Source organism: Cetorhinus maximus, unplaced genomic scaffold, assembly GCF_964194155.1.
Source record: "Cetorhinus maximus unplaced genomic scaffold, sCetMax3.hap1.1 HAP1_SCAFFOLD_530, whole genome shotgun sequence".
Lineage (NCBI taxonomy): Eukaryota > Metazoa > Chordata > Chondrichthyes > Lamniformes > Cetorhinidae > Cetorhinus > Cetorhinus maximus.
Window position 1 is genome coordinate 94,754 of NW_027596472.1, and position 71,052 is coordinate 165,805.

The 71,052-nt window shown below is 49.3% G+C and overlaps 1 protein-coding gene across 1 annotated transcript; it reads left to right on the forward strand.

Moving 5' to 3' along the window:
- The first annotated feature begins 27,803 nt into the window (after positions 1 to 27,803).
- LOC144673994 (ICOS ligand-like) lies at positions 27,804 to 42,147 on the forward strand. The gene is made up of 6 exons (XM_078535563.1): positions 27,804 to 27,904; positions 30,322 to 30,672; positions 33,257 to 33,556; positions 35,937 to 36,068; positions 40,602 to 40,658; positions 41,771 to 42,147. The coding sequence occupies exons 1-6, from the start codon at positions 27,853 to 27,855 to the stop codon at positions 41,806 to 41,808; spliced, it is 930 nt and encodes a 309-aa protein (XP_078391689.1). The 5' UTR covers positions 27,804 to 27,852; the 3' UTR covers positions 41,809 to 42,147.
- Positions 42,148 to 71,052: the final 28,905 nt, after the last annotated feature.

Here is a 71,052-nt window from a genome sequence, read left to right on the forward strand (position 1 = left end):
TGCGGCCTACTTCAGGCTTCCACAATCCACCCCCTATTTGGGCTCCTCTATTAACAAAACAAAATCATCCTCGATCTAAGGGGCCTTCTTTCATTTTCCCAGTAACCACGGGTGATTTGGCTCAATATTGGCTGTCAGCCACAACAGAAACCCGTATTCATTTCGCGCCCTTAACAGAATAGCACGTCCTTAAGGCCGACAGGAGCCAACCGGAGAAAAGATTTGACGGCGACCCACATAAGGAGATCTAAGTGACTAAGGTCGGTTTTTAAGGAGGGGAGAGAGAGACAGAGGTTTAGGGAGGGAATTCCAGAGCTTAGGGCCCCCAGGCAGCTGAAGGCACGGCCGCCAATGGTGGAGCGATGGGAATCGGGCGATGGTCAAGAGGCTGGAATTGGAGGAGTCCGGAGAGAGGGGGGCCGGAGCAGAAATAATGGGCGGAACCTTCCGGTCCTGTCCAGCAGCGGGAATTGTGACGGGGCTGGGGAAGTTAATTTGGCCAAAAAAGTCATTCTACCGATGTCGGGATGGACGTTTGGGAATTCTGTTCTTGGGAGTTAAGGGCAGGTTCTGGACGGGTTGAGTTCTCCGGGGAGCGACGTCGGGAAGCCATTTCTCAGGCGTTAATATGTCGTGCGTCCCCATTCAAAGGCCACATCGCCGCAATTAAAGTCCCCACCGGTGAGAAACCAGAACGTTCACTTCTATGGTTGCGTGTAAAGGGCGTGAGCTGGATTCCTTTCATGGTTAACGCTGAGTTGCCGCTGGATTGTCCTCTTCAAGGAGTGTCTGTAAATAGCAGCCTGGGCTTGAGAGCAGGTGGTGGCAGTGCAAGCTGCCTGGAGGATGACCAAGGAAGGGTGGAAGGGTCAAGAGGGGGAAGGGTGGAAGGGTCAAGAGGGGAAGGGTGGATGGGACAGAGGGGGAAGGGTGGAAGGGTCAGAGGGAAAAGGGTGGCAGGGCCAAGAGGGGGAAAGGTGGAAGGGTCAGAGGGAAAAGGGTGGAAGGGTCAGAGGGGGAAGGGTGGAAGGGTCAGAGGGAAAAGGGTGGAAGGGTCAGAGGGGGAAGGGTGGAAGGGTCAGAGGGGGAAGGGTGGAAGGGTCAGAGGGGGAAGGGTGGAATGGTCAGAGCGGGAAGGGTGGATGGGACAGAGGGGGAAGGGTGGAAGGGTCAAGAGGGGGAAGGGTGGAAGGATCAGAGGGAAAAGGGTGGAAGGGTCAGAGGGAGAAAGGTGGAAGGGTCAGAGGGAAAAGGGTGGAAGGGTCAGAGGGGGAAGGGTTGAAGGGACAGAGGGAAAAGGATGGAAGGGTCAGAGGGGGAAGGGTGGAAGGGTCAGAGGGGGTAGGGTGGAAGGGTCAGAGGGGGAAGGATGGAAGGGTCAGAGGGGGAAGGGTGGAAGGGTCAGAGGGGGTAGGGTGGCAGGGTCAGAGGGGGAAGGGTGGAAGGGACAGAGGGGAAGGGTGGAAGGGTCAGAGGGGGAAGGATGGAAGGGACAGAGGGAAAAGGATGGAAGGGTCAGAGGGGAAGGGTGGAAGGGTCAGAGGGGAAGGGTGGAAGGGTCAGTGGGGGAAGCTTGGAAGGGTCAGTTGGGGAAGCTTGGAAGGGTCAGCGGGGAAGGATCGGAGGAGAAGGGTGGAAGGGTCAGGAGGGGAAGGGTGGAAGGGATAGTGTGGGGTGTCCCAGATGCTCTGTAAATATGGCGCCCGGACCTTCAACCCCATGAGGTAAGGGCGGAGAAGGGGGCTTCCTTCCCGCCCCCTCTTCGAGAGTCGGCGAGCTCCTCGTGGATGCACATTTAGTGGAGCTGACAAGTGCCAGAACGCGCGTGGTCAGCCATCTTAACGCCACCACCAAGACTCCCCCCTCCCCACCACCAGCCCAGCCAGAGGGGTCACTCCTGCTCCCAGGCCCACCACCAAACTCAGGGTGGAAGATTCTGCCAATGAGTCAACTGAAAAGTTTTCTGAACAGTTCAGACTCTCGCTCTGTCCCCAGACTGTTGCTAATTGGATGTTACGGCAACATGATTCATTCTTATCAAGTCAGGGTCAATGGATAGACCAGCACTGGGATATTCCCTCATATCACCAGTTCAGTCATTACACCAGAGGGAACTCAGTCATTATGTTGTTCAATTATTCATACAGCAACAACATCTTACATTTATACGGGATCTTTAACATAATAAAACAGCCAAAAGGCACTTCACAGGAGTAATTATAAAGCAAAATCTGACCCCGAGCCAAATGGGGAGATATCAGGGACAGGTGAACAAAAGCTCGGTCAAAGTGGTCGGTTTTTGAGGAGCGTCTTAGAGGAGGAGAGATAGAGAGAGAGAGGGACGTGGAGAGGTTTAGGGAGGGAATTCCAGAACTCAGGGCCCCCCAGGCAGCTGAAGGCACGGCCGCCAATGGTGGAGCGATGGGAATCGGGGGATGGTCAAGAGGCCAGAATCGGAAGAGCGCCAGAAATCTCGGAGGGTTGTAGGGGCTGGAGGAGGTTACAGAGATAGGGGGGGGTTGTAGGGGCTGGATGAGCTTACAGAGATAGGGAGGGTTGTAGGGGCTGGAGGAGGTTACAGAGATAGGGAGGGTTGTAGGGGCTGGAGGAGGTTACAGAGATAGGGAGGGTTGTAGGGGCTGAAGGAGGTTACAGAGATAGGGAGGGTTGTAGGGGCTGGAGGAGGTTACAGAGATAGGGAGGGTTGTAGGGGCTGGAGGAGGTTACAGAGATAGGGAGGGTTATAGGGGCTGGAGGAGGTTACAGAGATAGGGAGGGTTGTAGGGGCTGGAGGAGGTTACAGAGATAGGGAGGGTTGTAGGGACTGGAGGAGGTTACAGAGATAGGGAGGGTTGTAGGGACTGGAGGAGGTTACAGAGATAGGGAGGGTTGTAGGGGCTGGAGGAGGTTACAGAGATAGGGAGAGTTGTAGGGGCTGGAGGAGGTTACAGAGATAGGGATGGTTGTAGGGTCTGGAGGAGGTTACAGAGATAAGGAGAGTTGTAGGGGTGGAGGAGGTTACAGAGATAAGGAGAGTTGTAGGGTCTGGAGGAGGTTACAGAGATAAGGAGAGTTGTAGGGGTGGAGGAGGTTGCAGAGATAGGGAGGGTTGTAGGGGCTGGAGGAGGTTACAGAGATAGGGAGGGTTGTAGGGGCTGGAGGAGGTTACAGAGATAGGGATGGTTGTAGGGTCTGGAGGAGGTTACAGAGATAAGGAGAGTTGTAGGGGTGGAGGAGGTTACAGAGATAGGGAGGGTTGTAGGGGCTGGAGGAGGTTACAGAGATAGGGAGAGTTGTAGGGGCTGGAGGAGGTTACCGAGATAAGGAGAGTTGTAGGGGTGGAGGAGGTTACAGAGATAGGGAGGGTTGTAGGGGCTGGAGGAGGTTACAGAGATAGGGAGAGTTGTAGGGGCTGAAGGAGGTTACAGGGATAAGGAGGGTTGTAGGGGCTGGAGAAGGTTACAGAGATAGGGAGGGTTGTAGGAGCTGGAGGAAGTTACAGGGATAGAGAGGGTTGTAGGCGCTGGAGGTGGTTACAGAGATAGGGAGGGTTGTAAGGGCTGAAGGAGGTTACAGAGATATGGAGGGTTGTAGGGGGCTGGAGGAGGTTACAGAGATATGGAGGGTTGTAGGGGCTGAAGGAGGTTACAGGGATAGGGAGGGTTGTAGGGTCTGGAGGAGGTTACAGAGATAGGGTTGTAGGGGCTGGAGGAGGTTACAGAGATAGGGAGGGTTGTAGGGGCTGGAGGAGGTTACAGAGATAGGGAGGGTTGTAGGAGATGGAGGAAGTTACAGGGATAGAGAGGGTTGTAGGCGCTGGAGGTGGTTACAGAGATAGGGAGGGTTGTAAGGGCTGAAGGAGGTTACAGAGATATGGAGGGTTGTAGGGGCTGGAGGAGCTTACAGAGATAGGGAGGGTTGTAGGGTCTGGAGGAGGTTACAGAGATATGGAGGGTTGTAGGGGCTGAAGGAGGTTACAGGGATAGGGAGGGTTGTAGGGTCTGGAGGAGGTTACAGAGATAGGGTTGTAGGGGCTGGAGGAGGTTACAGAGATAGGGAGGGTTGTAGGGGCTGGAGGAGGTTACAGAGATATGGAGGGTTGTAGGGGCTGGATGAGCTTACAGAGATAGGGAGGGTTGTAGGGACTGGAGGAGGTTACAGAGATAGGGAGGGTTGTAGGGGCTGGAGGAGGTTACAGAGATAGGGAGGGTTGTAGGGCCTGAAGGAGGTTACAGAGATAGGGAGGGTTGTAGGGGCTGGAGGAGGTTACAGAGATAGGGAGGGTTGTAGGGGCTGGAGGAGGTTACAGAGATAGGGAGGGTTGTAGGGGCTGGAGGAGGTTACAGAGATAGGGAGGGTTGTAGGGGCTGGAGGAGGTTACAGAGATAGGGAGTGTTGTAGGGACTGGAGGAGGTTACAGAGATAGGGAGGGTTGTAGGGACTGGAGGAGGTTACAGAGATAGGGAGGGTTGTAGGGGCTGGAGGAGGTTACAGAGATAGGGAGGGTTGTAGGGGCTGGAGGAGGTTACAGAGATAGGGATGGTTGTAGGGTCTGGAGGAGGTTACAGAGATAAGGAGAGTTGTAGGGGTGGAGGAGGTTACAGAGATAAGGAGAGTTGTAGGGTCTGGAGGAGGTTACAGAGATAAGGAGAGTTGTAGGGGTGGAGGAGGTTGCAGAGATAGGGAGGGTTGTAGGGGCTGGAGGAGGTTACAGAGATAGGGAGGGTTGTAGGGGCTGGAGGAGGTTACAGAGATAGGGATGGTTGTAGGGTCTGGAGGAGGTTACAGAGGTAAGGAGAGTTGTAGGGGTGGAGGAGGTTACAGAGATAGGGAGCGTTGTAGGGGCTGGAGGAGGTTACAGAGATAGGGAGAGTTGTAGGGGCTGGAGGAGGTTACCGAGATAAGGAGAGTTGTAGGGGTGGAGGAGGTTACAGAGATAGGGAGGGTTGTAGGGGCTGGAGGAGGTTACAGAGATAGGGAGAGTTGTAGGGGCTGGAGGAGGTTACAGAGACAAGGAGAGTTGTAGGGGTGGAGGAGGTTACAGAGATAGGGAGGGTTGTAGGGGCTGGAGGAGGTTACAGAGATAGGGAGGGTTGGAGGGGCTGAAGGAGGTTACAGGGATAGGGAGGGTTGTAGGGGCTGGAGAAGGTTACAGAGATAGGGAGGGTTGTAGGAGCTGGAGGAAGTTACAGGGATAGAGAGGGTTGTAGGCGCTGGAGGTGGTTACAGAGATAGGGAGGGTTGTAAGGGCTGAAGGAGGTTACAGAGATATGGAGGGTTGTAGGGGGCTGGAGGAGGTTACAGAGATATGGAGGGTTGTAGGGGCTGAAGGAGGTTACAGGGATAGGGAGGGTTGTAGGGTCTGGAGGAGGTTACGGAGATAGGGTTGTAGGGGCTGGAGGAGGTTACAGAGATAGGGAGGGTTGTAGGGGCTGGAGGAGGTTACAGAGATAGGGAGGGTTGTAGGGGCTGGATGAGCTTACAGAGATAGGGAGGGTTGTAGGGGCTGGAGGAGGTTACAGAGATAGGGAGGGTTGTAGGGGCTGGAGGAGGTTACAGAGATAGGGAGGGTTGTAGGGGCTGGAGGAGGTTACAGAGATAAGGAGAGTTGTAGGGGTGGAGGAGGTTACAGAGATAGGGAAGGTTGTAGGGGCTGGAGGAGGTTACAGAGATAGGGAGGGTTGTAGGGGCTGGAGGAGGTTACAGAGATAGGGATGGTTGTAGGATCTGGAGGAGGTTACAGAGATAAGGAGAGTTGTAGGGGTGGAGGAGGTTACAGAGATAAGGAGAGTTGTAGGGTCTGGAGGAGGTTACAGAGATAAGGAGAGTTGTAGGGGTGGAGGAAGTTACAGAGATAGGGAGGGTTGTAGGGGCTGGAGGAGGTTACAGAGATAGGGAGAGTTGTAGGGGCTGGAGGAGGTTACAGAGATAAGGAGAGTTGTAGGGGTGGAGGAGGTTACAGAGATAGGGAGGGTTGTAGGGGCTGGAGGAGGTTACAGAGATAGGGAGGGTTGGAGGGGCTGAAGGAGGTTACAGGGATAGGGAGGGTTGTAGGGGCTGGAGAAGGTTACAGAGATAGGGAGGGTTGTAGGAGCTGGAGGAAGTTACAGGGATAGAGAGGGTTGTAGGCGCTGGAGGTGGTTACAGAGATAGGGAGGGTTGTAGGGGCTGGAGGAGGTTACAGAGATAGGGAGGGTTGTAGGGGCTGAAGGAGGTTACAGAGATAGGGAGGGTTGTAGGGGCTGAAGGAGGTTACAGAGATAGGGAGGGTTGTAGGGGCTGGATGAGCTTACAGAGATAGGGAGGGTTGTAGGGGCTGGAGGAGGTTACAGAGATAGGGAGGGTTGTAGGGGCTGGAGGAGGTTACAGAGATAGGGAGGGTTGTAGGGGCTGAAGGAGGTTACAGAGATAGGGAGGGTTGTAGGGGCTGGATGAGCTTACAGAGATAGGGAGGGTTGTTGGGGCTGGAGGAGGTTACAGAGATAGGGAGGGTTGTAGGGGCTGGAGGAGGTTACAGAGATAGGGAGGGTTTTAGAGGATCTTACAGCACAGATAAAGGCCATCCAGCCCATCAAGTCCATGCCGTCTCTCTGTAGAGCATTCCAGTCAGTCCCATTCCCCCCCCGCTCTATCCCTGCGAGTTTATTTCCCTCAAGTGTCTGTCCAATTTCCTTTTGAAATCGTCCATCGTCTCTGCTTCCACCATCCTCGTGGGCAGCGAGTTCCAGCTCATTACCACTCGTTACGTGAAGAGGTTTAGTGCTGACATCCGCCCTCTGTCTCTTGCCCAAAACCTCAAATCTTGCTCCCCTGGTTGCTAATGTGAGGAGGTTTTTTTTTTGTCCACCTCACCTAAACTTGTCATCATCTTGGACGCCTCGATCTTATTTGCCCTCAATCTCTTTATCTCATCCACTTCCCCTTCCTTCCTCTGACAGATGATTAAAAGGATAACAATCATTCATTCTTTGATGTGATGTTGACAGGATGTCTTAGTGCGGTTCACACTTCTCTCTCTCTCTGACACACACACACCTCCTCCTTTCACTCTCGAGAGAGAGAGTGCCGATCTTTTCACACCGCAGCCGCTGGAGAGAGGTCTTCCTTTCCTCACGGCAGCAAAACTATGATGGAGAATGTGGAACTCAAGTCCCACCTGGCGATTCCAAAGGGAGCTGGAGCGAGAGTAGCTCCCAGCAGGGAGTCCCGGAACGCAAGAGCTTAAGCAATGGGAGCAGGGGGAGACCATCTCCCTCGACTCCACTTACCCGCCCTATTGCCCAAAAATCGATCGATCTCAGCCGTGAATAAGCTCAGCGATGGAGCATCCGCGGCTTTCCGGGGTAGAGAATTCCAAAGGTTCACAGCCCTCCGAGTGAAGACATTTTCCCTCATCTCAGTCCAAAATGGCCGACCCCTTATCCTGAGCTTGTGACCCCCCCAAACCAACTGCTTCCAGTTCTAGACTCTGCGGCTGCAGGGGGCAGGGGGTGTTGGGGGTAACAGCCCCTGTCAGTCCCGTCAATCGACATTTTTCATACATTTCAATGGGATCACCTCTCATTCTTCTAAACTCCAGAGAGTATAGCCCCATTCTACTCAATCACTGTTAAGAAGGAGTTAGATGTAGCTCTTGGGGCGATGGGGAGAAAGCGGGAGCAGGCTATTGAGTTGGATGATCAGCCATGATCATAATGAATGGTGGATCAGGCTCAAAGGGCCGAATGGCCTACTCCTGCTCCTAGTTTCCATGTTCCTATGTTTCATCGGGCAGCCCTCTCACCCCAGGAATCAGTCTGGTGAGCCCTTGCTGTTACCCACCCTCCTAGAAGAATACAGCGCAGATGGAGACCATTGTACTTCTGCTGGGTTTAGGATTGAGGCCTACAGTGGGAGAGTAAGATTGAAAGGGGCCAAAGGAGGAAGTGAATGAAAAATAGAGAGACGGAGAGACGGAGTGTGGAACAGAGGATACAGGGGTTCTGCTCTCACTCCAGGGACTGGACCAGGGATGACCTGATCAAGCGGTCCAGGGTGTGAACATAATTTAATATGTTGGATAAGGGGTAAGAGGGACAGGATGGGAAAGTGGGGTTGAGGTAGTAGGTCAGCCATGATCTTATTGATCCGGGGAGCAGGTTCGAGGGGCTGAGTGGCCTCCTTCTGCTCCTATTTCTTATGTTCTTATATTGCAGGTTGCATAGACTAGGTTCACGTTCCCTTGAATACAGAAGAGGTTTTCGAGATGGCTAAAGGGTTCGGTAGAGTCAATAGAGAGAAACTATTTCCTCTGGTGGGAGAAGGGGAAAGGAAGTTGTGGGGGGGAAAAGAGACAGAACGAGGGGGCAGAACCTTAAAATTGGAGCCAGGCCGTTCAGGGGGTGATGTCAGGAAGCACTTCTTCACACAAAGGGTGGGGGGTGGAAATCTGGAACTCTCTCCCCCCAGAAACAGCTGTCGAGGCTGGGAGGGGGTCAATTGAAAATGTCAAAACTGAGATTGACAGGGTTTTTGTTGGGTAAGGGGATGAAGTGTTATGGAACCAAGGCCGGTAGAGGGAGTTAAGATACAGATCAGCCACGATCTGACAGAATGGAGGTGCAGGCTCAAGGGGCTGAATGGCCTCCTGCCAATTGCTAATGGTCCTATTGGACCCTGGAATGAGTGCAGAACCTCCGTACGTATCCTCTGTTCCGCACTCTGTCCTTCCGCCTCTATTTTTCATTCATTTCCTCCTTTGGTTTCCCTTCAGTCTTACTCTCCCACGTAGAAACTCAATCGCCCACAATTTGCTGGTTTGTTTCCAACATGTATTTTCTCTACAGGATGGAGCACGAACCGAAATCGAGGAGAGCGGGTGACGTCTGTAAACAGAAAGCCACAGTGGTTTTGCTACAGGAGCATACATCACCCAGGTCATGTCACAGGATCAGCCTTCCCTCAGGCCAAAATATAGTTTCAGAATAACATAAACCCACTGCTACTGTTTCTGTCAGCTGAGCGACACTCGAAAATCCCTTACAACTCCCAGTTTAGAGCTCAGCTTTTCAGGATTAAACCGGCTGCTTTTATTAACGAATTAATAAAACTCCCTTTAAAATGCCAGCTAAATGCGGGGTCGGGGTTCCACAGAACGAAGAGACAGAACGAGTGAGTGAATGGATGAATGTGCATTTGATATTGTCTTTCACAAGCCAATATAGTACTTTAGTCACTTTTTAATATTGAAAATTCTTCCATTTCTTCCTAACTCTCCCATCGAAGACCATCCCTCTAATCCCCTAACTCTCCATCGAAGACCATCCCTCTAAACCCCTAACTCTCCTATTGAAGACCATCCCTCTAAACCCCTAAATCTCCATTGAAGACCATCCCTCTAATCCCCTAACTCTCCCATCCAAGACCATCCCTCTAATCCCCTAACTCTCCCAACCAAGACCATCCCTCTAATCCCCTAATTTTCCCATCGAAGGCCATCCCTCTAATCCCCTAACTCTCCCATCCAAGACCATCCCTCTAATCCCCTAACTCTCCCATCCAAGACCATCCCTCTAATCCCCTAACTCTCCTATCGAAGGCCATCCCTCTAATCCCCTAACTCTCCCATCCAAGACCATCCCTCTAATCCCCTAACTCTCCCATCCAAAACCATCCCTCTAATCCCTTAACTCTCCATCGAAGGCCATCCCTCTAATCCCCTAACTCTCCCATCCAAGACCATCCCTCTAATCCCCTAACTCTCCCATCGAAGATCATCCCTCTAATCCCCTAACTCTCCATCGAAGACCATCCCTCTAATGCCCTAACTCTCCAATCGAAGACTCTCCCCCTAGCCCCCTAACTCTCCCATTGAAACCAATCTTGCTAGTCCCCAAGCTCCTTTAAGGCGCTCTTTATAACCTCCCTCTTTGACCAAGCGTTTGGCCACCTGCCCATGTGATCTCCTCATGAGGCTCGGGGTCAGATTTTGTTGATGTGTAATTTTGTTAACGTGCCACTTAAATACAATGTTGTTGTTGACGGTGACGCTTGTTGAGCAAAGGTTGTCACACCAGTAATTCAGTGAGAAGACATCTAGTGTACGGTGTACGGTTGTGGTCGCTTTAAGGAGGGAGAGACTAGTTCAGAGAAGGTTCACTGGGCCGATTCCTGGGACGAAGGGGGTTTGTCTTATGAGGAAAGGTTGAGCAGGTTGGGCCCTGTACCCATTGGAGTTTAGAAGAATGAGAGGCGATCTTATTGAAACAGATAAGATTCTGAGGGGGGGGTGCTTGACAGGGTTGATGTGGAGAGGGTGTTTCCCCCTCGTGGGGGGAATCTAGAACTGGGGGCCACAGTTTAAAAATAAAGGGGTCTCCCATTGAAGACGGAGATGAGGAGGAATTTCTTCTCTCAGAGGGCGGTTAGTCTGTGGAATCAGATCAACCAAATTGTTGTTGAATGGCATAGGGGGGCTGAAAGGCCTACTCCTATTTCTCATCACCTTACAAATTCATCTAAAGGACGGTTTTATTTTGTAAATAAAGGAACCCAGGTAGGAGGAATTGTGAAAGCCTGACGTAGGCCCTGCCCACTCTCTCAGTCACCTTTTCGCACTTTGCAAGCACAAACAAGTACAGGAATGTGCTTTCTGATGAGGTAATCTCTCCTTGGTTGCATCACCGTGATGGTAATACAACGACATGAGGGCTAATGGCACTTCGAGGCAGGGAGCAGAATTTTGCCCTCGGTGGGTGGGGGGGGCCCTGCCGGCTGGGCGGCGGGCGGACAGCTGACCCCAGCCACCGAAGCGGGGCCCGCCGCCATTTTGAGTGGGCAGGCCAATGAAGGCCCACCCAGCGGCCTGCCCGAGGGGAAGCGAGGGAGGGGTGAAGGGGGACCCCCAGCTGTCAAAGTGGGCTCTTTCGTGTCCACGCGCACGCTCCTCCCTGAGGCAAAGTCCTGTCTCAGGGAGATTCGTGACAGCCCGCTGGGGCCTCCTGGCCTACCCGCCAGCCTTAAGCCTGGACGGGCAGGGCCTTTCATTATCTTAACTATTAAGTCATTGCCACAGAAGGCTGTGGAGGGTGGGTCATTGAGTGTATTTAAGAGCGAGATAGGTAGGTTCTTGATTGGTAAGGGGGATCAAAGGTTACGGGGAGAAGGCGGGAGAATGGGGTTGAGAAACTTATCAGCCATGATTGAATGGCGGAGCAGACTCGATGGGCCGAATGGCCTAATTTCTGCTCCTATGTCTTATGGTCTTATGGCCTAACTAGCCTGTCAATGGCCTCATCTGGCCATTGGCAGGTCGGCGGGCGGACAGCTGATTTCGCTGTCCGCCCGCCTTCCCGAAAATTTAAAGGGACCGGGACGACGTCGGGGATTCCTCCTGACGTCATCCCGCGTCTTTTTCCCCCTCGGTGAGCGGGCCCCGCTGGCCATGAACCGGGGTCCCCTAACAGCTCACGTCTCCATTTCCACAATCAGGTTAACAAGGTACGAATTCTTCAAGGGGAAGGTGCAGCGCTTTGGTCTCTAAGTCACACGGCAAAGAAGGAGGCCATTCAGCCCATCATGGCCCTGCTGGTTCTTCGTAAGATCTATCCAATTACTTCCCACTCTCCCCCCACCCCGCCGCTCTTTCCTCCATATCCCTGCAAATTTTCCCCCTTCCAGTATTTATCCAATTCCCCCCCTTTTGAAAGTTCCTGTTGAATCTGCTTCCGCCGCCCTTTCAGGCAGCGCCTTCCAGATCACAACAACTCGCTGTGTCAAAAAAAAACAAATCCTCCTCATCTCCCCCTCTGGTTCTTTTCCCCGATTCTCTTCAATCTGTGTCCTGCTGGTTACCGACTCTCCTGCCGCTGGAAACAGTTTCTCCTTATTGACTCTATCCAAACCCCCTCATGATTTTGAACACCTCGATTCAATCTCCCCCTTAACCTTCTCTGCTCCAAGGAGAACAATCCCAGCTTCTCCCAGTCTCCCCTGAAGTCCCTCACCCCTGGGACCATGCAGGTAAATCTCCTTTGCAATTCCTCTCTAATGATTATAAATTCGAGCCTCGGACAAATTCAACCTACCTTCTCAAAGGAGACAGTTCTCAATGATCTAAGGTTCAGGGGATAGGTGGGAGCAGATTCAATAGGAATTGGATAAACACTTGAAGGGGACACATTTGCAGGGCTGTGGGGTAAAGAGCATGGGGGGCGGGGGAGAGAGTGGGACTAATCGGGTAGATTTTTCACCAGTTTTAAAATCTGCACAGAATCCCCAGTTCTCCAATCTCAATCGCTCATTTGTCTCTAAGCAAAAGGGAGAAACGTTTTGTGAGAAACCACATTGGGCTGCTAAACACGTGGTGATAATGATCTCAGAAGAAGGAGGCAACTCTTCAGCGGGGGAAAGTCCAGTGCTTTTGATTTCGGTTTCAACTCGAAATGCCCAATATTCAGGTGGAAGAACAGTCCAAATTTCAGCTGGCGACGAGCGAGTGAGTGAGTGTATTTCAGATTTCAGTCTCCCTCTCGCAGTGCCAACAGTCGCTGTGGCTCGTTCCTCAAGCTCTTTACCAAGTAAGTTCCACAAACACTTCCAGACCTTTTTTAAAAGTATCTTAAAACTGCTGAAAATACTTGTGTGGGGGGGGGATAGTTTGATGCATTTTTTTTTGGGGAGGGGGGTGGAATTATTTCAATCTGAGGATGAACTTTTGGGAACCGTTCAAAAATGGAGTTAAACTGTATGATTTAAATGTCAGAGCGAACTTTTGAAAATGATTTAAAATGTAATTTAAACTTGGTGGGGAGGGGAATTATTTAAAATGTAAATTCAGCATTCAGGAAAAGTTGGAAGCTAAAGGTGATTTTTTTGAGAACAATGAAGGGGAACTTTTGGGAATAGTTTAAAATTTAGGTGAAATTTTTGGGAATTATTCAAATCTGAAGATAATCTGTTGTGAATAGTTTTAAAATTGAAAGTAAACTTTTAATTCACATCTGTAACTAAACTTTTGGGAATAATTTCAGATTTAAGATTATATTTTGGGAGTGGTTTAAAAAAAATGTACATTTAAGTATCTTAAAGCTGCTGACAAGTGTATAGATTTTTTTAAAAATACGTTTGTTGAGCAAAGTTAATGTATTAATTTTTAAAATTCTTTCATGGGATGTGAGTGTCGCTGGCAAGGCCAGTGTTTTTTACCCATCCCTAGTTGCCCTTTGAGAAGGGGGTGGTGAGCTGCCTTCTTGAACCGCTGCAGTCCATGTGGTGTAGGTACACCCACAGTGCTGTTAGGGAGAGAGCTCCAGGATTCTGATCTAGTGACAGTGAAGGAACGGCCGATACATTTCCAAATCAGGATGGTGAGTGGCTTGGAGGGCAACTTCCAGGTGGTGGTGTTCCCCATGTGTCTGCTGCCCTTGTCCTTCTAGATGGTAGTGGTCGTGGGTTTGGAAGGTGCTGTCGAAGGAGACTTGGTGAGTTCCTGCAGTGCATCTTGTAGATGGTACACACACTGCTGCTACTGTGCGTCGGTTGTGGGGGGAGTGAATGTTTGTGGATGTGGTGCCGATCAAGCGGGGCTGCTTTGTCCTGGATGGTGTCGAGCTTCTTGAGTGTTGTGGGAGATTATGATATAATGTCTTGGACAGTTACTGACAAAGAATTGCATGAGAAATTGCTTCAGCTCCAAGTGTTCGAAGCACATGTTTTGATGCTGTCAACAATTGGTTTCATTTTACGGTTGATAAACTTTTCTCCAGACGTTCCACTCAGGAGGAAGCAGGAATGAATCCATAAGGCCTTTGGTGAGACCACACCTGGAGTACTGTGCACAGTTTTGGCCTCCTTATCTACGGAAGGGTACACTTGTCTCAGAGGGATGAAGGTTCACTAGACTTTTTTTTATTCAGTCACGGGATGTGGGCTTCGCTGGCTGGGCCCAGCATTTATTGCCCATCCCTAGTTGCCCCTTGAGGAGGTGGTGGTGAGCTGCCTTCTTGAACCGCTGCAGTCCATGTGGTGTAGGTACACCCACAGTGCTGTTAGGGAGGGAGCTCCAGGATTTTGGCATAGGGACGCGAGAATAAGGGAAGTAAACACGCGGCTAAAGGAGTGGTGCGGGAAAGAAGGGTTCCATTTCGTGGGGCACTGGCATCAGTATTGGAACAGGAGGGATCTGGGACCAATGTTCTAGCGAAAAGGGTAAATAGGGTGGTCAACAGGACTTTAAACTAGAAAGTGGGGGGGGAAGGGAAGGGTAAAACTCCAAGAAGCATGACTAATGGGAAACAAAGCAGCAGGTTAGCGTATGGGGGGGTGGATTCAACTTCATGGAAAATTATGAAAAAACTGAAAAGAAAGGAGAGCCCAGGAGAGGCTATTAAAATCTCCAGAACACAAAATAGGACAGAGTGTTTGGAAAGGGCTAGGAATCTAACTTCAAACACATCAGATAAAGGGACGACAATGAGAATGGGGACGGGAAATACAGGACTGAAGGTGTTGTATCTGAATGCACGCAGTATACAAAATAAGGTAAATGAGCTTGTGGCGCAGATTGAAATTGGCTGGTATGATGTGGTGGGCATCACGGAGACTTGGCTGCAAGGGGATTAGGACTGGGAGCTAAATATCCAAGGATATACATCCTATTGAAAAGATAGGCAGGTTGGCAGAGGAGGTGGGGTTGCTTTGTTAGTAAGAAATGAAATTAAATCGATAGCAAGAAATGACGTAGGGTCAGATGATGTAGAATCTGTGTGGGTAGAGTTGAGGAATCGCAAAGGTAAAAAAACCATAATAGGAGTTATGTACAGGCCTCCGAACAGTAGTCAGGATGTGGGGCACAAGATACACCAGGAGATAGAAAAGGTGTGTAAGAAAGGCAAGGTTACAGTGATCATGGAGGATTTCAATATGCAGGTAGACTGGGAAAATCAGGTTGGTAGTGGATCCCAAGAAAAGGAATTTGTGGAATGTCTACGAGGTGGCTTTTTGGAGCAGCTTGTGATGGAGCCCACTAGGGAACAGGCAATTCTAGATTTAGTGATGTGTAATGAGGCAGATTTGATAAGGGAGCTTAAGGTGAAGGAACCCTTAGGGGGAAGTGACCATAATATGATAGAATTTACCCTGCAATTTGAGAGTAAAAAGCTGGAATCAGATGTAACGGTATCACAGTTGAATAAAGGCGACTACAGAGGCATGAGGGAGGAGCTGGCCAGAATTGACTGGGAGATGAGCCTAGCAGGAAAAACAGTGGAACAGCAATGGCAGGAGTTTCTGGGAGTAATTTGGGAGACACAGCAAAAATTCATCCCTAGGAAGAAGAAGCATACTAAAGGGAGGACGAGGCAACCATGGCTGACAAGGGAAGTCAGGGACAGCATAAAAGCTAAAGAGAAAGCATACAATGCGGCGAAGAGCAGTGGGAAACCAGGGGATTGGGAAGCCTACAAAGACCAACAGAGGACAACTAAAAAAGAAATAAGGAGGGAGAAGATTAAATATGAGGGTAAACTAGCCAGTAATATAAAAGAAGATTGCAAGAGTATTTTTTAGATATATAAAGGGTAAGAGAGAGGCAAAAGTGGACATTGGGCCGCTGGAAAATGACGCTGGAGAAGTAGTAGTGGGGAACAAAGAAATGGCGGAGGAACTGAATAGGTACTTTGCGTCAGTCTTCACAGTGGAAGACACGAGTGACATCCTCAAAGTTCAAGAGAGTCAGGGGGCAGAGGTGAGTATAGTGGCCATTACCAAGGAGAAGGTGCTAGGAAAACTGAAAGGTCTGAAGGTGGATAAATCACCTGGACCAGATGGATTACATCCCAGAGTTCTGAAGGAGATAGCTGAAGAGATAGTGGAGGCGTTAGTGGTGATCTTTCAGGAATCACTGGAGTCAGGGAGGGTCCCAGAGGACTGGAAAATCGCTAATGTAACCCCCCTGTTTAAGAAGGGAGTGAGGCAAAAGACAGGAAATTACAGGCCGATTAGCCTGACCTCGGTCGTTGGTAAGATTCTAGAGTCCATTATTAAGGATGAGATTTCAGAATACTTGGAAGTGCATGGTAAAATAGGGCAAAGTCAGCATGGTTTCATCAAGGGGAGGTCATGCCTGACAAATCTGTTATAATTCTTTGAGGAGGTAACGAGTAGGTTAGACAAAGGAGAGCCAATGGATGTTATCTACTTGGACTTCCAGAAGGCCTTTGACAAGGTGCCGCACAGGAGGCTGCTCAGTAAGATAAGAGCCCATGGTGTTAGAGGCAAGGTATTAGCATGGATAGAAGATTGGCTGTCTGGCAGGAGGCAGAGAGTGGGGATAAAGAGGTCCTTCTCAGGATGGCGGCCGGTGACTAGTTGAGTTCCGCAGGGGTCAGTGTTGGGACCACAACTTTTCACTATATACATTAATGATCTGGATGAAGGAACTGAGGGCATCCTGGCTAAGTTTGCAGATGATACAAATATAGGTGGAGGGACAGGTAGTATTGAGGAGGCGGGGAGGCTGCAGAAGGATTTGGACAGGTTAGGAGAATGGGCAAAGAAGTGGCAGATGGAATACAACGTGGGGAAGTGTGAGGTCATGCACTTTGGTAGGAAGAATAGAGGCATAGACTATTTTCTAAATGGTAGAAAATTCAGAAATCTGGAGTGCAAAGGGACTTGGGAGTCCTAGTCCAGGATTCTCTTAAGGTTAACTTGCAGGTTGTGTCGGTAGTTAGGAAGGCAAATGCAAAGTTGGCATTTATTTCGAGAGGACTAGAATATAAAAGCAGGGATGTGCTGCTGAGGCTTTATAAGGCTCTGGTCAGACCAAATTTAGAATATTGTGAGCAATTTTGGGCCCCGTATCTCAGGAAGGATGTGCTGACCCTGGAGAGGGTCCAGAGGAGGTTCACGAGATGATCCCAGGAATGAAGGGCTTAACATATGAGGAATGTTTGAGGACTCTGGGTCTAAACTTGATGGAGTTTAGAAGAATGAGGGGGGATCTGATTGAAACTTACAGAATACTGAAAGGCCTGGATAGAGTGGACGTGGGGAAGATGTTTCCATTAGTAGGAGAGACTAGGACCTGAGGGTACAGCCTCAGAGTAAAGGGAAGACTTTTTAGAACAGAGATGAGGAGAAACTTCTTTAGCCAGAGAGTGGTGAATCTATGGAATTCATTGCCACAGAAGGCTGTGGAGGCCAGGTCACTGAGTGTCTTTAAGAGTGAGATAGATAGGTTCTTGATTGGTAAGGGGATCAAAGGTTAGGGGGAGAAGGCGGGAGAATGGGGTTGAGAAACTTATCAGCCATGATTGAATGGCAGAGCAGACTCGATGGGCTGAATGGCCTAATTTCTGCTCCTATGTCTTATGGTCTTATGACCCAGCGGCAGTGAAGGAACGGTCGATATATTTCCAAGTCAGGATGGTGAGTGACTTGGAGGGGAACTTCCAGGTGGCAGTGTTCCCATCTATTTGCTAGATGGTAGTGGTCGTGGGTTTGGAAGTTGTTGCTTAAGGAGCCTTGGAGAATTCCTGCAGTGCATCTTGTAGATGGTACACACTGCTGCTACTGTGCGTCAGCTGTGGAGGGAGTGAATGTTTGTGGATGTGGTGCCAAACAAGCGGGCTGCTTTGTCCTGGATGGTGTCGAGCGTCTTGAGTGTTGTGGGAGCTGCACTCATCCAGGCAAGTGGGGAGTATTCCATCACACTCCTGACTTGTGCCTTGTAGATGGTGGACAGGCTTTGGGGAGTCAGGAGGTGAGTTACTCACCGCAGGATTCCAAGCCCCTGGCCTGCTCTTGTAGCCACAGTATTTATATGGCTGGTGTAGTTAATTTTCTGGTCATTAATAACCTCCAGGATGTTGATAGTGGGGGATTCAGTGATGGTAATGCCATTGAACATCAAGGGACGATGGCTGGGTTCTCTCTTGTTGGAGATGGTCATTGCCTCGCACTTGTGTGGCGTGAATGTTACTTGCCACTTGTCAGCCCAAGTCTGGATATTGTCCAGGTCTTGCTGCATTTACACATGGACTGCTTCAGTATCTGAGGAGTCGTGAATGGTGCTGAACATTGTGCAATCATCAGCGAACATCCCCACTTCTGACATTGTGATGGAAGGAAGGTCATTGATGAAGCAGCTGAAGATGGTTGGGCTGAGGACACTACCCTGAGGAACTCCTGCAGTGATGTCCTGGAACTGAGATGACTGACCTCCAACAACCACAACCATCTTCTTTTGTACTAGATATGACTCCAACCAGCCAAGAGTTTTCCCCCTGATTCCCATTGACTCCAGTTTTGCTAGGGGTCCTAGATGTCACACTCTGTCAAATGCGGACTTGATGTCAAGGGCAGTAACTCTCAACTCACCTCGGGAGTTCAGTTCTTTTGTCCATGTTTGAACTAAGGCTGCAATGAGGTCAGGAGCTGAGTGGCCCTGGCAGAACCCAAACTGGGCATCAGTGAGCAGGTTATTGCTAAGCAAGTGCCACTTGATAGCACTGTTGATGACCCCTTCCATTACTTTACTGATGATCGAGAGTAGACTGATGGGGCGGTAATTGGCTGGGTTGGATTTGTCCTGCTTTTTGTGTACAGGACATACTTGGGCAATTTTCCACATAGCCGGGTAGATGCCAGTGTTGTAGCTGTACTGGAACAGCTTGGCTAGGGGTGCGGCAAGTTCTGGAGCACAAGTCTTCAGTACTATTGCCAGAATATTGTCAGGGCCCATAGCCTTTGCAGTATTCAGTGCCTTCAGCTGTTTCTTGATATAACGTGGAGTGAATCGAATTGGCTAAAGACTGGATTCTGTGATGCTGGGGACCTCCGGAGGAGTCCGAGATGGATCATCCACTCGGCACTTCTGGCTGAAGATTGTAGCAAATGCTTCAGCCTTATCTTGTGCATTGATGTGCTGGACTCCTCCATCATTGGGGATGAGGATATTTGTGGAGCCTCCTCCTCCAATGAGTTGTCTAATTGTCCAGCACCATTCACGAGTGGATGTGGCAGGACTGCAGAGCTTAGATCTGATCCGTTGGTTGTGGAATTGCTTAGCCCTGTCTATCACTTGCTGCTTATGCTGTTTGGCAAGTAGTCCTGTGTTATAGCTTCACCAGGTTGACACCTCATTTTTAGCTATGCCTGGTGCTGCTCCTGGTATGCCCTCCTGCACTCTTCATTGAACCAGGGTTGATCCCCTGGCTTGATGCTAATGGTAGTGTGGGGGATATGCTGGACCATTAGGTTACAGATTGTGTTCAAGTACAATTCTGCTGCTGCTGATGGCCCACAGCGCCTCATGGATGCCCAGTCTTGAGTTACTAGGTTAGTTGGAAATCTATCCCATTTAGCACGGTGGTAGTGCCACAGAACACGATGGAGGGTATCCTCAATGTGAAGGCAGGACTTTGTCTCCACAATGACTGTGTGGTGATCACTCCTACCGACACTGTCATGGACAGATGCATCTGTGGCGGTCAGGTTGGTGAGGATGAGGTCAAGTATGTTTTTCCCTCTTGTTGGTTCCCTCACCACCTGCTGCAGACCCAGTATAAAAGTTATGAGCTTTAGGACTCAGCCAGCTCGGTCAGTAGTGGTGCTACCGAATCACTCCTGGTGATGGACATTGAAGTCCCCCAACCTGAGTACATTCTGTGCCCTTGCCACCCTCAATGCTTCCTCCAAGTGATGTTCAACATGGAGGGGCACTGATTCATCAGCTGAGGGAGGGCAGTACGTGGTAATCAGCAGGAGGTTTCCTTGCCCATGTTTGACCTGATACCATGAGTCTTCATGGGGTCCAGAGTCGATGTTGAGGACTCCCAGGGCAACTCCCTCCCGACTGTTTACCACTGTGCCACCACCTCTGCTGGGCCTGTCTTGCCGGTGGAACAGGACATACCCAGGGATGGTGATGGTGGAGCCTGGGACATTATCTGTAAGGTATGATTCTGTGAGGGTGACTATGTCAGGCTGTTGCTTGACTAGTCTGTGAGACAGCTCTCCCAATTTTGGCACTAGCCCCCAGACGTTAGTGAGGAGCAGTTTGCAGGGTCGACAGGGCTGAGTTTGCCGTTGTTGTTTCTGGTGCCTAGGTCGATGCCGGGTGGTCCGTCCAGTTTCATTCCTTTTTTGTAACTTTGTCGTAGTTTGATAGAACTGAGTGTCTCTCTCGGCCATTTCAGGGGGGCACTTAAGAGTCAACCACATCGCTGTGGGGTCTGGAGTCACATGTAGGCCAGACCGGGTAAGGACGGCAGATTTCCCTCCCTAAAGGGGCATTAGTGAACCAGATGGGGATTTTTTTTAACAACGATTGATGATATACGGCTGGCTTTATAATTCCAGATTTACGAATTGAATTTCAAACCTCCTCTGCTGCCCTGGTGGGACTGTCCCCTCCAGAGCTTTAGCCTAGGCCTCTGGATTACCAGTCCAGTGATCATTGCCGCTGCACCCCCACCTCGGCCTGCTCCCTGTATCTGATGCTCATGTCCGGTCCAGGCTGCGGTGGGGACTGACATTGGGGGGCGGATTACGTTCCCAAATGCACAGCAGTGTCTTGCCTCCTCCCCCTCACGGAGATGGGATGGAATCGGTCGCATCTTCCCCGTTGTGCTTCAGGCCCCTGAAATTCCCGAGAGTTAAAGCCGGGATTGTCCTCCTTGGGGCAGAGAAGGTCATGGGGGAGATTCACTCGAACGGTCCCTAGGGATGAGGGACTCCAGTCCTTGTGGAGAGACTGGGGAAGCTGGGATTGTTCTCCTCAGAGCAGAGAAGGTCAAGAGGGAGATTCACTCGAACGGTCCCTAGGGATGAGGGGGGAGATTCATTCGAACGGTCCCAGGGATGAGGGACTCCAGTCCTTGTGGAGGGGCCGGAGAAGCTGGGATTGTTCTCCTCGGAGCAGAGAAGGTTAAGGGGGAGATTGAATCGAGGTGTTCAAAATCATGAGGGGTTTGGATAGAGTAAATAAGGAGAAAGTGTTTCCAGCGGCAGGAGGGTCGGTAACCAGAGGGACACAGATTGAAGAGAATTGGGAAAAGAACCAGAGGGGGAGATGAGGAGAATTATTTTATTTTTTACGCAGCGAGTTGTTGTGATCTGGAAGGTGTAAAGGGATTGAGAGCAAATGGACCCCCAGCTTCCGATGCTCTTTGTGTCCGAGCAGAGAGAGACTTGGGAGGTGACAAAAAGGTTAAAGGAAGAGAAGTAAAGGTCACCAAGGCTGAATGGCCGCCTACTGTTCTTACGAACAGAATCGGCCCCTGGAGCCTGTCCCTTCATCCAATCGGATCACAGCTGCTCTGTATCTTAACTCCGTCTTTGTTCCGTTACCCTTAAACCTCTTACCCAACAAAAACCTATCAATCTCAGTTTTGAAAATTTCAATTGACCCCTCCGAGCCTCAATAGCTTTTTTGGCGGCGGGGTGGGAGTGGGGAGAGAGTTTCAGATTTCCTCTCCCCCTTTGTGTGAAGAAGTGCTTCCTGACACCACTCCCTGAACGGCCTGGCTCCAATTTTAAGGTTCTGGACTCTTCCCCCACCCACCCCCCCCACCCCCCACCCCGACCCACCTCACCATCCCAGCCCCCAATCAGAGGCAATAGTTTCTCTCTATCAACCTTACCGAATCCTTTCATCATCTTCAACCCCCTCGATTAGATCACCCCTTCTAGGCCCGAGGGAATACAAGCCCGGTCTGTGCGGCCTGTCCTTGGCATTTAACCCGGGTATCATTCTGAAGGGGTCACTTGGTAATGGGCCGGCGATTGGAAGGAAGGTATACTATTTGCCGCCCGAATTCTTAAAGAATGGCTAGCAGTCACCGGCAACTCTGGGCCAAATTAACCTTGCTAGCATCGCTGGACTGTCATCTAACCTGCGGCCAACACGCAAAGGCCGATAATCTGGTCGGTCACTTTGTGGGATCTTGCTGTGCCGCAGTTCGCGACATCGCGGCGGTGACTGCGCTTCCAAAAGGAGAGCTTCCTTAGCTGTGACGCACTTTGGGCGTCCTGGGGTGAAGAAAGGCGCTAATTAATTTCACCTTCCAAAACAGCTCCTTTGATCTGAAAAGTATATGGATACTTTAAGACCTTCCCTTGTTTACTGGTTGCTTTCCAACCTTTCTTTGATCTGGGGATTTACATGAATAATTTAAACCCCTTATGAAGACAACTGCAGACATTTTGTCTCCATCAAGGAACTCAGAAAGGGGTTGCGCTCCATTGTTTAATGTTTGTCCACTTCTAACTCTGGCCTTATTAAATAAATACAGGCTACCCTTTGAATTCCAATCACTTTAGGTCTGTTTATCAACCACTTAAACTCAGTTTCTCTCCCCCCCCACCCACCCCATTTATCTTGCATTTAAAAGTTATCTGTGGAATGTTGTTTTGTTGTAGGCTGGATGCCCTGTTGTAGGTCAGAGGCTTGTAGTAGGACAGAGGTCTGACATAGGCCAGAGGCTTGTAGTAGGCCCAAGGCCTGTAGGATAAAGACCTGTGGTAGACGAGAGGCCAGTACAGAGGCCTACACAAGACAGAGGCATGTAATAGGCCAGAGGCCTACACAAGACAGAGGCCTGACTGAGGCCAGAGGCTTATGGTAGGCCTGAGGCTGTAGGAAAAAAATTTGAGGTAGGCCAGAGGCCTACATAGGATAGAAGCCTGCAGGCCTGACATAAGCCAGAAGCCTGTAGGCCTGAGGCCTAGTAGGACAAAGACCTGTGCTAAGCCAGAGGCCTGCAGTAGGCCAAAAGCCTACTTAGGACAGAGAATTGTGGTAGGCCTGAAGTCTGCAGGACAGGGCTCTGTTAGGCCAGAGGCCTGTAGCACAGAAGCCTGTAGTGGGACAGTGGCCTCGTAGACCTGAGGTCTGTAGGGGGCCAAGACCCGTGTATAGGACCAAGACCTTAGTAAGCCTGAGGCCTGTGAGTACGGGGTGGGTGGAATAGGGAATGTTCTCCCCGTTCCACACACAGCGCCAGGTTGAAATAGATGTCCATTGTCAGTTGACGGTCTGCATTGCTGAAGGTGCATCCCAAATCTTCCCTCCCGCCCCACTTCATAGTCAAGTGCCTCCCATGGCCCCGGGCTCATGGAAGCAGCGGTCGGTCAATGACCAACCTCCTGCTAACTTTTATAGTAGCCGTGAGGAGGCAGCTGTCGAGCACAAGTTGAAACTGGGCTGGGGAAAATCCCTCAGCAAAACTTCCAAGGCAGATGCACCCTTCACCTCTGCAGAGAATAATGCAGAAAATTCTATTAAGGGCCACACAGAGTTAACGAGAGACCTTTAACGTTGTGTCCCACTGAGTCAGAACATTGTGGGTCTGAGCCCCACCCCAGAGGCTTGAATAAGAAATTCAGTGTATGACACTTTAAGGTACTTTCCCTTAGCTCGTAGCTAAGCGAAGGCCTGATGGGCAACTTAATCACACCGGCCAGGCAGAGGAGCATCACGGCTCCTATTCCTGGGTCCATTCCCCGTCGGGAGCTCGGTCGTTAATACTTGACCTCAGGTCCCTCACTTCGAAGGGGGCAGAGGGCTGAGCCAGAGGGTGGGGAGGGCAGGTGAGGTGGTGGTGGTGGGAGGGAGCTGGGCAGAAAAGTCACCCAGGTCATCCCCAACATTCCTCACCCTTGACCAGTGGGCAACTCACCTGCCATGGCGATGCCTGCAGTGGTCAATGTTTTTTTAAATTCGTTCACAGGATGTGGGCGTCGCTGGCTGGGCCCAGCATTTATTGCCCATCCTTAATTGCCCCTTGAGAAGGTGGTGGTGAGCTGCCTTCTTGACCCGCTGCAGTCCATGTGGTGTAGGTACACCCACGGCGCTGTTAGGGAGGGAGTTCCAGGATTTTGACCCAGCGACAGTGAAGGAACGGCCGATATATTTCCAAGTCAGGGTGGTGAGTGGCTTGGAGGGGAACTTCCAGGTGGTGGTGTTCCCCATGTGTCTGCTACCCTTGTCCTTCTAGATGGTAGTGGTCGTGGGTTTGGAAGGTGCTGTCGAAGGAGCCTTGGTGAGTTGCTGCAGTGCATCTTGTAGATGGTACACACACTGCTGCTACTGTGCGTCGGTGGTGGAGGGAGTGAATGTTTGTGGATGTGGTGCCCATCAAGCGGGGCTGCTTTATCCTGGATGGTGTTGAGTTCCTTGAGTGTTGTGGGAGCTGCACTCATCCAGGCAAGTGGACAAAGTCCACAAAGCGCTCTAAAGTGGATCACATTACTGTCATTCTGTGTTACTCATTGTCCTGCCCAATGTAGATTTATCTCTGGGATTTATTTCCCCTTCACTGAGTTCTGCTATTTTTTGCTGTGTCCTCCCTGTCTATAACTATTGTACCTGCCTGTGTTCCTGGGGATGGATTAATTGATAAAGACCTTGCATTGATATAGCACCTTTCCCGATCGCAGGGTGTCCTTCACAGCCAATGTTTCACTGTCGTTAAGTTGGAGAAGCAATGGCCTGTTTATGCACAGCAAGCTCCCACAAACAGCAATGAGACAATCGCCATTTGCAGGTTTCATTTTTTTTTAGTGATGTTGTTTGATGGATTAATGTTGGCCAGGACCCAGGAGAATTCCCCTCGGATTGGCCACGGAATCCATTTTGTCTCCCTGGGAAGGAAGACTCTGTTTTTTCCACCACCAAACACATCTTCCCTTCACCCCACCTGGCGGCATTCCGTAGGGATCGTTCCCTCCGGGACACCCTGGTCCACTCCTCCATCACCCCCTACACCTCAACCCCCTCCCACGGCACCTACCCATGCAACCGCAGAAGGTGCAACACCTGCCCCTTTACTTCCCCTCTCCTCACCGTCCAAGGGCCCAAACCCTCCTTTCAAGTGAAGCAGCATTTCACTTGCACTTCCCTCAATTTAGTCTACTGCATTCGCTGCTCCCAATGCAGTTTCCTCTACAATGGAGAGACCAAACGCAGACTGGGTGACCGCTTTGCAGAACACCCTCGGTCTGTCCGCAAGCATGACCCAGACCTCCCTGTCGCTTGCCATTTCAACACTCCACCCTGCTCTCATGCCCACATGTCCGTCCTTGGCCTGTTGCATTGTTCCAGTGAAGCTCAACGCAGACTGGAGGAACAGCACCTCATCTCCTGACTAGGCACTTTACAGCCTTCTGGACTGAATATTGAGTTCAACAATTTTAGATCATGAACTCTCTCCTCCATCCCCACCCCCTTTCCGTTTTTTCCCCCTCCTTTTTGTTTTTTCCAATAATTTATATAGATTTTTCTTTTCCCACCTATTTCCATTGTTTTTAAATGTATTTCCATCCATTGTTTTATCTCTGCCTTTTAGCCTATTTCGATTCCTTCACCCCATCCCACCCCCACTAGCGCTATCTGTACCTTGCTTGTCCTGCTTTCTACCCTTAATTAGCACATTCCTTAGATAATATCACCACCTTCAACACCTCTTTGTTCTTTTGTCTGTGACATCTTTTGGTTATCTGCTCCTATCACTGACCCTCTATCCAGCTCTACCTGTCCCACCCCCCCTTAAACCAGCTTATATTTCACCTCTTCTATTTTTCCTTAGTTCTGTTGAAGAGTCATTCGGACTCGAAACGTTAACTGATTTCTTCTCCGCAGATGCTGCCAGACCTGCTGAGTTTTTCCAGGTATTTTTGGTTTTTGTTTTGGATTTCCAGCATCTGCAGTTTTTTTGCTTTTATCTCTGTTTGTAATGCCTGCTTTGAAAGTCAGCACCTCTGCCAATGCAGCACTCCCGCAGCCCTGCATTGGCAGTGTCCCCCCCCCCAGTCACGTGTTTAAGCCTCTGCAAGTGGTGCTCGAACCCACAACCCTCAAATGGGGGTGTCACTCACTGAGCCAGAGCTGAGTGCAGAGAGGGACACAGATCGAAGAGAATTGGGGAAAAGAACCACAGGGGGAGAGGAGGAGAATTTGTTTTTTTTGGACACAGTGAGTTGTTGTGATCTGGAAGGCGCTGCCTGAAAGGGCGGTGGAAGCAGATTCAAATCGGGGTGGAGAAACTCTGAGAATAAAATCCCTCAGCAGTTTGCTTTTAAGAAATATTTTGATTTTTTTTTTTAATTAAATGCGGGGACGGGCCCAAAATAACATGGGGATTTCCCCAGTTGTTGGGTAAGAATCTCACAGTTAACTTGACTATAATCTGACCTGACCTTTAGAACTGCACCTGCTGTGACCTTTACCTAAACTGTATTTACTTTCAGAATAAATACCGGAATCTTACACAGCACAGGGAGAGGCCGTTCGGCCCATCGGGGCCTGTGCTGTCTCTTTGAACGATCTATCCAATTAGTCCCCACTCTCCCCTCCCCTGCTCTTTCCTCCATAACCCTGCAAATATTCCCCCTTCAAGTATTTATCCAATTCCCCCCTTTTGAAAGTTCCTATTGAATCTGCTTCCACCGCCCTTTCAGGCAGCGCCTTCCAGATCACAACAACTCGCTGTGTCAAAAACAAATTCCCCTCATCTCCCCCTCTGGTTCTTTTCCCGATTCTCTTCAATCTGAGTCCCTCTGGTTACCGACCCTCCTGCCGCTGGAAACACTTTCTCCTTATTGACTCTATCCAAACCCCTCATAATTTTGAACACCTCAATTCAATCTCCCCCTTAACCTTCTCTGCACTAAGGAAAACAATCCCAGCTTCTCCAGTCTCTCCACGTTCGAATAGGTTGGAGAACCATAGAACCATAGAGCACTACAGCACAGAAAACAGGCCATTCGGCCCTTCTAGTCTGTGCCGAAATATTATTCCGCTAGTCCCATTGACCTGCACCTAGTCCATAACCCTCCAGACCTCTCCCATCCATGTATCTATCTAATTTATTCTTAAAACTTAAGAGTGAGCTCTCCTTGGAGAAGAGAAGGGTGCGAGGAGATTTGGATCGAGGTGCTCAAAATCACGAGGGGCCGGGGCAGAGTAGCGAGGGAGAAACTGTTCCCATTGGTGGGAAGGATCGAGAACCAGAGGGACACCGATTTAAAAGGGGATGGGCGAAAGGAGCGCCGACGACAGTATGAGGACGATCCTTTTCACCCGGCGAGTGGTTAGGATCTGGAAGGCGCTGCCCGAGAGCGTGGGGGAGGCGGGGTCAATCGTAGCTTCCGAAAGGGAATTGGATCATTATTTAAAGGGAGAAAAATTGTGCAGGGCTCTGGAGAAAAGGCCGGGGGAGCGGGACTAGCTGAGCTGCTCTTGCAGAGAGCCGGCACGGACGTGATGGGCTGAATGGCCTCCTCCTATGCCATAAGCGTGCCTTGATTCTATTGTATGGACGGGTCGTCTATTGGATAATATGCGAACATACGAGTTAAGAGCTGGAATAGGCCACTCGGCTTCTCGAGCCTACTCCGCCATTCCACGAGATCATGGCTGCTCTAATATTTGCTTGTCGATCTCCGATATTTCGATAGGTGGCAGCTAGGAAAAATGTTTTTCCACAAACATGATGTGCTTACCATCCCTGAGATTGCTCTCCGTGGAGTTTTGCTTGTGACAGCGTCCTCGAGGTTAGTTTGTCATTCTTATCAACCCCATAGGCCCGACGCATGCAGTTGTCCATTCAGTTACTTGGCTTTGCACCCAAAGCGTTCGTTGCTGGCGATCAGAGAGAGCTCAACGCCATTTGTTTCTCCTGAAAGGTTTTGGAAATGGAATATGTGTGTGTGTGTGTGTGTGTGTGTGCGTGTGTGTTTGGAGGGGGGCAAAACAGACAGAAACAAAGGCAGCCATTTTGGCGCGACGAACGTGGAGCCTGTTTTTGTAGGCCGAGAGCGAAGTCGTCCTTGCCGCTCATTAATATTCTCGTCGCTTTTCTCTTTAGGATGAAGAGCTGGATTGTCGGCCTGCACCTCGCAGTGAGCTGTGTGGCAGCAGGTGAGAATACAAGTGTGCGCCTTCCTGTGGTGGTCGTGTTTTCACTGGGAGGCCCCAGGCTTGAGCTGAGGCCTAAGCTTCAGGGCGGCAGCAGGCGAACAGATGAGACAATCGGGAAACAGTGTCTGGAAAAATGAGATGTTGGGAATATCCCTGTCTGTCACCGTGATCTCGTGGAATACAATCACAACAAAAACCTGCATTTCCATGGCATCCTGAACTTAGTAAAACCATCCCAATTAAGCCCTTCACAAACTGGATGTGATGCTGAGGCACAGAATTCGGCTAAAGATTTTAAAGAGACTCTTAAGGGAGGAGAGAAAATGAGGGAACAGAGAGAGAGCGCGAAAGAGAGAGAGAGAGAGAGAGGCGGGTGGGGGGGTCAGGGTAATGTTGGCATAGAGATTTAGGGAGGGATTTCCACAGTTTTGGGCCCCAGGCAGCTGAAGGCACAGCCGCCAATGGTGGAGCGATGGAAATTGTGGTATGCTCAAGAGGCCAGAATTGGAGGAATGGGGTAACTTCAGGTCTGTGTAGAATCGTAGAGCACAGGAAAAGGCCATTCAGCCCATCATGCCTGTGCCAGCTCTTTGAACGATCTATCCAATTAGTCCCACTCTCCCCGTTAGCTCTTTCCCCCCACAGACCTGAAAATGTTTCCCCTTCAAGTATTTCTCCGATTCCCCCCCTTTTGAAAGTTCCTATTGAATCTGCTTCCACCGCCCTTTCAGGCAGCGCCTTCCAGATCACAACAACTCGCTGTGTCAAAAAAAAATAATTCTCCTCATCTCCCCCCTCTGGTTCTTTTCCCGATTCTCTTCAATCTGGGTCCTTCTGGTTACCGACCCTCCTGCCACTGGAAACACTTTCTCCTTATTGACTCTATCCAAACCCCTCATGATTTTGAACATCTCGATTCAATCTCCCCCTTAACCTTCTCTGCTCCGAGGAGAACAATCCCAGCTTCTCCAGTCTCTCCACATGAACTGAAGTCCCTCATCCCTGGGGACCGTTCCAGTAAATCTCCCCCGCACCCTCTCCAAGGCCGGGACATCCTTCCTGAAGTGGGTGGTGGCCAGAATTCGATGCAATTGAACAGCGATCTAATTGAGGGGGTTTAAGAAGATTGAAGGATTTGATAGGGTTGATAGAGAGTAAATGTTCCCTCTGGTGAGGAGTTGGAATCCAGAACCAGGCGACAGAATCTTAAAATTGGAGCCAGGCCGTTCAGGGGGTGATGTCAGGAAGCACTTCTTCACACAAAGGGGGGTGGAAATCCTCTCTCTCTCTTCCCCCCGCCACGAATAGAGCTGTCAAGGCTGGGAGGGGGTCAGTTCAAGATTTCCAAACTGTGATCTCTGAAGGCAGAGGGGCATGTTAGTGGGGCGGTGAAAAAGGCATATGGGACACTTGCCTTTATCAATCGAGGCACAGATGACAGAAGTAGGGAGGTCATGTTGGAGTTGTATAGAACCTTGGTGAGGCCACAGCTGGAGTACTGTGTGCAGTTCTGGTCGCCACATTATAGGAAGGATGTGATTGCACTGGAGGGGGTACAGAGGAGATTGACCAGGATGTTGCCTGGGATGAAACATTTTAAGTTATGAAGAGAGGTTGGATAGACTTGGGTTGTTTTCGTTGGAGCAGAGAAAGACTGAGGGGCGACCTGATCAAGGTGTACAAGATTATGAGGGGCATGGACAGGGTGGATAGGGAGCAGCTGTTCCCCTTAGTTGAAGGGTCAGTCACAAGGGGGCATAAGTTCAAGGTGAGGGGCAGGAGGTTTAGGGGGGGGATGTGAGGAAAAACATTTTTTTACCCAGAGGGTGGCGACGGTCTGGAATGCACTGCCTGGGAGGGTGGTGGAGGCAGGTTGCCTCACATCCTTTAAAAAGTACCTGGATGAGCATATGGCACGTCATAACATTCAAGGCTATGGGGCAAGTGCTGGTAAATGGGATTCGGTAGGTAGGTCAGGTGTTTCTCACTTGTCGGTGCAGACTCGATGGGCCGAAGGGCCTCTTCTGCCCTGTGTGATTGATCGATTTTTGTTGGGTTAAGGGGATTAAGGGTGATGGAACTGAGGTGGGCAGATTCCTTGTACGGCTGTAACAAGACTTCCTGACTATTATACTCCATCCCCCTGGCCGTAAAGGCCAACGTTCCACTTGCCTCCTGAATCCCTTGCTGCCCCTGCACGCTGAGTTTTTGGGTGGAATATTATGGGCCCTCCTAGTGGTGGAATGTTCCGGTCCTGCCGGAGCCAATGGGCTTCTGAATGGCTGGCCGAATTAAAGGGCCCCCCCCTGCCCCCTTTGTGACGGGGCCATAAAATCCTGCCCAACGCGATCTGTGTTGTACATGGGACGCCCAGATCCCGCTGAGAGTTTTTTGTCACTGTTCTCTGTCTCCTTCAGCTGCAGGTACCCCCTTGATCCTGGGAATTATTGGCGAGCGGGTGATACTGCCGTGTAGCTTCAACGTGAGCAGGGGTCGGAATGCGTCTGATCTGCACGTGCTGTGGCAGACGGCCGAAAACCAACTGGTTCACGCCCAGTTAGGCGAGAAGGAATGGGATACAACCCAGGACGTCAGGTACAGAAACCGCACGCAGGTCCTGGTGGCGAGGATCGCTGAGGGGAACCTGTCCCTCGACCTCGACGCTGTGACGTCGGCAGACGGAGGATTGTACAAGTGTATCGTGCTGGTTCTCAGTGACAAAGGATTTTCCAACGAACAAGAGACCAAAGTCCTCCTGGCCGCAGCAGGTAAAAGATCGGCCGGACTCCATCTCCGTGAACTCGAGTTCTTCCGAGACTCTGCTGCTCCCGGCGTTCCCCCGCTCGCCCGTCACCCTCGTGTTGCTCCCTGGCCGACATGGCAGGTCTAGTGGGGTAGTGGGCAGAGACCCTGCCCCCATGTCACAAGCTCTGGGTCCGAGTCCCGATCCAAAGCGTGATGGCCAAGGGAGGTGTGTTCGGAAGACAGCAAATCCTTCCAACACACGGCAGGAGGTAAGAGTGGCCCAGATTCCTGGTCACCCAGAGCTGAGCAGTCGCTGCATAGCAACAGCCTCCTCCAGCCCCTACAACCCTCCCTATCTCTGTAACCTCCTCCAGCCCCTACAACCCTCCCTATCTCTGTAACCTCCTCCAGCCCCTACAACCCTCCCTATCTCGGTAACCTCCTCCACCCCCTACAACCTTCCCTATCTCTGTAACCTCCTCCAGCCCCTACAACCCTCCCTATCTCTGTAACCTCCTCCAGCCCCTACAACCCTCCCTATCTCTGTAACCTCCTCCAGCCCCTACAACCCTCCCTATCTCTGTAACCTCCTCCACCCCCTACAACCCTCCCTATCTCTGTAACATCCTCCAGCCCCTACAACCCTCCCTATCTCTGTAACCTCCTCCAGCCGCTACAACCCTCCCTATCTCTGTAACCTCCTCCAGCCCCTACAAGCCTCCCTATCTCTGTAACCTCCTCCACCCTCTACAACCCTCCCGATCTCTGTAACCTCCTCCAGCCCTGACAACCCTCCCTATCTCTGTAATCTCCTCCAGCCCTTACAACCCTCCCTATCTCTGTAACCTCCTCCAGCCCCTACAACCCTCCCTATCTCTGTAACCTCCACCAGCCCCTACAACCTTCCGTATCTCTGTAACCTCCTCCAGCCCCTACAACCCTCCCTATCTCTGTAACCTCCTCCAGCCTCGACAACCCTCCCTATCTCTGTAACCTCCTCCACCCCCTACAACCCTCCCTATCTCTGTAACCTCCTCCAGCCCCTACAACCCTCCCTATCTCTGTAACCTCCTCCAGCCCCTACAACCCTCCCTATCTCTGTAACCTCCTCCAGTCCTTATAACTCTCCCTATCTCTGTAACCTCCTCCAGCCCCTACAACCCCCCCTATCTCTGTAACCTCCTCCAGCCCCTACAACCCTCCAAGGTCTGTGCGGTCCTCCAATTCCGATCACTTGAAGTGTAGTCACTGTTATAATGTAGGAAATAGGGAACCTTAATCTACACAGAGCAGGCTGTCACAAATAGCGATGTTATAAATGACTCAGATCATCTGTTTTTAGTGATGCTGATTGAGGGGTAAATATTGAACCCAGGACACCGTGGAGAACTCCCCCCTGCTCTTCTTCCAAATAGTGGGCAAGCCGGGGCCTCGGTTTATTGTCGCTTCTGAAGGATGGCTCCTCTGAGTGTAGCTCTCCCTCAGTAATGGCAAAGAGAGTGACGTCTGGATTATGGGACTCAATTCTCTGGAGTGGGTCTGAACCCACGACATTCTGATTCTGACACTGGAGGGAGGGAGAGAAAAAGACATAGAGAGAAAGAAACGGGAGAAAAAAGAAACAGAGAGCGAGAGAGAGAAAGGAACAGAGCGAGAGAGAGAGAGGAACAGAGAGCGAGAGAGAGAAAGGAACAGAGAGCGAGAGAGAGAAAGGAAGAGAGAGCGAGAGAGAGAAAGGAAGAGAGAGCGAGAGAGAGAAAGGAAGAGAGAGCGAGAGAAAGGAAGAGAGAGCGAGAGAGAGAGAAAGGAACAGAGAGCGAGAGAGAGAGAAAGGAACAGAGAGCGAGAGAGAGAGAAAGGAACAGAGCGAGAGAGAGAAAGGAACAGAGAGCGAGAGAGAGCGAGGAACAGAGAGCGATAGAGAGAGAGGAACAGAGAGCGAGAGTGAGAAAGGAAGAGAGAGCGAGAGAGAGAAAGGAAGAGAGAGCGAGAGAGAGAAAGGAAGAGAGAGCGAGAGAGAGAAAGGAAGAGAGAGCGAGAGAGAGAAAGGAAGAGAGAGCGAGAGAGAGAGAAAGGAACAGAGAGCAAGAGAGAGAAAGGAACAGAGAGCGAGAGAGAGAGAAAGGAACAGAGAGCGAGAGAGAGAGAAAGGAACAGAGAGCGAGAGAGAGAAAGGAAGAGAGAGCGAGAGAGAGAAAGGAAGAGAGAGCGAGAGAGAGAAAGGAAGAGAGAGCGAGAGAGAGAAAGGAAGAGAGAGCGAGAGAGAGAGAAAGGAACAGAGAGCGAGAGAGAGAAAGGAAGAGAGAGCGAGAGAGAGAGAAAGGAACAGAGAGCGAGAGAGAGAGAAAGGAACAGAGAGCGAGAGAGAGAGAAAGGAACAGAGAGCGAGAGAGAGAGAAAGGAACAGAGAGCGAGAGAGAGAGAGGAACAGAGAGCGAGAGAGAGAGAAAGGAACAGAGAGCGAGAGAGAGAGATAGCCAGAGTCCTGGCTGTCACAGGAGCACAGGACAACAAGAGAGCACTGTCTAAAGATGGGAAGAATTTTAGAAAACCAAATAAAAAGTGAATGATTTCACTGGAATAACATTATGCCATTCTACGTTTTAGCTCACTTCAGTCGCCCAGTGATATTGGGACCACAACAGGAAGATATTCGACCAGGTGAGGAAGTGAAGCTCACCTGCCAATCCTCAGGCGGTTACCCGGAGCCCCTTGTTAATTGGACAGACGCAGGAGGCAACTTGCTGCCTGGACAAAGCCAGGTGGACACGACAATGCAGCCTGACCCAGTCAGCGGCCTCTGGAATGTGACTAGTGTCCTGCGAGTGAATATAACTGTTAACTCGACCTTCCTCTGTTCCATCTTCAACAAGAGTACTCGAGAGAGCAGGACAACTCATTGGAAATGTAATTGCAATCATGAATTTTCTTGGTGTTTAGATGTACAGTGGAGTTCAAATCTGTTTTTTTACCTCCACTCTTGACTATTCCGACGCTCTCCTGCCCGGCCTCCCATCTCCCACCCTCCCTAAACTTCAGCTCATCCAAAACTCTGCTGCCCCCCATGTCCTAACTCGCACCGAGTCCCGTCCACCCATCGCCCCCTGTCACTCGCTGACCCCACACTGGCTCCCGGTCCGGCACCACCTCCATTTTCAAATTCTCATCCTTGTTTTCAATTCCCTCCACGGTCTCACCCCTCCCTATCTCTGTAGCCACCTCCAGTCCCTACAACCTTCCCTCTCTCTGTAACCTCCTCCAACCCCTACAACCCTCCCTATCTCTGTAACCTCCTCCAGTCCCTACAACCCTCCCTCTCTCTGTAACCTCCTCCAGCCCCTAAAACCCTCCCTATCTCTGTAACCTCCTCCAGTCCCTACAACCCTCCCTATCTCTGTAACCTCCTCCAGCCGCTACAACCCTCCCTATCTCTGTAACCTCCTCCAGCCCCTACAACCCTCCCCATCTTTGTAACCTCCTCCAGCCCCTACAACCCTCCCTATCTCTGTAACCTCCTTCAGCCCCTACAACCCCCCCTATCTGTGTAACCTCCTCCAGTCCCTACAACCCTCCCTATCTCTGTAACCTCCTCCAGTCCCTACAACCCTCCCTATCTCTGTAACCTCCTCCAGCCCCTACAACCCTCCCTATCTCTGTAACCTCCTTCAGCCCCTACAACCCCCCCTATCTGTGTAACCTCCTCCAGTCCCTACAACCCTCCCTATCTCTGTAACCTCCTCCAGCCCCTACAACCCTCCCTATCTCTGTAGCCTCCTCTAGCCCCTACAACCCTCCCTATCTCTGTAATTTCCTCCAGCCCCTACAACCCTCCGAGATCTCTGCACTTCTCCAATTTTGGCCTCTTGAGCATCCCCCGATTTCCATCGCTCCACCATTGGCTGCCTGAGGCCCTGAGCTCTGGAATTCCCTCCCTAAACCTCAAAGTATTGCCTGTGGGAGCGAGTTCCACATTCTCCCCACTCTCTGGGTAAAGAGGTTTCTCCTGAATTCCCCATTGGATTTATTAGTGACGATCTTATATCGATGGCCCCTAGTTCTGGACAAGTGGAAATATCTTCCCTACGTCTACCCTATTGAAACCCTTTCATCATTTTCACAGAATCACAGTATCACAAAATCTTTAAGGTACAGTAGAAGGCCATTCGGCCCATCGAGTCTGCACTGGATCTCTGAAAGAGCATTCCACCTAGTCCTAGTCCCCTGCCTTTTCCCCGTAACCTGGCACATTCTCTCTTTTCAGATAGCAATCCAATTCCCTTTAGAATAAAAACAAAAAGCTAAAAGCTACTGCGGATGCTGGAAATCCAAAACAAAACAAAAACAGAATTACCTGGAAAAACTCAGCAAGTCTGGCAGCATCGGCGGAGAAGAAATCAGTCAACGTTTCGAGCCTTCATGGCCCTTCAATTCTGTTTTCCCTTTAGAATACCTCGATCAAACCTGCCTCCACCACCCTCTCAGGGAGTTTACTCCAGACTCCAACCACCCTGTGGGTGAAAATATGTTTCCTCACATCACATTTACTCCTTTTGCCCATTATTTTCAATCTGTGCCCTCTAGTTCTTGATGTTGTCTTGAGTGGGAACAGGTTCTCATTATTTACCCTGTCCTTACCCCTCAAGATCTGGAATTCCTCTATCAAGTCTCCTCTCAGCCTTCTTTTCTCCAGGGAAATCAGTCCCAACCTCTCCAATCTATCCTCATAGCTCCAGTTCTTCATCCCGGGAATCATTCTGAAGATCTCCATCAGGTCACCGCTCAGCCTTCTCTTTTCTAGAGAAAGCCCCGGCCTGTTCAATCTTTCCCGACAGTTATAACCCCCTCGGTTTTGGTATTGTTGTCAAATCTTCTTTGTGCCTTCTCTAGTTACTCTACCTTTTTATAATAGGGAGACCACATAGGGTTGGCAGGCTGTTTATCTCTGCGCTCCGTCAATTCCGGCCTCTTGAGCGTCCCCCGATTCCCATCGCTCCACCATTGGCGGCCGTGCCTTCAGCTGCCTGGGGGCCCTAAACTCTGGAATTCCCTCCCTAAACCTCTCCGCCTCTCTCTCTCTCTCTCTCTCTCTCTCCTCCTTTAACATGCTCCTTAAAAACTCACCTATTTGTCCCAATTTGTTCTAATACCTCCTTCTGTGGCTCGGGGTCAAATTATATTTGGTAACCTGCCTGTGAGGTGCCTAGAGATGTTTTATTCTGTTAAGACGCTATATAAATGCAAGTTGTTGTTACATTCCCTGGCTCTAAAGGAGTTGCTTTTGATTTAGATTCCTGGAATCCTGTTCAGTCTGGCAAGGCCTCAGTACTAATTCTAGTGGCCGTATTGATAGGAGTTGCACTTGCCTTCACTGTGGGAATGTTACTCTATAGAAAGAAGAGGTTACAAGCTGAATATTCAGGTAAGCACCAATGAGGAACTGCTCTGAACATGAGATTAACGTTTTAAAAATTCATTCATGGGATGTGGGCGTCGCTGGCTGGGCCCAGCATTTATTGCCCATCCCTAATTGCCCCTTGAGAAGGCGGTGGTGAGCCGCCTTCTTGAGCCGCTGCAGTCCCGTGTGGTGTAGGTACACCCACGGCGCTGTTAGGGAGGGAGCTCCAGGATTTTGACCCAGCGACAGTGAAGGAACGGCCGATAGATTTCCAAGTTAGGTTGGTGAGTGGCTCGGAGGGGAACTTCCAGGTGGCGGTGTTCCCATCTATCTGCTGCCCTTGTCCTTCTAGGTGGTAGCGGTTGTGGGTTTGGAAGGTGCTGTCGAAGGAGCCTTGGTGAGTTGCTGCAGTGCATCTTATAGAAGGTACACACACTGCTGCTACTGTGCGTCGGTGGTGGAGGGAGTGAATGTTTGTGGAAGGGGTGCCAATCAAGCGGGGCTGCTTTGTCCTGGATGGTGTCGAGCTTCTTGAGTGTTGTGGGAGCTGCACTCATCCAGGGCAAGTGGAGAGTATTCCATCACACTCCTGACTTGTGCCCTGTAGATGGTGGACAGGCTTTGGGGAGTCAGGAGGTGAGTTAACACACCACAGAATTCCCAACCTCTTGTGGCTTTGTCGAGAAGCCAAAGTGATCTTGGTTGTGTATATGCTATCGCAGTAAAACCGGAGGCAGTTTTGTGATTTTTCACCTCATGGGTTGATGTCAGGATAAAAGAGCACGAGGAGAGCGGCGGAGACACAGGATAAAAGAGCACGAGGAGAGCGGAGACACAGGATAAAAGAGTGCGGAGACATACCTTGTGGTTATGAAGCATGTAGCATGTAACCTTAGTTGTCAGGTACTAGAATTCAATTAACACAATAATAATACATAGGAAGAAAGTAAATTAAATAACAAAAGTTAAAATGACGGGACAGGTGTTATGTTGCAGCTGTGGGATGTGGGAGCTTTTGGATGCCAAGGTGATCCATGACAAACACGTCTGCAGGAAGTGTTAGCAGCTTGAAGAATTCCGGATCAGGATGATTGATCTGGAAGCCGAAATGCAGACACTGCGCAACATAAGGGAGGTGGAGAAATACCTGGATACTTTGTTCCAGAAGCCAGTTACACCTCTTAGAAGAAGGTCATCTGTTTTGGTCAGCAGTGAGGGGACAGGAGGATGTGACTGTCAGTGAGGCAGGTAATGGGACCGAGCAGGCGGTAGTGGAGGAGCCTCAGATTTTGCAATTGTCAAACAGGTTTGAGGTGCTCACAATCTCTGTGGATGAAAGTGAAGTCTGCAAGGTGGGTGAGCTGGCTGGTCATGGCACTGTGGTACAGGAGGCCATTCAAGGGGGGGGCGAGCAAAAGAGAATGTAGTGGTAGTACGGGATATTATATTCAGGAGGATTGACACTGTTCTCCGCAGCAAAGAGCGAGAGTGCAGATGTTCCGGACATCTGCTCAGGGCTGGAGAGGAACTTGCAGCGGGAGGGGGAGGATCCAGTTGTTGTGGTCCATATAGGTACCAATGACATAGGTGGAGCTAGGAAAGAGGTTCAGCAAAGTCAGTATGAGGAGCTAGGTACCAAATTACGAAGCAGAACCTCAAAGGTAATAATCTCTGGATTATTACCTGAGCCACGTGCAAGTTGGCATAGGGCAAGTAAGGTTAGAGAGACGAATGCGTGGCTCAGAGGCTGGTGTGGGAGAAGTGGGTTCCGGTTTGTGGGGCACTGGCACCAGTAACTGGGGAAAGTGGGGGCTGTACCATTGGGACGGTTTACATCTGAACCGTGCTTGGACAAGTGTCCTCGCAAATCACATAACTAGGGAAGTAGAGAGGGCTTTAAACTAAACAAGAGCAGTGAGGGATCAAGCTTGGGTAGAGGTAGCAATTCAAGGTGTAGAGTCAAGACAGGAAAGCAAAATAGTAATATGAGAAATGAGGGTCAGAGAATGGCAGGAAGGGACAGAGAGAAAAAGCCTAAGAATACATCAACAGTCAAGACTAGATGTATCAAAGGTAACAAAAAGACAAACTGAAGGCTCTCTATCTGAATGTATGTAGCATTCATAACATAGTAAATGAATTGATGGCCCACATTGAAGTAAATAGATATGATCTGATAGCAATTACGGAGACGTGGCTGCAGGATGACAAAGATTGGGCCCTTAATATTATGACACTCAAGAAGAATAGGGAGCTAGGTAAAGGTGGAGGGGTAGCACTGTTAATCAAAGAGAGCATTGGTGCAATAGTTAGAGATGGCCTTGGTTCAGGAGATCAGGATGTCGAATCGGTTTGGGTGGAGATGAGGAACAGTAGGGGGAGAAAGTAATGAGTGGGAGTGGTCTACAGGCTCCCTAAGAGTAGCCACAGTGTAGGACAAAGTACTCAAGAGTTTGTGCTTGTGATAAAGGGACGGCAATAATGATGGGTGATTTTAATCTACGCATAAACTGGAAAAATCAGATCAGCAGTCGTAGCCTGGATGAGGAGCTCTTAGAATGTTTTCGAGATAGTTTCTTGGAGCAGCATGTTCTGGAACCAGCCAGAGAGCAGGTTATATTAGACTTGGTATTGTGTAATGTGACAGGATTAATGAATGACCTCAGAGTAAAGGCACCGCTAGGTAGCAGCGACCACAATATGACTGAATTTTACATCCAGTTTGAAAGGGAGAAGAGCGGGTCTAAGACTAGTATCTTAAACTTAAATAAGGGCAACTATGCGGGGATGAAAGCTGAGTGAGCTGAAGTGAACTGGGAAACTAGGCTAGAGAATAGATCAATAGAGAAGCAGTGGCAGACATTTAGGCAATATTTCAAAGTATTCAAAATAAGTATATTCCTACTATAAAGGAAGATTCTAAGGGGAGGATCCACCATCTGTGGTTCACTAAAGATGTTAACTGGGGGAGGTGATGGTGTAGTGGATTTGTTGCTGGACTAGTAATCCAAAGACCCAGGAAAATGCTCTGGGGATCCAGGTTCAAATCCTACCATGGCAGATGGTGGAATTTGAATTTAATAAAAATCTGGAACTAAAAGTCTAATGATGACACTAACATCTTTTAGGGAAGGAAATCAAAGGGAGGGGGGCAGAAAACAGGAAACCATAGGCCAGTTAGCTTGACATCTGTCATGGGGAATTTATTAGAATTGGTCATTAAGGAGGCAATAGCTGGGCACTTAGAAGAGCTCAAGGCAATGGGGAAAAGTCAGCATGGTTTTGTGAAAGGAAAAGCATGTTTAACCAAGTTGTTGGAGTTTTTTGAAGGAGTAACATGCTCTGTAGACACACTGTACTTGGATTCCCAGAAGGCATTTGATAAGGTGCCACATCAGAGGTTATTACAGAAAATAGAAGCTCATGGTGTAGTGGGTAACATATTAGCCTGGATAGATGATTGGCTGGCTGGCAGAAAGCAGAGAGTATGTATAAATGGGTCTTTTTCTGATTGGCCAGGATGTGACGAGTGGAGTCCCACAGGGATCTGTGCTGGGGCCTCAACTTTTTACAATTTACATCAATGGCTTAGATGAGGGGAGTGAAGACATGGTAACTAAATTTGCAGATGGCACAAAGATAGGTAGGAAAGTATGTTGTGAAGAGGACATGAGGAGGTTGCAGATGGATATGGATCGGTTGAGTGAGTGGACAAAGATCTGGCAAATGCAGTTTAATGTGGGAAAATGTGAAGTTGGCAGGAAGAACAAAAAAGCAGTTTATTACTTAAATGGAGAATGGCTGCGTAGTTCTGAGGTGCAGAGGGATCTGGGTGTTCTAGTACATGAGTCACAAAACATTAGTGTGCAGGTACAGCAAGTAATTAAGAAGGCTAATGGAATACTATCCTTTATTACGAGAGGGGTTGAACATAAAAGTAAGGATGTTATGGCTTCAGTTATACAGGGAATTAGTGAGACTGCACCTCGAATACTGTGTGCAGTTTTGGTCTCCTTATTTAAGGAAGGATGTAAGGTTTGGAGATGGTTCAAAGGAGGTTTACCAGATTGATACCTGGAATGAGTGGGTTGTCTTGTGAGGAAAGGTTGGACAGACTGGGCTTGTTTCCACTGGAGTTTAGAAGAGTGAGGGGTGATTTGATTGAAGTATACAAGATCCTGAACGGCCTTGACAAGATGGATGTCGAAAGGATGTTTCCTCTTGTGGATGAGTCCAAAACTAGGGGGCACTGTTTTAAAATTAGGGGTCGCCCTTTTAGGTCAGAGGTGAGGAGAATTTTTTTCCCTGAGGGTTGTGCGACTTTGGAACTCTGTCTCAGGCGGTGAGGTGGGGGGTCATTGAATATTTTTAAGGCGGAGGTGGATAGATTCTTGTGAGGCAAGGGAATCAAAGATTATCGGGGTTAGATGGGAACGTGGAAATCAAAACACAAGAAGATCAGCCATGATCTTATTGAATGGCGGAGTGGGTTCAAGAGGCCGAATGGTCTACTCCTGTTCCTATTTCTTATGTTCTTATGTGTTTTGTGTTTTACAGTAACGAGCAACCATGATAATGACCTCAATCTTGAATCTTCAGGGTCCAGGCCCAGTGGTAAGTAGCAAGCAGAGGTTTCGGTGGACTTGGGAGGGGTGTAGGGGAGGCACGGTGGTGGAGGTACATAGATCATGAAAATATCATGAACAGGTACAAAAGATAACCAAAACGTCTAATGGAACGCTGGCCTTTCTATCCCGAGGACTAGAATACAAGGGGGTAGGAGTCACACTTCAGCCTATACAAAGCCCTGGTTAGACCACACCTGGGAGTCACTGTGAGACGCTCTGAGCCCCACACCTTAGGAAGGATATACTGACCTCCGAGGGAGCGCAGTGTCGATTTACCAGGATGAGACCAGGACTCCAAGGATTAAATTACAAGGAGAGATTAAACACAAACTCGGCTTGTATTACCTGGAATTTAGAAGGTTAAGGGAGGATTTGATCAAAGTTTTCAAGATATTAAGGGGGACAGATAGGGATCGATGGAGAGAAACTATTTCCGTTGGTTGGGAGGGAGTCTGGGACTAGGGGGCAGAGTCTAAAACTGAGAGGCCGACCTTTCAGGAGTGAAATTAGGAAACATTCCTACACACAAAGGGTAGGAGAAGTTTGGAATTCTCTTCCCCAAACGGCAAATGTTCATTTTAAATCTGAGAGATTGATAGATTTTTGTTATCCAAAGGGATTAAGGGATACGGGGCAAAGGCGGGTAGGTGGAGTTAGGTCACAGATCAGCCAGGATCTCACTGAATGGAGGAACAGGCTCGAGGGGGCTGAATGGCCTCTGGTTCCTGTGTTCCAAGATTACAGCCAGACTGCTGCCTGACTTATCCAATTGAAACTGGGAGGCCCATGCTTACCAGAGGGAGAGTGTGCCCAGGATTTCGAAAGGGGTTCAGAATGAGGCTTGCTTGACAATACACAGCGGCTGTAAAAAAGAAAAAAATATATATTTAAAAAATTTATTCATGGGATGCGGGCGTCGCTGGCTGGGCCAGCATTTATTGTCCATCCCTAGTTGCCCCTTGAGAAGGCGGTGGTGAGCTGCCTTCTTGAACCGCTGCAGTCCCTGTGGCGTAGGTACACCCACCGTGCTGTCAGGGAGGGAGTTGGATGATGGAATACAAGACCTCCGTGTGAAAACCCTGTCGTCTTCTCCTTCAGAAATGCAGAAGATCAACCAGCATGAGGATTGTGTGTGACCTTGGCTTCTATGGCCATCGCTGGGTGACAATGGATGTGACGATTAACCCCCCCGTTGAGGGAAGGATGGACAGCCTCCTCTGGTGGGGATTGTGGGGATCAGGCTGGAGAAGGACGCGGGAAGGGGTTTGCCTGCATCGGTCCCATCGCGAGCCCACACGCCGACCGCTGAGACTTCGCCTTGCCGTTGTGGTCACGGTCCTGCGATGCCCCATTCGTCGATCAGCCGAGGTCACAGGACGATCACGCCGTTGGCCCCCCCCTGGTGGGAGAGGATTGTTGCCTTATGGAGGGCACAGGTGGGCTGCGATTGAGCTGTTACAGATGCCCCTGAGCGACTCTGGGGGGCGCGGGGGGAAATAGGGAGAAGGCGGTAATGTCATCCAATGCTCCCTTGTTAACCCACACGCTCCCCGGAAACACACTCACAAAGGTGACTACGACTGCAGTGCTACTACAGTCAAATAGCAGGTCTGGGCTCGCACGCAGGGAATGGTGGTGGTACGTCTGGGTCTTGCCGAATGGAGGGTTGAAAGCGTAGAGAATCGGAAAGAAGATCAAATTCCCAACGTTTTTCCTTTCCAGCATTTTATGTTCCTGACACTGTTGTGTCCCAATCCTGGGTGCCACACGCTTTGGGAAGGATGTCAGGGCCTTGGAGAGGGTATGGTAGAGGCTTAGCAGGGAGGAGAGGCTTCCTTTCAGGTGTGGAGAGACTGCAGAACCTGGGATTGTTCTCCTTAGAGCAGAGCAGGTTACGTGGGACGCTTAATCCAGGTGTTCAAAGTCATGACCAAAAGCGCGGCCTGAAGGGGCGGTGGAAGCAGGTTCAATAGGAACTTTCAAAAGGGGGAATTGGAGAAATATTTGAAGGGGAAAAATTAGCAGGACTATGGGGGAAAGGTTTGGGGGGTGGGGTGGTGGGGTGGGTGGGTGGTGGGACTAATTAGATAGCTCTTTCAAAGAGCAGGCACAGGCACGATGGACCGAATGGCCTCTTCCTGAGCTGTAAGATTCTGTGAATGTTAAAAGATTGCTACAGCAGGCTGTAGCTTATAGCTTTGTACTGCAATCATTATATATATATATATATATATATTGTTGTTAATAAATGATTATCTTTAACCGTTGTGCGATGAGTTGTATGGTACCTTGAGGACATCCAAGTTTGTGAGACCGGAGAGAATCGGCATTCGATTCTTGTATAGTATTCGGCGAGACGATTTTATCTAGAGTTTCAGAAATGGTGGAAAAGGAGCTGGATGCCTGGCTGAATGGCACATCATATCTTCACCTCCAAGATCCTTCACATATCCTGGGCCCAGTAGTGAAAAGCTTCCGTAAACCTGAATCTTAAGACAGTTACAAGTGACGCACACAACTTTGGCTCCAATCAAATAGTGACCCCCAACACAATAGGAGGGGGCAGCATAGACACGATGGGCCAAAAGGCCTCCTTTTGTGCTGTAACCAATCTATGATTCTATGAATTCTCTCCTGCATTTGGAGTGATTTACAATGAGGACAGTGTAGAGGGGGCTTTACTCTGTATCTAACCCTGTGCTGTCCCTGCCCTGGGAGTGTTTGATGGGGACGGTGTAGAGGGAGCTTTACTCTGTATCTAACCCTGTGCTGTACCTGTCCTGGGAGTGTTTGATGGGGACAGTGTAGAGGGAGCTTTACTCTGTATCTAACCCCGTGCTGTACCTGTCCTGGGAGTGTCTGATGGGCACAGTGTAGAGGGAGCTTTACTCTGTATCTAACCCCGTGCTGTACCTGTCCTGGGAGTGTTTGATGGGGACAGTGTAGAGGGAGCTTTACTCTGTATCTAACCCCGTGCTGTACCTGTCCTGGGAGTGTTTGATGGGGACGGTGTAGAGGGAGCTTTACTCTGTGTCTAACCCCGTGCTGTACCTGTCCTGGGAGTGTGTGATGGGGACAGTGTAGAGGGAGCTTTACTCTGTATCTAACCCCGTGCTGTACCTGTCCTGGGAGTGTTTGATGGGGACAGTGTAGAGGGAGCTTTACTCTGTATCTAACTCTGTGCTGCACCTGTCCTGGGAGTGTTTGATGGGGACAGTAATAGATGGGACAGTGTACGATCCTTTCAATGGTGAGCACTGATAGATTGAGAAATGATAACTGCAGGTGCCGTGGCCTTTAGGATGAGACTCTGTCACACCGTGGAGAGGCGTTTAGAATAAAAATGAGATTTAAAACTTCCTCTTTTTGCTGAATCTCGGGACCTCAGTGGAATTACCATGGACCCACTGGTGATACATTCTCTGAATTACTGAACTTCCCCCACCTCCTCATTACTCATTCTGTGGACCAGTCACTCACTAATTCTTTCCAACCACTGATCCCCCCCCAAACTGTCCGGTTTCGGACTTGGTTTCAAGGTATTTGCAACACTGAAACAGGTCATTCAGCCCCACGGGATCCATCTTGGTGCTTATACACCATGGAAGCCTTTGTTCTATCCTCCGAGGTTATTGTTAGGGCAGGAAAATTGTCTGCGGGGACTCTCCTGCACAATATTCCCCCTCACCCTGCAGAATGACGGGTCCTGCCTTTTCCTGCCAGTTCTGTTTTCCTCTGCAGTGTCTCGAACTCACACTCCTGACCCACGTCTCTTACAGCAAGAAAGACCCGCGTTTGTATTGCGCTTTCCATGACAACTGGTCATCTCAAAGCGCTTTACAGCCCATGAGGTACGTTTTGGAGTGTAGTTGCTGTCATAATGTAGGAAGTGTGGCAGCCAAAAGGTGCCCGGCAAAAGCCCACAAGCAGCCGTTCAATACGATCATGGCTGATCTTCCACCGCAACTCCACTTTCCCGCCCCTATCCCTTGATGCCCATAAATCTGTCAGTCTCAGTCTTGAGAGTCTTGAGCTGAGCATCCACAGCTCTATGGGGCAGGGAGTTCCAAAGATTCACAACCCAACCCTCCTGAGGTTTTTTTTATTCCAAATTCTTCCACGAGATGTGGGTGTCGTTGACAAGGCCGGCATTTGTTGCCCATCCCTAATTGCCCTTGAACTGAGTAGCTTGCTAGGCCATTTCAGAGCAGCAGTGAAGACTCAACCACTTTGATGTGGATCTGGAGTCACATGTAGGCCAGACCAGGTAAGGACGGCAGGTTTCCTTCCCTAAAGGGCGTCAGTGAACCAGATGGGTTTTTACAACAAGCGATGATAATTGCATTTACTGAGACTAGCTTTATATTCTGGGATTTATTAATTGAATTTAAATTCCACGAGCTGCTGTAGTGGGATTCAAACCCATGTCCCCAGAGCATTAGCCTGGTCCTCTGTGAAGAAATTTCTCCTCACCTCAGCCCAAATTGGCCAACCCCTTATCCTGAGACTGTGACCCCCAAGTTCTGGACTCTGTGGTGTGTGTGTGTAGGAGTGGGCGGGGGCAAGGAACAGCCACTCAGTGTCAAGTCCCTTAATTTAATGTTCTGGTGGGATCACTTCTCATTCTTCTGTACTCCAAAGAGTAGTGACCCATTCTACGCAATCTTCCCAGATAGGAAAATCCCCTCGTTCCTGTAATCAATCTAGGGAACCTTGCGTGTACTCCCTCTAAGACATGGATGTCCTTCCTCAGGTAAGGAAACCAAAACTACAGACAGTACTCAGATGTGACCTCACCAATGTAGGTCTAGATGGATTTTGTTTTGCCTTTAGAATGAGCCTAATTTGGAGTGAGTTGACCCTTTTAGTTTCCTAGTTCTGTCATTTTAGTTCCTTCACCCTTGTACATTAAATTTTAATTTAATAAAGATTTAGAACCCTTGAGTGTACCTATTCTCTATTTAGTTCATTTTCATTTTATCCTCTGGATTTAATTAATTAAACCATTTGCTTAATTAAAATGGAACACTTGATTTGGTTAGGGAATAAATTAATTACCTGGTTCTGTATACAGTGTTGACTGAATCCTATTACCACCAGTCCCTGGCCCTATTACATGGATTTGCCGCATTGACAACTTAGGGAAACGTATACACAGGGAGAGGAGGAGGCCACTCTGCCCCTCAAGCCTGTCCCTCCATTCAATGAGATCCGGGCTGATCTGTGACCTAACTCCACATACCTGCCTTTGCCCCATATCCCTTAATCCCTTTGGATAACAAAAATCTATCAATTGATCAATTGGCGTTTGGGGAAGAAAGTTCCAAACTTCTCCCACCCTTTTGTGTGTAGGAATGTTTCCTAATTTCACTCCTCTCATTTTTAGACTCTGCCCCCCAGTCCCAGACTCCCCCCCAACCAGCGGAAATAGTTTCTCTCTATCCACACCTACCTGTTCCCCTTAATATCTTCAAAACTTTGATCAAATGCCCCCCGAACCTTCTAAACTCCCAGGAATACAAGCTGAGTTTGTGAAATCACTCCTCGTAATTTAACCCTTGGACTCCCAGTATCATTCTGGGAAATCGACACTGCACTCCCTCCGAGGTCAGTATAACCTTCCTAAGGTGTGGGGCCCAGAACGTCTCACAGTGACTCCCAGGTGGGGTCTAACCAGGGCTTTGTATATGCTGAAGTGTGACTTCTACCCCCTTGTATCGTATAACCGAGGAAGCACTTGCACTGATATGGGAGCAGGGGAAGGCCATTAACCCCCACGAGCATGTCCCACATTCTATCATGGCTCCACACTTTTCAGCTCCTTTGATCCTCATCCCTTGCTACCCATATCCAAATGAAATGCAGTGCCCTCCACAACCTCGAGACATCCCAAAATGCGTCACATCTGGATAGATTTTGTTTTTGGAAGCGCTCCCTTTAGGCTGGGGACCCAACATGCATACGCAGCAAGATTCCACAAGCAGCGAGCAATACGTAAGGGTTAGCACCCTGTGCCTGCCGCCCACCTCTGAAGGTATGACCCTCGCATCAATGTGAAATCATCGCCACAATTCTTGAGTGGGGGCTCAAAGAATTGCATTCGGACTTGGGGAATCTCCAACCACAGGCACTGGGGGAAGTGGAATCCAAAATATATTTGAAAGGGGAAGTTGAGAGATTTTTGTGCGAAGGAAAATCTAGAATAGTCAGGGGGAACAGCGGGGGAATAGAATTGCCAACAACAGCAAGCTCAATTCATCCTGCACCTTTAACATCATAAAATGTCCAAGGTGCTTCAAACAAAACCTGACACCTAGCTAGGTCAGGTGATACTAGGTCAGGCCACCAAAACCTCAGTCAGAGTTCATATTATAAAGAGCACCTTCAAAGAGAGAGGTGCAGACGTTTAGGGTGGGAATTCCAGATCTTAGGGTCCCAGGCAGCTGAAGGCACGGCCGCCAATGTTGGAGCGATGGGAATCGGGGGGATGCCCAAGACGCCAGAATTGGAGGAGCGCAGAGATCTCAGAGAGTGGTAGGTGCTGGAGGACGTTACAGAGATAGGGAGGGTTGTAGGGACTGGAGGAGGTTGCGGAGGTAGGGAGGGTTGTACGGGCTGGAGGTAGTGTGGAGAAGGGGAGGGTTGTAGGGACTGGAGGAGGTTACAGGGATAGGGTGGGTTGTAGGGACTGGGGGAGGTTATAGAGATAGGGAGGGGGTGAGGAGGCCATGGAGAGGTTTGAAAACTGAATAAGTTTTAAAATGGAGGTGCTGCTCAAGTGGGAGCCAATGTAGGTCATTGAGCACAGGGATGAACAAAACATGATGTGAGTGTAGGAGATGGGCAGCAGACTTTTGGATGAGTTTAAGTTTACGGAGGGCGGAAGATGGGAGGCCGGGCAGGAGTGTTGGGATAGTAGAGTCTGAAGGTAACTAAGGCGTGGATGAGGGTTTCGGCACCAGATGAGTTGAGGCAGGAGCAGAGTGAGGTGATGTTACGGAGGTGGAAATAGGTGGTCTTAGTGACAGAGTGGATGTGAGGTTGGAAGTTCACCTCAGGGTCAATTATAACTTTGAAGACTGGCTCATCCTCAGGTGGAAGGGGAGATCTCTAGCTGAGAGGCAGCGTGGTCATGATGGGCCAAATGGCCCTTTTCCTGTGCGGTTGACTCTTCCTGGCTACAAATGATAACCAGCAGGTCGCGGAGAGAGAGGATGAGGAGGGAGAGACTGAAAAACCAAGAGGAGAAAGACATGAGGGAAGAAATAGCTCAGGAAATCCTGAGTAATCCTGTTGGGACCCCGAATGTTAAGCTCACCTTTGCCATTATGAATGCTGATGACTAGTTTTCCCTCTCCTGGCTGTGTCTGAAACAGTGCTTCAGTGCCCTCTCATGTCCATGTTGCAGTATTGCCATGTTGTATTGAAGCTCTATTGTTCCTCTGCAAGCATCCTGAACGCACAAACAGTGGCTCAAAGCCTCAGGGACAGCTCTGGGCCATTACCAAATCTTCAATCAAATAAGGGCAACCCGTGTCCCACATGAAGCTGACAGGAATATGAGTTCCAGCTGTCAGAGAGATGACGCTCTTGGATACTGTGGCCAACTGCATCATCCAGGCTTTAGCCAAGTATACAGGTCAAGTACTGTGTTGACCCTTCACCTTTGACCCCCTTCTCTCTCCTCCACTCTAGGCAACACAGAGCGACAGGGAGGCATGCACATATAGTCACACACACGCATCTGGCACTCTTTTCTTTTAACGTCACAGGGAAGCAATTATTAAAAGTAAATTGGCATAAGAGTGACTTACATTTCTCTAGCCGCCCTTCACCACCTCGGAGCGTCCCCAAAGCGTTTTTGCAGCCCAATGACGACTATTGTTTAAAAAGTGGTCACTGCTGTAATGTAGAAAGTGGTAATTTAAGATCAGGAGTAGGCCATTCAGCCCTTCGAGCCTGCTTCGCCATTCGATAGGATCACGGCTGTTTGGGTTTTGAAGTGTAATCGGTCTGATGTCAAATCTAGCTTTCCATAGTCATGTGACTCTACCATGATGCACTGCAGGTTGCCATTTTCTAATCTGTGCCTCTCAGTGAGGAGACACTGTTGAAGCACTGCAGTCCTTAAACACGAAACATGGCGTTAGGAAGTTGTGATAAAACAGGTTTTTGAATCCTGCAAATGCAGAGAAGACACTTGAGGACCCAGGGAAAATGGAAATGTTCGAATCTGCGAAAAACACTGCTGGGTTTTGAAATGTAAAGCCGACGCAGACCGAAGGCTGCATGTAAAACGCAGGCTGCAGAGAGGACACAGCTCAGAAAGGCACACAGAAAAAGTTCAAATCTGCCGAAAAAAAGGCTGCTAAAAAAAAAAGGGACAAAGGAAAAGCAAACACAAGAGGACAAAGCAAAAGCACACAAAGGCGGCAAGGACAATACTGAGCGAGTAAAATGGCTGCAGTCAATTTTCCAATCCCAACATCAGTAACATTGGACGGTGATATGTGGCAGAACTGGCAGTTTTTTCCACTTGCAATGGCAAAACCATGAGATTGCAACAGGCTTAATTAACAAGCCGGAACTGGTAAGAGTAGCCACACTCTTAATGCTGCTGGGGAGGGATTGCTACAAATTGTATACCACCCTAAATCTAACCGACAAGCAAAGAAAATAGAGACTTTGAAAGCCTTGAATGAACACTTTGAAGCACGAGTGAACATTACATACGAACGCTATGTCTTCAACACTAGGGCTCAGGGTGAAAAAGAGGCCATTGAACAGTATGTGACTGCAGTAAAGCAGAAACATGTGAATTCAGACAGCTAAAAAAATGACCTGATTAAAGATAGATTAGTCTTAGGTGTGCGAGACCCCTCGGTGAAAGGAAGTCTACTGAAAGGTGAGAAACTGACGCTAAAGAAAACGATAGACGTGTGTTGAAATGCGGTAACTGTGAAACATCAGCCAGAGCGTATGTTTAGCAGAGAAGACCAGGAGGTACATCATGCTGAGAGACAGTCCAGAAGCAATCGCAGACAAAAGGCAAGGTGCAGATACTGCGGAGGATAGCATACAAAGGAAAAGGAGAATTGCCCAGTGTGGGGAAAACAGTGTTTTAACTGCAAGGAACAGAGTCATTTCGAACACCAAGGGCTTGGTGAGAAAAAAGCAAAATAAGCCTATATGGATGGCCACTGGAGAGATATCAACGGATGAGTATAATGAAGAACTATACACGATGCAACAGGTTGGTTCCGTCAAATCTATAGGCGACGAATGGTTTGTGACTGTTCCAATGATGACCACAGAGAGAGAATAAGAAATGTCAGACAGACACTGGTGCATCATGCAACACCATGACCTCCACAGATCTGTGCAAAGTGGCTCAACGTGGCAATTCAAAAATGAAATCTTTGAAAGTAAGACTGAGGTTATACGATGGCATGATCCTCATACCCGAGAGGACAAATTAGTCTGAGAGCCCAATCCAATGACAAGATGGAAGATCTAGAGTTCCAGATCATAAATGGGATGCAACGTCCGCTTATCTCAGCTGGAGCAAGTCTAAAGCTTGGGCCGGTAACCCTAAACGTACCAACACAAAGTACAACAAAAGACGACAGAGAGAGGGAAACAGAAGAGCCCAGAGAGGGGGGGACAATATTCGAATAAGCCACAAGATGGTCGCCGACCACATCAGAGAATGAAATGCATGAGCCGAAGTTAAATGAAACAGTTCTACAGGAAAACGTTCCACATCAGAACAGAACAGGAAGATTTGTAAGCGCAAGATTCAAGCTGAGTATAGACCCATGAAAATGCACGATAAACCGGAACTAGTCAAAGTGCAAACCTTCAATGCTCTCAACAAGAGTCAGCCCATGTGGAGACTTAGGAGAGGCATGGAATAATTGTCACCTCAATCATTCGTGGTGGAAGTGAATGGCAGAATAGACCAGTGCAACCACAGGCATATCCAAACAACTAGCAAAGCTGTTCTTCACAGAAATCGGCCAGTCAAGATGAAGAGGTCTCACCAGCTGCACTGAGTACAGAGCAAGGGAAGACACTCTCCAGACAAGGAACATCACCCAGACAAACTGCCAATGTCAATGTGCACGTGTGCCATTAAGAGACCTGCACGGTTTAAAGGCTATGTGTGCAATGCGTGTGCAGAGAATGACTAGTAGAAGAAACAGTTGATAATGCATGAAAGCAGTGGGTGTATAGTGGGTAACTTGGGTAACTCACAGTCACACAGGATTGTGCATGCAAATGTGTCTTTTGTTCACTATGAAAAAGAGGATGTTTGTATCTTTTGTTTGATATGAAAAGGGAGCTGTTTGGGTTTGGAAATGTAATCAGTCCGATGTCACATCTCGCTCTCCATAGTCATATGACTCTGCCATGAGGCAAGCACTATAAGCTGCCACTTCCGATCAGTTCAATAAAGCCTCTCACTGAGAAGACACTGATGAAGCCTTGCAGTCCTTAAACATGAAACAGTGGCTGATCTGCTTGTGGTCTCAATTCCACTTTCCTGCCTGTCCCCCATAACCCTCGACTCCCTTGTCAATCAAAACTAAATATATTCAAAACAAAAACAGAATTACCTGGAAAAACTCAGCAGGTCTGGCAGCATCGGCGGAGAAGAAAAGAGTTGACGTTTCGAGTCCTCATGACCCTTTGGCAGAACTGAGTAAAGTTAGGAGAGGGGTGAAATATAAGCTGGTTTAAGGTTGGGGGAGGGAAGGGTGGGGTGGGGGGAGAGAAGTTGGGGGGGGGGGGTGGGGGGGTTGTAGGGACAAGCAAGCAGTGATAGGAGCAGATAATCAAAAGATGTCACAGACAGAAGGAACAAAGGGGTGTTAAAGGTGGTGATATTATCTAAGAAAATGTGCTAATTAAGAATGGATGGTAGGACACTCAAGGTACAGCTCTAGTGGGGGTGGGGTGGAAAGACTGACGACAGGGTATTACAGTTATAGATTTAAAAATAATGGAAATAGGTGGGAAAAGAAAAATCTATATAAATTATTGGAAAAAACAAAAGGGAGGGGGAAGAAACGGGAAGGGGGTGGGGATGGGGGAGGGAGTTTAAGATCTAAAGTTGTTGAATTCAATATTCAGCCTGTAAAGTGCCTAGTCGGAAGATGAGGTGCTGTTTCTCGAGTTTGCGTTGGGCTTCACTGGAACAATGCAGCAAGCCAAGGACAGACATGTGGGCAAGAGAGCAGGGTGGAGTGTTAAAATGGCAAGCGACAGGGAGGTTTGGGTCTTTCTTGCGCACAGACCGCAGGTGTTCTGCAAAGCGGTCGCCCAGTTTGCGTTCGGTCTCTCCAATGTAGAGGAGACCGCATTGGGAGCAACGAATGCAGTAGACTAAGTTAGGGGAAATGCAAGTGAAATGCTGCTTCACTTGAAAGGAGTGTTTGGGCCCTTGGATGGTGAGGAGAGAGGAAGTGAAGGGGCAGGTGTTGCATCTTCTGCGTGGGCATGGGGAGGTGCCATAGGTGGGGGTTGAGGAGTAGGGGGTGATGGAGGAGTGAACCAGGGTGTCCCGGAGGGAACGATCCCTACGGAATGCTGCCGGGGGGGGTGAAGGGAAGATGTGTTTGGTGGTGGCATCATGCTGGAGTTGGCGGAAATGGCGGAGGATGATCCTTTGAATGCGGAGGCTGGTGGGGTGATAACTGAGGACAAGGGGGGCCCTATCATGTTTCTGGGAGGGAGGAGAAGGCATGAGGGCGGATGCGCGGGAGATGGGCCGGACATGGTTGAGGGCCCTGTCAACGACCGTGGGTGGAAAACTAAATATATTCAAGGCTGAGTTAGACAATGACCCAGCCTCCACTGCTCTCTGCTGGGGAAGGGAATTCCACAGACTAACAACTAACTAACAAAGAGAAAAAAATTCCTCATCTCTGTCTTAAATGGGAAACCCGTTAATTTTAAACTGTGTCCCCTAGTTCTAGATTCCCCAAGGGGAAACATTCTCTCAACATCTACCCTGTCAAGCCAAGATCACCTCTCATTTTTTTAAACTCGTGAGTATAGACCTAACCTGTCCAATCTTTCCTCATAAGACAAACTCCTTCATTCCAGGAATCAGCCTAGTGAAGCTTCTCTGAACTGCCTCCAATTCAAGCATATCTCTCCTTAAGTAAGGAGACCAAAACTGTACACAGTACTCCAGGCACAGTCTCACCAATGCCCTGTACAGTTGTACCAAGACATGCCTACTTTTGTACTCCATCCTCCTTGCAAAATTTGTGCATAGCAGGCTCCCATTGAAAAAAATCCCAGCCCACTCTTTCCCTGTAGCTCTGCAATTATTACTCTTTTTCGAGAAGGTGCTCAATTCTCTTTGGAAGGTCCCATTGTGTCTGCTTCAATTCTGAAATTATCTTCAGGTGAAAATTATACGAAACACACTGCAGGCAGTTTCAATCGGTCTGAAAGGCAAACGCTGAAAGGGGAAGGCTGTTGTCACTCTGTACAAACACGTGACACTCAATACAAACATGGTTTCGCACAATTCAAAATGAATACAACACATCCATTAATAATTAATTCATTTCATTTTCAAAATATCATTAAAGTGTTCTGTAATGCACCAAATACACACTAGAAGTTTCAAGTCTGAACACAGTTTCAAAGGTTATAAAACGATTGTTTCCAGATGCTACAAGGTAGGTTATCATTTCCCAGGACATGCTCAAACAAGGAGAATTCCTGCAACAATCCATTTGGGAAACTTCTGGATGAAATGTTGAGTGCCATTTCGTTGCTGATTTGATCAAAGTTGAGGTTTCACACGGAGCAGAATGGATTGGTAGGAAGCAGGTCAGTAAGGAATGTCTTGTCGAGATACTAGTGGAGTTCGCAGCTGACTTTTGAGGTGTGCAGTCAACCGGAGAAGCCGCCCTCTGTCATGCCCTCTCGAGCAGGCACCGTGACAGTCTGGTGGTCGTGTCACAAACACATCAGTCCAACCAGAAGTAACAGACTTGCATTTCTCTGAGCGCTGTTCACCACTTCAGGGCGTCCCAATACACTTCACAGCCAATGAAGTTTTATTTAATGAGGTGGATGGATTCACTGTTGTGATGAAAGAATCGCGGCAGCTGACTTGTGTGCAGCAAGCTCCCAGAAACAGCAATGCTGAGGGAGTGCTGCACTGTCGGACGGTCAGTACTGAGGGAGTGCTGCACTGTCGGACGGTCAGTACTGAGGGAGCGCTGCACTGTCGGACGGTCAGTACTGAGGGAGCGCTGCACTGTCGGAGGATCGGTACAGAGGGAGCGCTGTACTGTCGGAGGGTCAGTACCGAGGGAGCGCTGCACTGTCAGACGGTCAGCACTGAGGGAGTGCTGCACTGTCGGAGGATCGGTACAGAGGGAGCGCTGCACTGTCGGAGGGTCAGTACTGAGGGAGTGCTGCACTGTCGGAGGGTCAGTACTGAGGGAGCGCTGCACTGTCGGAGGGTCAGTACTGAGGAAGTGCTGCACTGTCGGAGGGTCAGTACTGAGGGAGCGCTGCACTGTTGGAGGGTCAGTACTGAGGGAGTGCTGCACTGTCGGAGGGTCAGTACTGAGGGAGCGCTGCACTGTCGGAGGATCAGTACTGAGGGAGCGCTGCACTGTCGGAGGATCAGTACTGAGGGAGCGCTGCACTGTCGGAGGGTCAGTACTGAGGGAGCGCTGCACTGTCGGATCGTCGGTACTGAGGGAGTGCTGTGCTGTGGGAGGTGCCATCTTTTAAACAAAATGCAAAACCAAGGCCCTGTCTGCCCTCTCAAGTGAGTGTAGAAGATCCCACTGCCATTTGAAGTACAGCAGGGGGAAGTTCTCCCGTGTCCTGGGGCCAATATTTATCCCTCAACCAACATCACTGAAAAAGAGATCAAGTCGTTATCTCATTTGTGGGAGCTTGCTGTGCACCAATTGGCTGCCACATTTCCTACACGACAACAGTGGCTACAGTTTAAAAGTACCTCACTGGGTGTTAAAACCACCTGCGGGGGAACTGAGGTCCTGAAAGGCACTCAGCGGGAAAAAAAAGAGATCCTTTCTTCATCTTCACTGCCTCGACAAGCTTTTCAGATGGGACACCCCTGTCCAGGTGACATTTGGCCATTCGAAGCCTGGAGTTTTTCAGCTTTCCGCTTACATGAGCACGTGGAGAGAAGAAAGCAGGCCGGTCACAAGGAGGACGATGCTGCCCTGCGCACTGATGCTCCTGTTACACCGATCCCCACAACAGCATTGAATGTCTTGGAGTGCAGGAAAGGGCACCGCGCAAACCTCCAAACTCGCGCAGCCTCGAAATGGGTAAGAGGTTTTGGAGGTCCCATTCTCTGAAAGATTAAAACAGCTGTTAGGACTGCGTGCTTCCAGCCCCAAGGCCTAGCAGTTAATGCTCTTGGGACAGTGTAAAGTGGCAGCCCTGAAATGATGGGAAGCTTTCTATTTAACAGCAGCAGTGAGGTTTAGACAGCATCGTACCTAAAGAGATGTTTTGTGTTATATTATGGGATGAGTCCATCACCAAGGGGGCATAACCTTAACAGTTAGAAAGATGAAGTAAAAAATTAAGCAGTGCAGGTCAGGGAGTACGTTCTTCGTACAAAGGAGAGTGGAAATCTGGAACTCTTTCCTCCCAAAAGACAGTTGAGGCTGGGAGGGGTCAGCTGAAAGTTTCAAAGCTGAGATAGACAGAGTGTTAAGGGCTTGGATGGAGTGGATTTCTTGAAATGTGTACAGGAGAACTTTTTAGGTCAATATGTAGAGGGTCCAACAAGGGACGGCGCATTGCTGGACCTAATTCTGGGGAATGAAGCCGGACAGGTGGCTGAGGTGGTGGTGGGAGAGCATTTTAGTGATAGTGACCACAACATGGTGCAGTTTAAGTTTGCTATGGACAAAGAAATCGACAAGTTGCAAAAAAATGTTTTGGACTGGGGGAGAGTGGATTTTAGTGAAATAAGGCAGGATCTGGCCAAGGTAGACTGGGAACAGTTACTTGTGGGGAAATCTACAGAGGAACAGTGGGGGGTGTTCAAAAAGGAAATGGGGAGGGTACAGGCTCAACATGTTCCCTCTAGGGTGATAGGAAGGAGTAACAAGCCCAGAGAACCATGGATGACCAGAGATATTCAGGTTACGATGAGAAGGAAAAGAGAGGCTTTTAGCAGGTACAAGGGAAGCAAATCAGCAGAGGCATTAGTGCAGTACAGAAAGTGCAGGGTGGAGCTTAAGAAAGCAATTAGGAGAGCAAAGAAGGGATATGAGAAAGCTCTGGCTGGTAAAAGTTGGGAAAATCCCAAGATATTCTATAAGTATATCAATGGGAAGAGAATAACCAGGGAAAGAGTAGGGCCCATAAGGGACCAAGGGGGCAATCTATGGGTGGAGCCAGGGGATATCGCTAGAGTGTTGAATGAATACTTTACGTCCGTCTTCACCCAAGAGAATGAGGATGAAGGTATCGAACTCTGGGAAAGAGACTGCGAGGTTCTTAAGCAAATTGATATAGGGAGTGACAAGGTATTGGAGGTGTTGGCAGGCTTAAAAGTGGACAAATCTCCAGGTCCAGATGATTTGTGTCCCAGACTGCTGAGGGAGACAAGGGAGGAGATCGCAGGGGCTCTGACCCAAATTTTTAATTCCTCTCTGGCCACGGGGGAGGTGCCAGAGGACTGGAGAACAGCTAATGTGGTTCCACTATTTAAGAAGGGTTGTAGAGATAAACCAGGGAACTACAGGCCAGTGAGTCTCACGTCAGTGGTAGGGAAACTATTGGAGAAAGTTCTGAAGGAGAGAATCTATCTCCACTTGGAGAGGCAAGGTTTGATCAGGGATAGTCAGCATGGCTTTGTCAGAGGGAGGTCATGCCTAACAAATTTGATTGAATTTTTTGAGGAGGTGACCAGATGTGTAGATGAGGGTAGAGGTAGTGCAGTTGATGTAGTTTATATGGATTTCAGCAAAGCCTTTGACAAGGTCCCACATGGGAGACTTATAAAGAAGGCAAAGGCACATGGGATACAGGGTAATTTGATAAGGTGGATTCAAAATTGGCTTAGTTGTAGGAGGCAGAGGGTGATGACAGAAGGATGCTTTAGTGACTGGAAGCCAGTGTCCAGTGACGTACCACAGGGATCTGTGCTGGGTCCCCTATTAATTGTCATTTATATAAACGACATAGATGACTATGTGGGGGGTAGGATTAGTAAGTTTGTGGATGACACAAAGATTGGCCGGATGGTTAACAGTGAGGTTGAGTGTCTAGGGCTACAGGAAGATATAGACGGGATGCTCAAATGGGCAGATAAGTGGCAGATGAAATTTAACCCTGAAAAGTGTGAGGTGATACACTTTGGAAGGAGTAATTCGACAAGGAAGTATTCAATGAACGGCATGGCACTAAGAAGTTCTGAGGAACAAAGGGGCCTTGGCGTGTGTGTCCATAGATCTCTGAAGGTGGAGGGGCATGTTAGTGGGGTGATGAAAAAGGCATATGGGATACTTGCCTTTATCAATCAAGGCATAGATTACAAAAGTAGGGAGGTCATGTTGGAGTTGTATAGAACCTTGGTGAGGCCACAGCTGGAGTACTGTGTGCAGTTCTGGTCGTCACCTTATAGGAAGGATGTGTTTGCACTGGAGGGGGTGCAGAGGAGATTCACCAGGATGTTGCCTGGGATAAAACATTTAAGTTATGAAGAGAAGTTGGATAGACTTGGGTTGTTTTCGTTGGAGCAGAGAAGACTGAGAGGCGACCTGATCGAGGTGTACAAGATTATGAGGGGCATGGACAGGGTGGATAGGGAGCAGCTGTTCCCCTTAGTTGAAGGGTCAGTCACAAGGGGGCATAAGTTCAAGGTGAGGGGCAGGAGGTTTAGGGGGGATGTGAGGAAAAACTTTTTTACCCAGAGGGTGGTGACGGTCTGGAATGCACTGCCTGGGAGGGTGGTGGAGGCAGGTTGCCTGACATCCTTTAAAAAGTACCTGGATGAGCACTTGGCACTTCATAACATTCAAGTCTATGGGCCAAGTGCTAGTAAATGGGGTTAGGTAGGTAGGTCAGGTGTTTCTCATGCATCAGTGCAGACTCGATGGGCCGAAGGGCCTCTTCTGTATTGTGTGATTCTGTGATAGATTTTTGATGGGGTTAAGGGGATTAAGATTTACAGAACCAAGGCGGGTAAAATGAAGTTAAGATTGAATGGCAGGTCAGCGTCGAGTAGCTGAATATCTCTGTTCCTGTGTAACAGGCTCGAGGGGCTGAATGGCCTCCTACAGTTCCTGTGAGTAGGGGCTCAACAATGACAGTATTCCTCCCTGAGCACATTAGGATGGGTTGGGATTTCAGATGCTGGTGTAAGGTACGACGTTATTTGATATTATGAGCAATGGTGAGTAAAAGCCACAATTGGTGGAATGATGAAATTCGGGGGATTAAGGAGAACCAGAACTGGAAGAGCACAGAGATCCCGGAGGGTTGTAGGGGTCGGAGGAGGTTACAGAGATAGGGAGGATTGTAGGGGCTGGAGGAGGTTACAGAGATAGGGAGGGTTGTAGGGGATGGAGGAGGTTACAGAGATAGGGAGGGGTGTAGGAGCTGGAGGAGGTCACAGAGATAGGGAGGGTTGTAGGGGCTGGAGGAGGTTACAGAGATAGGGAGGGTTGTAGGGGATGGAGGAGGTTACAGAGATAGGGAGGGGTGTAGGAGCTGGAGGAGGTCACAGAGATAGGGAGGGTTGTAGGGGCTGGAGGAGGTTACAGAGATAGGGAGGTTTGTAGGGGCTGGAGGAGGTTACAAAGATAGGGAAGGTTGTAGGGGCTGGAGGAGGTTACAGAGATAGGGAGGGTTGTAGGGGCTGGAGGAGGTTACAAAGATAGGGAAGGTTGTAGGGGCTGGAGGAGGTTACAGAGAAAGGGAGGGGTGTAGGGGCTAGAGGAGGTTACAGAGATAGGGAGGGTTGTAGGGGCTGGAGGAGGTTACAGAGATAGGGAGGATTGTAGGGGCTGGAGGAGATTACAGAGATAGGGATGGTTGTAGGGGCTGGAGGAGATTACAGAGATAGGGAGGGTTGTAGGGGCTGGAGGAGGTTACAAAGGTAGGGATGGTTGTAGGGGCTGGAGGAGGTTACAGAGAAAGGGAGGGGTGTAGGGACTAGAGGAGGTTACAGAGATAGGGAGGGTTGTAGGGGTTGGAGGAGGTTACAGAGATAGGGAGGATTGTAGGGGCTGGAGGAGATTACAGAGATAGGGAGGGTTGTAGGGGCTGAGGGAGGTTACAGAGATAGGGAGGGTTGTAGGGGCTGGAGGAGGTTACAGAGATAGGGAGGGGTGTAGATGCTGGAGGAGGTTACAGAGAAAGGGAGGGGTGTAGGAGTTGGAGGAGGTCACGGAGATAGAGAGGGTTGTAGGGGCTGGAGGAGGTTATGGAGATAGGGAGGGGTGTAGGGGCTGGAGGAGGTTACAGAGATAGGGAGGGTTGTAGGGGCTGGAGGAGGTTACAGAGATAGGGAGGGTTGCAGGGGCTGGAGGAGGTTACAGAGATAGGGAGGGTTGTAGGGGCTGGAGGAGGTTACAGAGATAGGGAGGGTTTTAGGGGCTGGAGGAGGTTACAGAGATAGGGAGGGCTGTAGGGGCTGGAGGAGGTTACAGAGATAGGGAGGGTTGTAGGAGCTGGAGGAGGTTATAGAGATAGGGAGGGGTGTAGGGGCCAGAGGTTACAGAGATAGGGAGGGTTGTAGGGGCTGGAGGAGGTTATACAGAGATAGGGAGGGTTGTAGGGGCTGGAGGAGGTTATAGAGATAGGGAGGGGTGTAGGGGCCAGAGGTTATAGAGATAGGGAGGGGTGTAGGGGCCAGAGGTTACAGAGATAGGGAGGGTTGTAGGGGCTGGAGGAGGTTATACAGATAGGGAGGGTTTTAGGGGCTGAAGGAGGTTACAGGGTTAGGGAGAGGAAGAATGGATGGAGAGATTTGAAACCAAGGGCGAGAATTTTAAATTAGAGGTATTGCTAGTGGGGGAGCCAAAGTAGGTCAGCGAGAAACAGTGGGGATGATGAGGAAACGAGGTCTGAATGTTTTAAAAATGTGATACATGTGTTAAAGGGAACCAAATGTGTGAGTATTTGAAGAGTAGTTCCAACAAGGCAACAAGATAATTATCAGTGGATTGAGATGGTTGGTTTTGGAGATCTATACAGATTGAGCACTGGGACACAATGGGGGCTGCTGAGGTTTGCTATGCTGCGGGATGGAGGGGAGGAACTACACATCGGGGTATACAGGAGAGCTGTAAGAATGGATTCACAATTTGAATACAAAGCTGGATTTCACTTTGTCACAATCAGGAATCACACCGAGTTTTGCTGCAGGCCCTTGAACAGCGGGCGGGGTGCTGCACAGATTCAGTACAGTCCATGCAGTAAGTGGGCTTGGGTGGGGGTGCGTGCTTTATCTTTGAAGTTTAATGTACCTTCTGAATCCTCTTGGTAAGTGTGGCATTAGGCAAGGCAGTCTCGAAGCAACCTCAATTGTGCTATAAAAAAAAACCAGGCAGTTTTGTGAATACTGCAAAATTTAGGAGGAGTACTTACCACTAAGCGTTCCTTGGAAGTAGCCCCGGGCACAAAACTGCTGATTAGCAGTGCAAGGAATAAGCTTAAAATTCGATAGGCATTCGTTATCGGCACATCCATAGCAATTCATGCCGTTCTTAGGCTCTGTATTATTAATCAGACCAGAGTTAGTGTGCATAACTTCGAGGTCCTTTCCATCTTACCCACTGAACGGAAAGACTTTCATTTCTTTCACACATTCACAATCTCAGCAGACCCCAAAGCCCTTCACAGCTCAAGTCATTTATTTTTTCTCCTGCAGTCGCTGTTGCAACGTAGGAAGTGCAACAGCCAATTTGCCAACAGTAAGCTCCCACAAACACCAATGTGATAATGAGCCAGGTCATCCAGTTTTGCTGACACTGGTTGAGGGTGTCCCAGGACACCGGGGAGAACTCCCCACTTATCTTCTTCCAGATAATGCACATGAGGTCTACTACATCAACTTTAGAGGGCAGACGAAAGTCTTGTTTAAGGGCAGTGCAGCACTCCCTCAGTAATAACCCTCCGACAGCGCAGCGCTCCCTCAGTGCTGACACACCGACAATGCGGCGCTCCCGCAGAACTGACCCTCTGACAGTGCAGTGCTCCCTCAGTACTGACCCTCCGACAGTGCGGCGCTCCCTCTGTACTGACCCTCCGACAGTGCGGCGCTCCCTCTGTACTGACACACCGACAGTGCGGTGCTCCCTCTGTACTGACCCCCCGACAGTGCAGCGCTCCCTGTACTGATCCTCCGACAGTGCAGCGCTCCCTCAGTACTGACCCTCTCACAGTGCAGCACTCCCTCAGTACTGACCCTCTGACAGCGCAGCACTCCCTCAGTACTGACCCTCCGACAGTGCAGTGCTCCCTCAGTACTGACCCTCCGACAGTGCGGCGCTCCCTCTGTACTGACACACCAACAGTGCGGCGCTCCCTCTGTACTGACCCTCCGACAGCGCAGCACTTCCTCAATATTGACCCTCCGATAGTGCAGTGTTCCCTCAGTACTGACCCTCCAACAGTGCAGTGCTCCCACAGTACTGACTCTCCGACAGTGCAACGCTCACTCAGCACTGACCATCCGACAGTGCAGTGCTCCCACTGTACTGACCCTCCAACAGTGCAGTGCTCCCTCGGTACTGACCCTCCGACAGTGCAGCACTCCCTCAGTATTGACCCTCCGACAGTGCAGTGCTCCCTCAGTACTGACCCTCCGACAGTGCGGCGCTCTGTCAGTAGTGGCTCCCCGACAATGCAGCGCTCCCTTGGCACTGACTCCCTGACAATGCAGCACTCCCTCAGTCCTGACCCTCCAACAGTGCAGCGCTCCCTCGTTACTGACCCTCCGACAGTGCAGCACTGTCTCTCTACTGACCCTCCAACTCTGCAGCGCTCCCTCAGTCCTGACTCTCCGACACTGCGGCACTCTGTCACTAGTGACTCCCCTGCAATGCAGCGCTCCCTCAATACTGACCCTCCGACAGTGCAGACCTCCCTCAGTACTGACCCTCCGACAGTGCAGACCTCCCTCAGTACTGACCCTCTGACAGGGCAGCATTCCCTCAGCAATGACCCTCCGACAGTGCAACACTCACTCAGTAATGACCCTCTGACAGTGCAGCGCTCCCTCAGTACTGGCCCTCTGACAGGGCAGCACTCCCTCAGTACTGGCCCTCTGACTGGGCAGCACTCCCTCAGTACTGGCCCTCTGACTGGGCAGCACTCCCTCAGTTCTGACCGTCCGACAGTGCAGTGCTCCCGCGGTACTGACCCTCTGACAGTGCCGAACTTCCATTGTACTGCATTTGAGCATCAGCCTAGATTCTTGTGCACAGGTGTCTGGGCGGTGACTTGAAAGCACAACATTCTGACTCAAGAGGGGAGCTTGGTATCTGACATGCCACAACTGTAATTATAGGAAGTTTAACTCGGGAGGACGGCCAGATGCTCCATGCACATTTTTATTGCGTTTTGATGAAGCAGAGGCCCATCTCTGACTGGCAACCAGTAACCTTAAAATTAGAACGTGTTGTTCATCATCAAGAAAGATGATGGGAACCCAGAACTCTCTCCCCTTGAAAGGCTTTGGAGGCTGGGGGCAGACAGGGTCAATTGAAACTTTCAACACTGAGACCGTAACATTTCCAAAGGGGCAGGCTGTGGTCTATGAATGAATTTTTCCATAAGCACCTCTGAAGTACCTTCGCTGCCATAACGACAACAACCAATTTACACACAGCCAGCTCCAAAAGTGATGGCGGCCAAATCGTCTGTTTTAGTCATGCTGCTTTACTTATTGAGGGATATCCTTGCATTGAAAGCCGTTCAGAGAAGGTATACTAGGGCTGGTTCCTGGGATGAAGGAGCTGTCTTATGAGGAAAGGTCGAACAGGTTGGGCCTGTATCCATCGGAGTTCAGAAGAATAAGACATGTTCTTACTGAAACGTAAATGATTGTGGGGGAGCTTGACAGGGTAGAGGCTGAGAGGATGTTTCCCCTCGTGGAGGGAATCTAGAACCGGGTGTCTGCTTCTTAAGACGGAGATGAAAAGGAATTTCTTCTCTGAGGGTTGTGGGGCTTTGGAATTCTCTTCCCCGGAGAGCAGTGGAGGCCGGGTCATTGAATATATTCAAGGCTGAGTTAGATAGATTTTTGATTGACAAGGGAGTCAAGGGTTATTGGAGGGTGGGGGGGTGGGGGGCAGACAGGAAAGTGGAGTTGAGGTCATAATTAGATCGAGGGGTCAATTGGCCTCCTCCTGCTCCTATTGCTTAAAGAAATAGAATGGTTGCAGTGCAGGCTATTCAGCTCATTGTACCCATGCTGGCTCTCGGCACGAGCAATTCACCTTGTCCTGCTCCCCTACCTTGACCCTAAAGTCCTGCAAATCTTTTCCCTTCAGATAACTATCTAATTCTCTTTTGAAGACCTCGATTGAATCTGCCTCCACCACACTCTCCGGCAGCGCATTCCAGATCCTAACCACTCGCTGCGTGAAAAAGATTTTCCTCATGTCACCTCAGCTTCTTTTGCCCATCCCCTTAAATTGCTGTCCTCTGGTTCTCCATCCTTCTGCTAATGGGAACAGTTTCTCCCTATCTGCTCTGTCCAGACCCTTTATATTTTAAACACCTCTATCAAATCTCTTCTCAACCTTCCCTTCTTCCAGGGCCAACTTCTCCAATTGATCCACTTAACTGAATGCTTTTATGTCCCTGCCAAAGGGATAAATATTGGCATGAGGGCCGCACCCGCCTTCGAAATCTTCTTTAAAATTGCAGCCGTGGAGGTCTTTTACATCCACCAGAGAAGGCAAACGGGGCCAAGCTCTGATAGACTCACCCGAAAGGCAGCACCTCCGACAGTGCAGCACTCCCTCAGTGCCGCACGGTGATTGTCGACCCGGGCTGAGTGCTCACGCTTCAGGGTTGGGGCTCGAAACCCATGACCCACGGACTCAAAGTGGAGAGAGCGCTACCCACTGAAACATAGCTGACCAGCGCTTCAGCCCCGCCACGCTAAACACAGCCTCCCCAATTACAGCGTCCAGTCATACCTGGCATGGTATGGTTGTTGCAAAGATTGGTGTGGCAGCATATGACACTCTGCTTCGTGTTACCAGTGTCTATGGATGTGCCACAGTGGGGTGCATAGGCACACATCCTCTCGGTGAATGAAACTGGAAAAAAAATGCGTCTGTCATTAATGGTCAGCCATGACAAAAATTCCACTTAAGTCACTCAATGTCTTTTGCAAGAATTTCCCTTCCCTCCAAATCTTGTTTAAAAACAGGGCCCATTCTCAGGGGCAGGTGGTAATGATGGCGTAAACCATTATAGAGCAAAGCCCATTTAAATATGTACAGCGAGCTCCTGGTCTGAGGGATGCCTTGCAGAGCTTGCTGCGTTATCATTGCTGGAGGTATGTAAAGGGCTGCAGCAGCACAGTAAAATGAAGAGGGATGTTTTTAATGCAGTCAGGGTGGTGGGCGGGAGGGAGCAGCGACGCGCAAGGGTAGCACGGTTCGACAGCACATCTTGTTGAAATGCAGCCAGGGGATCTCCACTGGGAGAGCGAGAGGGTGACGTGGTGCCGTATGTCGGCATTATCTGAGCCAGCCGGTGGTCAGGTGTGCAGGCAAGGGCAAAGGTCAGAGGTCAACCAGGCCTACCTGACCCTCAAACCACGTGGCGGCAGCAGGTGAGCATGTCTACCTCGCAGCATCTCGCAGTTCGTGGAATGCACAGGATGACTTGTGGAGTGAAGCGATGGAATACAGAATCTCCCAGCATGGAAGGGAGAAGGCCAATCGACCTCTCATGCTGGGACTGCTCTTTGAAAGAGTCAAAAAGCCTCATGGGGGATCATTCTTAACATTAACTGTGCGACATGCTGGGAATGCCAAAGGAATATCCACTTTGCCAGGTGGAGATACAAGTGACGGGAGCACAAAGATAGAAAATTATGGAACAGCCAGAACATTAGCCCCCCCCAGAACCTACTGTTAAAAAGGTCAGTTCCCAAGACTCCCGTGCACCAGGGAAAGGAATTGGAGGGTACTTAGATGGGGTAGGTTAAAGCAGAGGCTAGGAGGAGACTCGCGTGGAGCTCAGGCAGCAGCATGGCCCCGATGGGCCAAATGGCCAAGTTTCCGTGCTGGAATTTCTGTGATAAAATTGTTTCCTTACCATTATTGACACGGGACAATATTGACACGCAGCTATCAGGGTTCTGGCATTGGACCTCTTCACATCGGGGGTCAGCCAGGGCCAGGCACTTCTTGCACTTGAAAGAAAACACTAGAACAAAGGGGAACCAGTGGTTGTTAGGACGAAACAAAAACAGAAAACGCTGGAACAGCACAGCAGGTCTGGCAGCGTCGGTGGAGGGAGAAGCAGGGTTAAAGTTTCAAAGTCCGTATGACCCTTCTTCAGAGCTGACCTGTTAGGATGAAATGGATCGGAACAGGCCATTCAGAAATGTCCCAGGAAACTAGTGAATCAGATAAGGGATCATCGAGCTTTCCCACTGATCTCACTGACCAAATATTATATGACCCCAAAGTTTTCATAACTTAAGATCTGATCACTTTTCCCGGCATCTTACAAGTCACCCCAGAAGGAGCTGATAAATACTCGGCTGTTGTCACTAATTTTAAAGGAATGATAATTAAACAAAAGACATGCATTTCCATAGCTAAAAGCAAAAAAACTGCGGATGCTGGAAATCCAAAACAAAAATAAAAATACCTGGACAAACTCAGCAGGTCTGGCAGCATCTGCGGAGAGGAAAACAGTTAACGTTTCGAGTCCGTATGACTCTTCAACGGAACTAAGGAAGAACTAAGAAGAGAGGTGAAATATAAGCTGGTTTAAGGGGGGCTGGGACAGGTAGAGCTGGATAGAGGGCCAGTGATAAGTGGAGATTGCCAAAAGCTGTCATAGACAAAAGGAGAAAGAGGTGTTGTCGATGGTGATATTAGCTATGAAATGTGCTAATAGGTGACATTAAGGGTAGAAAGCAGGACGAGCAAGGTACTAGTGGGGGTGGAGTGGGGGGAAGGGATCGAAATAGGCTAAAAGGTAGAGATAAAGCAATGCATGGAAATACATTTAAAAATAATGGAAATGGGTGGGAAAACAAATATATAAATTATTGGAAAAAAGGGGATCAGAAAGGGGGTGGGGATGGAGGAGAGAGTTCATGATTTAAAGTTGTTGAACTCAATATTCAGTCCGGAAGGCTGTAAAGTGCCTAGTCGGAAGACGAGGTGCTGTTCCTCCAGTTTGCATTGAGCTTCACTGGAACAATGCAGCAGGCCAAGGACGGACACGTGGGCATGAGAGCAGGGTGGTGTGTTGAAACGGCAAGCGACAGGGAGGTCTGGGTCATGCTTGCGGACAGACCGAAGGTGTTCCACAAAGCGGTCACCCAGTCTGCGTTTGGTCTCTCCAATGTAGAGGAAACCGCATTGAGAGCAGCGAATGCAATAGACTAAATTGAGGGAAGTACAAGTGAAATGCTGCTTCACTTGAAAGGAGTGTTTGGGCCCTTGGACAGTGAGGAGGGGGAAGTAAAGGGGCAGGTGTTGCACCTTCTGCATGGGAAGGTGCCGTGGGAGGGGGTTGAGGTGTAGGGGGCGATGGAGGAGTGGACCAGGGTGTCCCGGAGGGAACGATTCCTGTGGAATGCCGCCAGGTGGGGTGAAGGGAAGATATGTTTGGTGGTGGCATCATGCTGGAGTTGGCGGAAATGGCGGAGGATGATCCTTTGAATACGGAGGCTGGTGGGGTGATAAGTGAGGACAAGAGGGACCCTATCAACCGTGTCCGGCCCATCTCCCACGCATCCGCCCTCACACCTTCTTCTCCCTCTCAGAACCATGATAGGGTCCCCCTTGTCCTCAGTTATTACCCCACCAGCCTCCGCATTCAAAGGATCATCCTCCGCCATTTCCACCAACTCCAGCATGATGCCACCACCAAACACATCTTCCCTTCACTCTCCCTGGCGGCATTCCGCAGGGATCATTCCCTCTGGGACACCCTGGTCCACTCCTCCATCACCCCCTACACCTCAATCCCCTCCCACGGCACCTTCCCATGCAACACCTGCCTCTTTACTTCCCATCTCCTCACCGTCAAAGGGCCCAAACACTCCTTTCAAGTGAAGCAGCATTTCACTTGCACTTCCCTCAATTTACTCTACTGCATTCGCTGCTCCCAACGCAGTTTCCTCTACATTGGAAAGACCAAGCACAGACTGGATGACTGATTTGTGGAACACCTTCGGTCTGTCCGCAAGCATGACCCAGACCTCCCTGTCGCTTGCCATTTCAACACTCCACCCTGCTCTCATGCCCACATGTCCGTCCTTGGCCTGTTCCAATGTTCCAGTGAAGCTCAACCCAAACTGGAGGAACACCACCTCATCTTCTGACTAGGCACTTTACAGCCTTCCGGACTGAATATTGAGTTCAACAACTTTAGATCATGAACTCTCTCCTTCATCCCCAACCCCTTTCCGATCCCCCTTTTTTCCAATAATTTATATATATTTTTCTTTTCCCACCTATTTCCATTATTTTTAAATGTATTTCCATGCATTGTTTTATCTCTACCTTTCAAACCCTTCCTTCCACCCCACCCCCACTAGGGCTATCTGTACCTTGCTCGTCCTGCTTTCTACCCTTAATGTCACCTATTAGCACATTTCTTAGCTAATATCACCACTGTCAACACCTTTGTCCTTTTGTCTATGACAGCTTTTGGTTATCTCCACCTATCACTGGCCCTCTATCCAGCTCTACCTGTCCCACCCCCCCGCTTAAACCAGCTTATATTTCACCTCTCTTCTATTTTTCCTTAGTTCTGTTGAAGAGTCATTTGGACTCGAAACGTTAACTGTGTTCCTCTCCGCAGATGCTGCCAGTCCTGCTGAGTTTTTCCAGGTATTTTTGTTTTTGTTTTGCATTTCCAGAACGCCTTTCACAACCTCAAGACGTCCTAAAGCACTTCACAGCCAGTTACACACCCTTTGAGGAGTCGTTGTAATGTCAGAAACGACGGAGCCAATTTGCGCAAAGCAGCAGAGTGATAAAAATCAGATCATCTGTTTTTCCTTAGCGCTGTTGATTGAGGGATAAATGTTGGCTCCAGGGCACCAAGGGGAACTTGACACCATCATTGCTCTTCTTTCAAATAAGGGCCAAGTGGGAACCTTTACGCTCGCCCCAGAGGGCAGACAAGGGCCTCAATTATAACATCTCATCAGAAAGATGATGTCATGAAGCTATTAATGTATATAACATTTTGGAAAATATTTTTCTTTTAAAATAGAGGTTTACTCTGTGGGGGTGTCTTAATTGGATTAAATGCGGGGGCGTCTTAATTGGATTAAAGCCAGCTAGACTGGGTTCTTTAATATGTACTTGTTTTGATATGTAAGAGACATAGCGTGCATTTGCATTCAAGAAGTGGGGCGAAAACTTGATGCTTTTCTAGCAGCTACCAAGCCGCATGTTTATATTACTAATAAAATTGGTATTATGAAAGGGGTTTCATTGTTAAAAGGTGAAGTTAGTCATAGAGGTCTACAGCACAGAAAAAGGCCCTTCAGCCCATCGAGTCTGCACCAGTCAAACAAGTGCCGAACTATTCTAATCCCATTTTCCAATACTAGGCCCACAGCCTTGTATGCCACGGCATCGCAAGTGCGCATCCAAATGCTTCTTACATGTTATGAGGGTTTCTGCCTCTACCACCCTTTCAGGCAGTGAGTTCCAGATTCCCACCACCCTCTGGGTGAAAAAATTCTTCCTCACATCCCCTCTAAACTTCCTGCTCCTTACCTTAAATCTACACCCCCTGGTTATTGGTCCTTCCACCAAGGGGAAAAGTTCCTTCCTGTCCACCCTATATATGTCCCCCAAAGTTCAAAGAGGTTGTTGATACAATGAGAATTAACAATCAATGGGGCTGGTAGGTATAACTTCAGTAGTTTTCGGGTGTGCAGAGCAGAGGCAATGTGAGATCAAAAGGCAGCTGCAAGCCTCCAACTGGCTCCACAGTGAAAAGAACCTCATTTTGAATTCATAAGGTGAAAATACTTTGCCTGGTGTTTGGTTAAGTCTATGGATTGCTGTTGCCTTAAAGGAGATTAGTTTTGGACTTTGTTAAAAGTTACGCTAGTAATAATTCGTAACCACCTGCATGTATATTTTTGTAAATTAATAAAATGTTTCAATTAGTTTAATGTAAAACCTCAAGAACTGGTGGTCTGATTCCTGAGTTTAGAGTCATCGCTCAAACATAACACTTAAAATTATTGGTTATGACAGTTGTTTAAAGATTTCCTCCGGGATTTTTAAATAACTCCGCTTTCCCAAATACATAGGTCATAACACGGCACCCCTGACAGGAACAGGAGGCCATTCAGCCCTTCAGGACTGATACTTGGGAACAGGTGGAGGCCATTCAGCCCCTTGAGCTGATTACACAGGTGCAAGAGGAAGACCAATCAGCCCTCATGCCTGTTCCGTCATTCAGTGAGATCATGGCTGATCTGCACTTTAACTCCATCTACCCACCTTGGTTCCGTCACCCTTGATCTCCTGACCCAATAAAAAAATCTCTCTATCTCAGTTTTGAAATTTTCAATTGACCCCTCCCAACCTGACAACTTTTTGTGGAGAGAGAGTTCCAGATTTCTACTCCCCTTTGTGTGAAGAAGTGCTTCCTGACATCACCCCCTGAACGGCCTGGCTCGAATTTTAGGGTTCTTCCCTATTGTTCTGGACAACCCCTCCCCATAGCCAGAGGAAATAGTTTCTATCGACCATGTCAAAATCTTTAATCATCTTCAACCCCTTGATTAGATCACCCCTTAATCTTCTAGACTCGAGGGGTTACAAGCCTAGTCTGTGCAACCTGTCTTTGGAATTTAACCCTTTTCACCCTGGGATAATTTTGGTGAATCTGCGCTGCACCCCGTCCAATGCCAATATATCCATCCTGAGGTGCCGGGCCCAGAGCTGAACCTAGTTACTCCGGATAGAGTCTTACCCTTTATATTCCGGCCCTCTTGGGATAGAGCACAACTTTCCAATAGCCTGTTTAATGACCTCAGCCATTGATGGTGGGCAATGTAATGTTTTCGCCCTTGTTTGTCTGCAAACAATATATCTCTAAAACTAACAGACGGATTTCAACAAAACTTGGTACACAGGATGTGGCTCAAGAAGAACTGATTTTTTTTTGGCGAAAATGTGGATCCTGGAGTTTTTTTTAAAGGATCCACGGATTGGGAGATCAGGCAAATTGACTTTATTTTTGGAAATGTTGTTGGTTTGTTTGATTTTGAATGTTGTTGATTGTTTTCGAGTGTTGCTGATGGTCACGGCTGCTGTGGTGGAATTCGTCACAGCTGTCAAAATGTGAGCAGAGTTTTCAGTGCAGGTTGTTGGATGTGGATTGGCCTGAAGCCCCCTCAGTGAGATGGAAACCCTTGATAAAAAGATATCTTTTTTCTGCTTTGTAGTTACTGAACATCAACCAGGCAGGTAAAAGACTCAAGGAAAAGCTTTGTCATTGTAATAATGTTGAGTTAACACAACATGGCAGAAGTATGCATTCTACTGAGTTCCTGCCCCATATCTTTATATTGTCCCTGCCCAATTTTGGATTTTCATCCTGCAGTTTTGACCAAGTCATTTATAATCTTCATACACCTTTTATAAATCTTATGCTCCGTTACACCAGTAACAATGGTTTCATGATTATTTCAGGTTCCGTTCCCCTTCTTTTTAATCCCACCAATTCCAACCCATCAGCCAATGAAGTAGCACGAAGCATGGTCACCTTTGTAATGTGGGGGGCTTGGCAGCCAATCTGCGTGCAGCAACTCCCACTAACGGCAACATGATAAGGATCCAGACCATCTGCATTTTAGTGATGCCATTTGAGAGAAAAGGATTGGGCCCCAGGACACCAGGGAGGAAGCAACCTCTCCCCATCCCTGTTCTTCAAAATGGTGGATCGTTTAGGTCCACCCGAGAGAGCAGACAGGGCCTGGGTTTCAAGGATGGCACCTCCGGCACTGCGGACACTGGCCTGGATTTTTGGACATGTCGCCAGGGCGGTGCTTGAACCTGCGCCCATTTTTGCCTCAGAACTGAGGGTGAGTCACAACTGATGAATACCAAGAGAACAGAAACATCCACCAGCCAATCATTTTGCAATGCCAAGCAGCA

Coding starts and splice junctions, on each gene's coding strand:
- LOC144673994 (XM_078535563.1), top strand. CDS start 27,853: ATGAAGAGCTGGATTGTCGGCCTGCACCTCGCAGTGAGCTGTGTGGCA. Junction 33,557..35,936: donor CAGGACAACTCATTGGAAAT/GTAATTGCAATC, acceptor CTTTTGATTTAG/ATTCCTGGAATCCTGTTCAG. Junction 36,069..40,601: donor GTTACAAGCTGAATATTCAG/GTAAGCACCAAT, acceptor TGTGTTTTACAG/TAACGAGCAACCATGATAAT.